This window comes from Amphiura filiformis, chromosome 2 (genome assembly GCF_039555335.1).
Source record: "Amphiura filiformis chromosome 2, Afil_fr2py, whole genome shotgun sequence".
Taxonomy (NCBI): domain Eukaryota; kingdom Metazoa; phylum Echinodermata; class Ophiuroidea; order Amphilepidida; family Amphiuridae; genus Amphiura; species Amphiura filiformis.
Window position 1 is genome coordinate 93289977 of NC_092629.1, and position 72089 is coordinate 93362065.

Here is a 72089-nt window from a genome sequence, read left to right on the forward strand (position 1 = left end):
ACTGATAAACAAGTATGCGTGACAGTGTGTTTTTAGAGAGCAAAGTCCAGGGGGTAAAGTTCTGCTTACAATTCAAAGTTCATAGTCGAAATTTCGGGGTTCGCTATCAATAAACTGGTAGATTCCAAAATCAGAATTGTTCAGTATTAAAGTGAGCCGTTATAATTATGCAAGATAATGTTGCATTCAATTACTTTTATTGTCACTAATCGTCTGATATTTTTAACTCTTTATGACCATTTTACTATTGAATACTTTAATTTTAATAAACATCAGTATAATTTTGAGTTCAACGAAATGGGTTCATCATGACTAATAATAACATATTTTTAATAAAATTCGACTATGGCATAGTCTACGCAGTTTGACGCTCTTGAAGGGAACACACATCTCCGAGTAGGCCGCTGATTAATAGGGCGCTCGCGTTAATCTGAGCAAGGAGCTGCCGTTCTTCTCTGAAACCCAGTGTAGTCTTACACTTTTAAAATGATCTACTCACTTATGACTAGAAATTTTTCAAATTTGTAAAAGGGAATTTATTTCGATTACAGATTTCTCTTCCAAATGAATCGGATATCTCTTGAAATAAAAATGAATCCGATATTCTCATCAAAATGACAAGATACTCGTCAAATGTGCCTAAAAATGACTCAACTTATCAAATTGGAGTATATGATTTGTCTTGTCTTGTGAAACATTTATGATGTATGGTATTCCCTCATTATTTCTTGATTTACTTGGAGAGAAACTTAATTGTGCTTTTTGTGGGTTTATACATGTACATGATTTCTAACTGCTTTCCAATATTCGCCGTCGAAGTGATGATGTAAACAGGCTTTATTACCATAGCAATACAATTTTTGAATATATCGACAACGGTCGCGCGGTACCATTGATGCATTGAATCATAGATGTCAAAGAAAATGCTAATCGCTCGCACCTGTAAGATTAGTATCTTTGAAAAAAGCGGCATTGTATGTGATGCAATCTAGCAAAATCAGTCGGAACTCGAAAATATTGATTATGAGATATAGCCAAACAAAGGAAATATTTCCTTTTGTTTCATGTTGTTTGGGAAACTCTTTAATTCCTCATATCGTTGGAACTGGTTGCTCAATTTCAATGGGGTTTTCTGCAAATTGCAGCTTTGTAAATGCTTTTCACTCTCCTATAAGAAACTGAAAATTTAATATTTCCGAGTTCCGACTGATTTTGCTTGATCGCATCACATAATTATGATTGCAGACATACACAGGTGATGAGTGCAACCTGCTTGTAGTGCAGGACAATATATTAAAAAATTGTTTTCATCTATTGCTATGGTAGTTAATCCGATTATTACATAACTTCGACGGCGATTAATGAAAGTAAAGTTGAAGGAATTACAACATCTTAGATGGGTACAATAATTAAGTTTGATCAGATAATTAATGATGAAAACTGTCCTCGTTTTTATTTTGCTTGATGATCCCTTTCCGTTAGCCTTATTATATGCATATATTTTGGCCTCATTTGCCTTCATTCAAAATAATTGCTTTTCCGACATCAGTGCCATTGCTACACGTTGATGTATTCATGAGCCAAATTCGACCTCGCCGTAGACTCATCTTTATATATCTATCTTTATCGTAATTGCATTTGCATTTCAAGCGAGTAATTAAGCTTAACAACAGGTTGTTCGTTCTAGGTCATCATATTTATATAAGCAACACATTTTTGTCTCAGCTATATTGGTTGTGTGGAAGTAGCTCGAAACGGTATTTGTTGACAGAAATTGTTTCAGATTTTTGAGCCGTGTATAGACGAATCCAACAAGCCAAGTCATGGTCAGGATTTGGTCGGCCATTACTGGGTCCCTGGCGCACCATGCGGGTGTTGTGACTGCCCAATTAAGTGGATTAAAGCCGCTTAAAAAACCGATGTTATATTGTATTGTGTTTTGAACTTTCATCAATCTTTTATCTACGTGTAACACGGGTGATGGAATGCAGTTTAAAATTCCCGCCAAGGACGCATCATTTCACATTTCAGGTGAGATATACTCAGCGGGGACACAGCCATGGCTGACACTGAGGTAAATTAATTCACCATAGAAGTGATGATGTAACAGGATTAACTACCATAACTACCAGAGCAAAAAGTTTAAACAATTTTTGAATATATTGCACTGCACTAATACGTTCACACGGTACCTCTGAATTGAACCATACAGCGGTATTGTATGGAGTCAAGTAATTCCATTTGAAATTCACACTCCCAGTGTGGAAGGTAAAGGTAATTTCTTCCAAATGTGGTGTATGGATTTCAACTGGGATAGCTCATTTCCTCCAAAGACAAACTTTTTTCTTTGGACTAATCAATCAATTTGCCAGAGTAATAATAAATATACATAATTGTTAATAAATTCTAAAATTCATAAAGGTCACAAGATTATCATTATCTATATTGTTTCTTATAATTTTGCCAGAAACGAGACTAAAATATTCCGTTGTGGTCAATTTTAACACCAAGCTAATGTACATGATTAATCTTAAATTAGAAAAATAAAGCTATTTTTGGATGAAAATAAATAGCCTTATAAATGATGCATATGCAGATCAACAAATATCTCCAATATAGTCAAATTGCCAACAAACTGAAACCATAGGGCTGTTCCAGTTGAAATCCATACCCCCGTTGTGCATGGACGACATGGCCTTAATCTCACACACTGAAGGTGTAGATATCAAAATACTCAACGATTAAGGTCATGTCTTCAATTGGGTATAGCTATGTATTTTAACTGCAGTTAGCCCAAAGGTAATACAAATGAGGAATTTAGTGCATTCGATTCATACATGTTTCTCATTTCTTCACAAAATGCTAAAAAAAAAAACCGCAAAAAAAAATGCAATGGGTGTAGTACCCCCTTCAGATTTTCTAAGTGGTTTTGATAAATAGGCGTTGCAAGTTCACGAAAACATTTCAAGTGAAGTCAGGCATTTAAACAAAATAACACTTTACAAACCCAGCCAAGTGATGAATATTTTTAAAGAAAACAAAAATCAAAAGTGTCATTATCTCCAAAAACAAGAACATTATTATTTAATTAAGACGTGGCAATTCTCAGCCCACGATATGTTCATGAAAATATCGCATTTCTAAAACCAACATGGATTTTCAAAACCAAACGAATAATAATAATAACAGGTCTTCATTATTCATGCATTCAATAACCCGATTAACTGATACCCTACTTAACATGAAAAATAATGTAAAATGTATAACACATTTATTCCGTTCCATTTTTCTGTACTTCAATGGATCCGTTACTCATGTATGTTGAGAGCTTTTAAGTAGCCTAAATTGAATTTTTGAATAATTATTATACTGTAAATATAATCATTAAGCTGTCTTTAGACAGGATGCAGTTCTTACGTGGGCACACGTGCTCCACCTCTATCTGGTACAGTGTTTACATTACTATCACAATATTGGATTAAAATCAATAAAACTTATAATGTTTTCTTGATTGGTGTGCTCTGTTGACAGACGTCTTTTTACTATTCACTTTTGAATTCAGATGCATGCATATGTGACATTTGTGAGATCGTCACTATGCTACGCACAATACTCATGTGGGTCACGTGACTCACTTACGTACGTATTCATTTTGTCCATCCTGTGACCCCCTTTACGATTCATGTGAGTCAAGTCCAGGTCACACGTCCGTTTGTCCAAATCACAAGTAAGTCAAGTCGTTTTGGAAAGGTTGCAAGTCAAGTCACAAGTCATCAAATCACAAGGCAAGTCACAAGGCACTTGTCTATTCAGCAGTTGGTGTGATTTGTTGATGGGTATTCAAGATGACGGAAATTATTATCATTAATCAACACTTATATCAGAGGATGATTTAAGCACTTCCCAGCAAGTCTTGCGGTTAGCACAGCTGTGTGAGTGAACATGACACCACTGCCCGCCCACTGCATACACACGTGCATGGTTAAATTTGAATTTGGACAGATATATTTACAATAAAAACACGTTCAAAAAGTTGGTCGATTTCACATTTTATGTTATCTACAGAAGGTGTGAATTATCCTGCATGCATACATCACTTTAGATCTGAAATCGACCAAGTAATAATGACACACGGGCAATTCTAAAACAATATCTTTTGCACAGAGTTCAATGGGATTTAAAAAGTAAAGTGGCAGTTGAAACTCTAGTGATAACACTTTTACAGTGCATGATGGGGCTTCCTTAAATCATCCTCTGACTTATATATGGGCTCTAAACAATGAGCACAGCGCCTTACAAAAGATACAGGCAAAAATGAAGCAAGAAAACATACAACCAACATTAATACAAATGTGTTTTTAAGCAAACGCTTGAAAGTAGGCACAGACACCGCCCGTCTCCCTCAACTGGATAGGCAGCTAATTCCAGAGCCGTGAAGCGGCAACAGCAAATGAATGATCGCCAGCTCTCTTATTTGATCGTTGAACCAAGAGCCTATTGAATCCGAAGAGGAGCGGAGTTTGGGCTACTCCTGGCTCTATGGTGGAGTTCGTGGCCATATCCGTTTTACTCAATCAACCATTATTTTACTGCTGTATATGTCAAGGGCTTTCAGAAAAACTTGGGTGATCAATCTGAATATGCCTAACTGTTTCTGTAGAGGGCGTTTTTCAAAATGGCTGCCTACTACTACTACTTTTGAGTATATCTTAGCTCCAGAGGTACATAGAGATATGATTTTGGTGTCTACCCAGCAAACACAGAACGTTTTCGACATCATTCGCAAAAGGTTATAAAAGGTTGTCAGAAAACGTTTAAATGTCGGGTTATATAAAGGGTATATTAAGAGTATAAAACATTTTCATAACCTTAAAAAACATTATTTGATAACCTACTGCTCAACAAACAAAAATGTTTTACAGAAAAAGTTTAATGTCGGGTTAAATAAAGGGTATGAAAACGTTTTAATAACATTCTAAAAACATTCTTGAAAACTTGATACAAAACATTCTAAACAGAATGTTATTTTGGGGTTGAAAAAATATTTTGCGACAAAGGTTTGCCCAAAATATTTTCAATAACGTTTAAAAACGTTTTCATGACCTTTATATAACCCGACATTTAAATGTTATTAAAAGGTTTTGAAAAAACATTTTAAGAACATTTCTGTGTTTGCTGGGTTCGAATATTTTAACATAATGTTATTTAAGTATTGACACAATATTTCGCAAAAATGTTTGCAAAAATAGTTTGCAATAACATTTTTGAAAACATTTAAAATATTGTTGTAGTGTGTTTTCATACAAAACGTTTTAAAACGTTATCATGACCTTTATATAACCCGACATTTTAATGTTATTAAAACGTTTTTACCTAAACCAAAAGCCAAAATAAGTTTTTTTAAACGTTTTTGTGTTTGCTGGGTATACATATGGCCCTGCGATACAAGGTGGGGGTACTAATAAGTGGGTGGTGTGACATTTTTCTTAAAAATATGAAATGATTTTAGTTGTTTGATATGAAGATGAATACCTACAGCTTTCATTGTGATATCATTTTAAAGCCTATTCTTTCTGCTTTCATTTGACACCAAAACCAGCCTTCTCCACCAATTTTAATTAATTTTATGATTAATTATGCTAACGAGCATGCAGGTGGGCGGATATTGGGACACGGATATTGGGACACGGTACCATAGAAACGGTATGGGAAAAGCGGCATCCCAAGTTTGGTTGAACTTGATTTTATTCTACAAACTAAAAACATGTCTAAAGGAAATGTTATTTGATTAAGGAATTAATAATATGTCATAAGTAGTCTTATAAAACAAGAAACTTCAATTTAATTAGAAGGATTAAGTAACTAATGAGCTCAGATTCCTGATTTACGGCTTCCGAACAAAGAATTATTTCACAGAACTTATGTACCGGTACACATAAAATGTTAACCTCCCTATTTCATATCTAAGTGTTTTGCATAATTTATATTACAATGTATATTGTTAATTTTAAACATGTTCAAAATGACATTTTTATTAATTAGAAGGGTAATTAGGTGTCAATAAAGGATTAATTATTATGGTGCATTGTGGGGGGGGGGGGGTAATTTTGGTGAAGAAATGGCTGCAGAAAGTCGCAGTACCAATGTTGCTGAAAATTCAATTGAACCTGCTGAACCAACTGAAGAACAGCTTAATGCAAGGGATCATTTGTTGCTATTAAACCTGGTTCTGATTCCCTATGACTACCATTTGTTTGAATTGGAATCAGATGGAGTTATTACTGTTGATGAGCAAACACAAGCACAATCAGATTTGAACTACACTAAGATGATTCAGCCTTCCTGATTGATGTCATGGGAGCAATCCGCAGAGTGCCTCTATCAGGACTTACAAATTTCTTTGATCTGCTCTCAAAGTTTGCAGAAACAACCTCTCTGTATCATCACCATGGCAGATGTGATTATATCTTTGACATTTACCATGACAACCCATCGGTGAAATATACAGAGAGGTTTAGGAGATGCAGTGCAACTACAGTGGTACTGAGCTCAATTGAGCTATTTACACCAATTCCAAAGGACATGTCAACGTTCTGGCCGTCAAGCCAAATTAAACTGCTGCTGGAAACACTATAGTGTACATGCATTCTAGCGTGATAGGTCCATGGAAATGCATAAAGAGCCAACTGTTCTTAGCCAGCCATGCATTGACAGTAACAAATGGAAGTGCATAAAGATCCATAATGGAACAGAATATAACATGCAGCGCCTGCAGTACCAAGTTGAAGAGCAGATCTCCGTATACCCATGCATGTCCTAGATTGTGTCCGAGCTGGTCACAAAACTTGCGTTGCTGATACTGATGTAACAGTTGCCCTGCTGTTTTACATGGCTACCTTTCTTCACGAGTGTCTTCAAGAACTGTGGGTAAGAGCAGGGAGAGGCAACACTACACGTTTTGTCCCTCTCCACATTCTGTATGCAAGATTGGGCCCTCAGATGTACACAGTGCTTCCTGCGGTACATAGCATCACAGGATGTGACATCACCAGTAAAATAGGCACAAAGAAAGCAGCCCTCACGGCCAACCCTGTGGTTTACTTGCAAGGATTTGGCGCAACAACTCCAGGTCCGTCTTCTATCCAGCAGGCAGAACAGTACTTGGTGCAAGTCATAGATGCTGGAAACAAGTCCAGTAATTTTCTGCAACTCAGAGTACATCAGTTTCACTTCTCAAAGTCAGCTTCACACCATAGTCTGCCACCAACATCTAAAGGTTTGGAACCTTACATCTACCGTGCATTCTTCAATGCATATGCCACCATGCATGTTCTGGATACGCAACTCAACGTCCAAACAGCGGATATAGATCCACTAAACTATATGGTGTTCTACATGTGAATGGAAACCTTCTTCCTTCGACATCATGGAGATCATTGGAGCCATGTTGGAGGGTGGCGTGTCATTGCAGCAAATGTGTGTAACCTGTCCTTGCCGTGCAGCAATGGTAAAATGCAGTGTATTCTGCAAGTGTCAGAAATAGATAAAGAAATCTCCACAACTGACCTGATAGACAATATATGAACTATTATTCCGGGCTATTAATGAAGGTAATCAAGTTCCTTACAAATCAAATGGTAAATTGGTACGGTTTCCTTTCAATCACAACCTAAGTTTAACTGCCTAATGCCTAAATAATGACAGTTTTGGAGGCGTCTGAGAAACTCTGTCGACAGACGAAACTGTCAGGTTAATAGTCATGTGAGCTTAGGTCCGATTTGAATAGTGTTATACCATATAAAATGCATTTTAAGCATGAACAAAATCACGTAGATGTTAAACTTAATGAATAAGATATTCTTAATGCTCCCATTGGACATTATTAGACCTTATAAACAAAAATATAGCCACCAAACCTATGGCTCTTTGCTTATAAATAATGTTATAAATAACAATGTTAATTTTGGCGGCCATTTTGAAATTCAAGATGGCTGCCTCAAAGGAGGTGCCAGTGACTAAACAACTGGTCTTATTGAATTCCTTGGTATAGACGCCAAAATCGTGTCTCTACGCACTCCAGAAATTGTCAAATTAAAGTATTAATTTTGGCGGCCATTTTGATAAACGCCCTCTATAGAAAAAGTAAGGCAAATTCAGATCAATCACCCAAGTTTTTCTGAAACCCCTTGACCTGTACAACAATAAAATCATGGTTGACTGAGTAAAACAGAGATGGCCACGAACTCCACCAACTCTGTGTTTGCTGGTGGCAAATATTTTGACATAATGTTATTTAAGTGTTGACAAAATATTTGGCAAAAAATGTTTGCAAAAATAGTTTACAATAACATTTTTGAAAACATTTTAGAAATATTGTTGTAGTGTGTTTTCACACAAAACGTTTTAAAACGTTTTCATGACCTTTATATAACCCGACATTTTAATGTTATTAAAACGTTTTTACCTAAACCAAAAGCCAAAATATAACTTATTTCAAACGTTTTAAAAACGTTTTTGTGTTTGCTGGGATAGCAATAGAGGAATACAAATTATTTTGAATATATCGCCCTCGCACCTGTAATATTAGTATCTTTGAAAAGAGCGGTATTGTTATGAATCTAAATTGGGGAATTAGTCCAAGGGGAAAGCAGAGCGAGGTACCAGATTTGGAGTCCCAAGGGATTGGGGATAATGAACGGGAAAGGAAATGACTAACACGAAATGGACCAAATGAAACAGAAATTAAGTTTAAGAATTTATTATGACTTTACAGCATCAATCAAACTGATCAAAATACATAATGTGTGTTTAAATAATAAGTCTTACCAGAGTTACATCGCATCATAATAAGTATAATTGAATATGATTCACGTGCAAGACATGATGACAATATAATCGCCATCATGTTAACCAATCTAACTAAACATCATGAGCCAACCCTGAGCACGTCTGCATCGGTCGCAGGGATAACAAGGAGTGAAGTCTTTATTAACGCACAAACAAAACATCGCTTCAGTCAGTGCAATTGATGCACGGATATCAAAAACGTTCACTTGATGAATGGTTATCATGGCTTATTGCACTATGATCAATATTCAATTATCGAATGAATTTTCGTCACAACAGTATTGTATTCAATCTATGTTTGCTGACATACACACAGGTGATTTTTTGCAATCTGCTTGTAGTGCAGGGTGATCTACTCAAAAATTCTTTCTTCTATTGCTATGGTAGTTAATCCAATTTTTACGTCACTTCTACAATTTGTACAATATTAACGAACATGCGAAAATGTGAGTGGTGTTTTTGTTTTCAGAACTAATTCCATACCAAATTGGACAAATACTAGAAAGGGCCTCTTCATGGCAGAAAGTGCAACCCAAACTATTTGACTTCATTTTATCAAACCGTTCTATTAACTAATCAAATCGGCTGGAGAAATTGGCTTTAAATCCTTTTGTTAACACTGACCCATTTAGCATTCACAAATAGGATTGGTTTGGAATATAAATGGAAAAGCAATGGCGTTAAATAGACATTAGAAATCACTAGATTGGAATCAATTTATTCGTTCTGTTTTTGAATAATTAGGTCGCAGTGGCAAACATGAGCTTGGAGCAAATTTGAATAATAGTGAAAAATCTCGACTGACTGCGCTCACTGTCGCGGCTTTTATCCTGTATTATAATCGCGAACCTTCGGTACTCCATCTTTCTAATGTAGCATGTATAAGTACACCACACTACGCCATGAAGGATTTCGGCTTTAAATTTCTGAAATTAACTTTAGGGTGGAAAAACCCATCGTCTCTTCACAAGACTTCCCAATCCGAGTTACAAAATGAGAGTTCTGACATTTTCCTCACATGCAGTAAAATCGATACTTCACATTGTTCGGGCACATTGTATTGTACATGTACACTAGTATTTGTGTTGTTACGAGTCGTACTTGACTCAAGGCCAAAATCACCTTTTACCCGAACTCACACGAATGCACAACACAAATACACTGTTTGATTAAGCTAACAAAATCTAAGTCTTTAATTGAAAGTAATGTAGGATTGGTACAATATATGACAACAAAATGAACATATAAAATAATCACACAATCACAGTAATGTTTTCAGTTATTGGTACTTAGCCAGCATTCTTCTTCTTCTTGAAGATAACAGAGTTCTTGCAATGTTCTGGATGGACGGCTGATGTATATATCCCTAATCACTTGTCCTGCGAAATCAGCATTTATAAATCCTTGCATATAAAATCCACACACGAAAATGGTGCTGCTTTCTCCCAAATACTAAACTCCTTGCGTCGTTCTCCAAACACGTTTATAACTCCTTGTGCAGTTCTCCAAATACTAAACTCCTTGCGCAGTTCTCCAAATCTCTTTAATCCTTGCGCCGTTCTCCAATACTAAACTTGGTGCTATTTCCACCGTTCACACAATATCTTCAGGAAGCAGGACTGCCATGCAGTTGTCCCCTCTTATTTTGACAGTTGTGTTGCTCCTTTAACCAGACTTCAGCAAATTGGCAGAAGAATATATATTCCTTCGTGGAAGAAGTACGTTCTTTGACGTATTCTAGATCTTCTCCGACAACACCGGCAGGTAGTAGTGCATTGACTACTTAAATTAATTCTGGTTAGCAATTTCCTTTCTTTGAAGGAATTGGACTGTAAGCATATTAGCTATCTAGCCCAGATCAACACTATTGTGATGTGACAATAATTGTGTTTACATTTTCTTATATATCAAGCAATGGGAAATCCCAAGTATTAATAGCCAAATGTGATCTTGGGAATTCCCAAGCATTTATTATAACATTAACCTTTCTCATTACATCACTTCCTTAGGGGAATTCCATTACATCATTTTATTAGATATGATTCAACTTGTTTTGCTCAATTTGAGAGGGGTATTCCCCCAAAATGTCATCACTCATGTAACTTTGTAAACAAAGATAAATCATCAAATTAAATAACTGAGGGCACATCACAGTGTTCATAGATGCTCGCCAAGGTGGGATGCGGAAAACATATTAATTATCAATATAAAGACAGCTAGACCTACAAAACTTTACTAAAAAATCCTTATTCGACCCCAGAGTTAACAAGAAATTTAAAGATCAGATTACCATAACAGTGAACCTGTGCAAACCTTGAGTGGAGTCTGATGGAATTGTATAGATATATAACCATCTTTTTAGGCTTTGGAAAAAAAGTACGAACAATTTAAATAAATACTATGCCTTCAAAAACCAATCAATTGCGACTCGATTGAGTAACACGGATCGTTCTACTGATTATGATGTATAGTAGAGTTAATATTCATTATATTCCTTTACCTAGGCTGCAGTTTTTACACAAAACTATCTGATTAAAAACACTACCACTCGGCTATATCTAAAAGGTAATCAGGCTTCCCTAACCCGTGTGTAACAGTGTCAGAATCTAGTCCAAGTAAATCACCTCAATCTCTTAGGTCGAATTTGCAACATTTTTCACAAGATAAAAGAGTAGCTTTACAGCAGGGGCGTAGCCAGCTTTCTTGGTCGGGGGGCGGGGCCAAAATAAAATGTTGGGGGCACAGACGAAAAAAATTGCAGTGGCATCATACAATACATAGAGACTGTATGTCTTCGAGCTTCCCGAAAAGGGCCTTATTGGGATGATGTGCGCGCGTAGCGCAAAAAAAATGGTATTTTACTCTATTTTCGCCCATTATCCGGCTAAAAAGGGCTTTATTGTTACAATGTGCGTGCGTAGAGCGGAAAATTTTTGTATTTTACACTATTTTGGCCCTGAATTTTGCTAGAAAAGGGGCTCCTTGCCCTTTTTCTTTTCCTTTGCCCTCCTGATTTTCTCTTTCATTTTTTGTCAGAGGGCACTTTTTCTTTCATTTTTTGGTCCCCTGCCCCCTCCCCCCCACCCACCCCCGCTGGCTACGCTACTGCTTTACAGACTGCACGTAATTTTGCTCAAACTAATAGACAGTCTAATTCTGGGAATCCTCAAAGTGCTGTGCACACTCGGGTAGATTGGTGAAACCTCCAAAGAAATTAACATTATGATTTTGAAGTAATATCAAAATGAGGGGAATATTACTTTAAAATTTAGAATATTTTATGCTCATAGTAAGATGTACCCATGAGAAACACATAAGCAATTTAATTAAGATTAATTGAGCATAAATGAAGGCAAATTATTAATTAGTCTGTCATGGGAAAGAGATAGAATGTGAATTTATTTAATTATGTTTCAATGTTTGATGTTATAAATGTTATGTGAAGGTCAATGTAAAAATTAACACATGTAAAATAATGTGGAAGAATATGAATTAATCATCTGGGAGAGAGTAGAGCAACCGTCACTTAACAAGAAAGGGGGACTGAGACACAACTTATCTCACTCATGGGACCGGGCTATCAAGACGATCCCTAGCCGTCTCAAAGTATCACATGACCAGCCCAGCGGGTCAGTTGCCTGATGAAGTCTGATGGTTTCAGACGCAACGTAGCAAGTTGCAAAAAATGTAAGTTCCAGTATTTGATTTAATTCAAAACCTTGTGATTTTAACGACTGGATGACTGAGAATATTCACTAATATGAATTAATCATATTAGAGGAATGAAATTAGAATGAAATTGAAATGTAAAATGAACTTATAATGATGAGATGCCAGTTGAAAATGAGAAGGATGTAAGTTGATGGTATTAAGAATGAAAATTATTCGTTAAAGGGGCATTTCGTGATCGACAGCCTCATCCCCCACTTTTCTCAAAAAAGTTGAGATTTTTATATCACTGGAAACCTCTGGCTACATAATGTTTATGTACAAAATATTTCTTGCAGATTAATTCGTTTTGCAAAGATATCGTGAAATTTGAATTTCGTTCTGGTCACCAGAACGAAATTACAACGCATTGTCTATGGAGCAGTGTAATACACATAATCATGCATAACTCGCAAACGCAAAATCGGAATCAACTGAAATTTTGGGAATAGGCTTTTTTTTTGGTTATGTAATGAAAAATGTCATAAAAAAAGAATGTTAGGATCACGAAACACTCCTTTAAAGGATTTGACTTTGTAAACTGTTAAAAGGAAAATGAGAGGGTAATTTATAGACAAGATGGTAATGGAGTGAAAAAGAAATAAGAGATACATGCATTGTATTCATCAGCTAATTAATAGCATTATTTTACAATATTTAAACCAACCTGAGGAAAAAAACAACAACAAAAATTAAACTTAAATTTTTACATTTTTTACAGCATACTACTTGTTACATACAACCCAATGATATGCGATTGATGAGGACATCATCTTGGAGGAAGGGGAGTTATGTAACAGTGCAGAATGTTGATGGGGGATCCGTACTTTTTTGTAAAATATTCTTGTTTGGGAAATTCAGATAAATTCGGAATTACGATTAATTCCGAATTCACGATTTCGGATTCCGATTCCTTTCACAAACGGCTATTGCCGAATCATTCCGAGTCATTTATCGGGAACAATAGAATTGCGAAAAGATGCAATCTCGACCAATCACAGTTCGGGATGCTTGTGAACTTCCAATAAAATCTGTAGCGCGAGCTCTCACCACATACGCATCAACATGGGTTGCTTATCATTTTTGTTCTCCAGAGTTTTACATTATTTTATGTATCTGCACCAGTATGAAGAGTAATAAATATTACTTCGCCAATTAGACATTGTTTCCAGACCAATTTATTACCAGTGGCCTACCGTTTCGTCCACGTTTTACACGTGAATTAAAGTAGCAAATTTTATTCTAACAACACTTTTAGAAACATATCAGCACTTTTAGAAAGATGTCAGCATGGCTCACTGCGGTGTGGTGTAATGTAAAAGATAAGCAGGTCATTCACTGAAGAAAATGTTAAAATAACGCCAAAACATAAGTGCTCCCTTGAGACTGTCCCAACAGCCCAACAGAAAAACCTTTCTCCACATTTTTGTCTTTGGGAGAGGGAAGGTCAGTTTTGCACTCACTCGCTGATGAGCGGAGTGCACTCTGAAAATTCCGCACGCTTGTTTGATGTGGTCATTAAATTTATTTTCTAGACCTCGACAATACCAACAGATATCACCCTAATATATACATACATTTTAAACTATTTTTAACATAGATTTTCGTTTCTTTATCGACTTATTCATCTTTTCTGCTTTTTTTTGTAATTTTTATTCTATAAACTGTATATTTGTGTCCAAATTGAGGGCGCTATTTATTTTAAATTTAATTTAGCCAAATATTATGTAAAGTTATTCCTTACATGTCATGCTAAAAAGTTTTTTCAAACTTTCCTTGCTATTTGTTACTCTTTTTCTGATGTTTCAATGCCATTATACCAGTGTCTAATTCGTGTAAAGATGAAAACACGATTTAAGATAAAATAGTGCCATCAGTGTTCACTTTTACTTTAAAAAGACGCAGTTTTAGATGTTTTAGATGTTATGAAACAACCTTAAAATAATCGGGAGATCATCTTTTGTGCGATGACTTTCCCACCTCCTGGGATACATTTAGGGCATCTTATACCCACTAGTGTGACGTATAGACCCAAAACACACATCACATACACAAACCCATATCAATAATGTGCTTTGACCTTGACCATGGTGACGTTTGAAAAATGGCTTCAAAATCGAAATTTTGGCCTCCATTTTCCCCTCCCCTCAAGATGTGGGTGATAGCGGATATTTGTATTGAGTGAATTTTGTTTACAACTTAAGGAACAAATTTTGTAATGAAAGATCAAGCACAATTATCAACAATATTATCATCATATCCAATGTTTTCAACAATGCTGATTATATTCAACTGATCCTTTAATTCTTTTGAAGAGTGTATTTCTATTTGGTGGTGTGAAATCGTTAAACGATGGTACTGCAGATCGTGGTAACCCTACGCTATAGTTAAACGTATATTGTATTCATGGCACGGGGGACTACTCTCGCTTAGACTACCCGTCCCTGAACATTAGTTCTTTGAGGAAGTCTTACAATAATTAAATTGTAACATTTATACACAGATGACTTTATGAGCAATTACGCACTCTTCTTTTCACCTGTCTGTCGGCCGCGTCTCGTAAAAATCCGGGAATCTTTCATTTGATTCTTTTTCTAATGTTTGAGGTTGATGGCAGCGCATCAGTTGTAATACAATACACCGAGTTTTCCGCTGCATCCCAAGAAATTTCTCAAGAGGCACAGATTCATTCAAATCATTACTGTTACTTTTCAAAGTCATCATTGATTATAAAAATATTTTCACATGAACTGTCATACCATAAAAGATTTAATATTTCAGTCAATTCGTATGACAAGTTTGATTTTACTATTTGTTTTCTTAGCTAGCATTGCTTTGCCTATCTCACTTCCAACAACACTCACTATAACATGGGAATAATGCCTTCTGCAATTCCGTGCCAACTGTTCGGTTTTTAAATTTTTTTGTAAGTTTTAAAGTTGTACATTGATTGTAAGATGTAGTCTAAGTTGTACTTTTAAAATCATTGCAAAACGCTTTGTTCATATTTATGCTATAAAAGCGCTATATACGTAAATTCCGTTTAATGGCGTTTATCGTTTATTGCGCAACAAATGAAGGGTTTCACACTGTGTAAAGAAATGGAAACTCATTGACAAAAATGCTTGCCCTGCAGTTCTGGGTTTAACCTACGCTGATGTTTGTCTTTACGTGCTTATTGTGTAATAGGTAAGTCACTGGTGGGTGTGTTTGTGAAGAAAATGATATAACACGTTGACTCCCTTTCTGAGGATATCCAGAAACAGGAAAGTCGGTTTATCCTTAGTGTTAGAGAGCACGAAATTAGAGTTAGGGTTAGGTAGGGTTAGGGATACACCGGTACGTCTACCTCGATGTTACAATCCATATACGTAAAATCCATAGTACAATCCATATACGTAAAAATTCGTCCTTGCCCGCATCTTCGTATATACATAGGGATATGTAGGTGTGCACTGTTAGGACGGTTGAGTAAAATTCTTACCCACCCCTGAGTTTCACATGGGCATCCATTTTTATGTGTAAAATATCAGTTTTGTTTTCATGTTATTCTTTCCCCAAGAATACGTATTCAATATTATCCAACAAAAAGAATGAAATTTTACCCAACAGAAGGGTCGCTCATGTTTACCTAACCATTTTAACAGTGCATGTGTGTAGATGTGTAGGTGAATAAATGACTACTTTGATATTCTGTGAGGACATTCAGAGTAAAGACTCTAAATACAGGGATATTCAACTCCGTCATTATTCAATACAAATACTGAGTGTGTCCGAAGCGATGTTTCGCCTGCACTTGTGGATTGGTAGTTTTAAATAGCGCAGTCATTCGTATCAATTAGTCTCTTTTCCAGTATTAATGGTTACCTGCAATTATTTATATGAAATTGAAAATTTATGGTGGAATTAAAAAATATTTCCTACACCTAAAAATGTTTTCGCCGTAGCATTAGTTTCACAAATCTTATCTTATTTAAATGAAGTTTGTCAACTCCGCGATTTATAATTCTTAACCTCGATTCCATATTCGTGTGGCACGCGTGTTTATAAAATAATATAGTCGAAGATAACTGTCCACGTTAGGAATACAATTTTTCATTAGGCGGAGGTGCCTTATTTAACGTTAGCTTTGGACATTTAATCAAAGAAATTTAGTTCATGGCAGCAATGAAGACTATTCCTTCAATTGTATATCAGTGAAACAGCGATTGCTTCAACGGAAGTGTCGCTGTTGCCTATCCCTGTATTTAGGGTCATAGACTTGCTTACACTATAAACACATCGTGTAAACTCTGGTCAAAAAGTAGAAAATAAAATCATACTAAGGCGACGAAAAAAAAAGAAACCCTGTTCTACGGGCGGACGGACCTTTCAATTAGGGTCGGTCGGTCGACTTTTTTTTTGGAAATGATCCAAACAATCTGTAAATAATTCGCAATGGCCCGTAGAACAGGGCTTTCTTTTTTCGTCACCTAATCGATAGTAAACTTGTTTAATAGGGAGTGTACGTTAATACTTTGGTGGTTGTTGGAAAATTGCGCGCCTTCCGGAAAGTGGCAAAACAGAACTTGAGGGCGTCCGGTTAGGCTCTTGATTTCCACAACTGAATACCCAATTTCGCCTATCTGTAATTTTTATTTTAAAATTTAGTGGCTCCAACTACCGTACTGTGCATAACTTAATAAAAGAAAGTTGTTCTGTTGCCTTGGTTTAAAAAGTTTTTTTAAAGAAAATAGTGTAGTTCAAGTTGGCAATAAAATTATATCACCACCATATTAGTGCAATCATCAATCTATGGCAAAGTAAACAGGAACACCTTCTTATTTGATAACTTTCTGCACTAATTCCATCCCATATTTGGACAGAGACTACATCCGTCTTCAAGGCAGGAAGGTAAACATAAGCTATTTGACTTCATTTTGTCAAACCGTTCTATTACCTCATCAAATCTGCAGGAGTAATGGGGTTTAAATCCTTTGTTAACACTGACCTACTTATTATTCAAATGATTGGTATGGTATTCAGTATATAATGGAAATATAATGACTTTTATAATGGACAAAAAATGACGAGATTGCGGCAAATGTATTTGCTCTTGTTGTGTTAGGTCGGTTTGACAACATTTACATTAGGGCACTGGGTCATTTTATAGGAATTTTATGAATAGATAATAAATGACCAAAATACTTGATGAAAAAGAAGCAATTAAATGGGCTATTCAAGCTCAAATCCATATACAAAAGATATGACCTTCATCCCCTACACATTAATCTCCTAGAATACCTCAATGCTAAGAATGTAAAGATTCCACAACTATTACTTTGATTTTATAAGTATCAAAATTATTCAGCGAATATTAATTTTATTCAGAGAGCGACAGAAGCAAATGTTAACCAATCAGAACAGGCACTGCTTTTACAGGGAATAAAGAATCATGACCAAACCACGGTAATGGAATGTATATTTTGCAATTTAATAATGTAAATTACCATTTTGTACTTTACTTAGGGTGAGTGCCATGGCAGGAGCTATATTTATCCAGTTTAGCCATTCCCCTGTTTCATGTTATGAGTTTTCGTTTCTCTTTCGTTCAGTAACAAAAATCAGGAATAAGAAACCGCGTGACCAACACCAAAACTAATCCTGAAACTCATAACTTGAAATGACCGAATAATATAAACATCGGGATCTCTTTTGTAAATTCCATAATTTATAAGAGATCCCTGTTATCCTGCCTAAGCTCTTGACTGACGTCAATACTGATACTTTTCTCTGTACCCTTTGTTAGGAACTTTACTCATTGAGCAAAATCAATCGCTGTCTCTCAGCGATGTAGTATAAATTACGCTTTAGATGTAAATCATGTTATGATTGCAGACAAGTTCTGTCCCTCTTTTTAATCCCCTGATTTTTGGTAACTGAACGAAAGAGAAACATTTGTGTGTATTGTGGGCGAGGTTTGGTAAGGTTTCCGAGGATGTTTGTTGTGAGATATGTGTGTGACGGGTGTTATGGGATGTGTTAGTTGGGCGGGTTTGTTCTGAGAGTACGTGTGGATCTGTGCTCTTGACCACAGAGAGAACATACAATCATGTTTTGAGTGTATAAACGTGTGTGTATGTTTTTTAATATGTGGAGGGGGAGTGAAGAATTCGAGGTTTTTCTGTGTGTTCATCTAGTGTAAAACCTATACTTTTAAATATGGCAACACAAAATTAAAGGATGACACTGGATGACGTGGAAAACTACACTATAGAGTTACATAGATATTGCATGAATGGTACGGGGACTGAGGCTTATATTGCCTCAGGACGTCCTTGAACATAACTTATTTATTGAAGTCTTACAATCTTGAAATTCAAATTTTATACGAGACACATTTATACACTCTTCTTTTCACCTGTATGTCTGTCAAGTCTCTTACATGGCAAGCAAACATTCATATCACTTTTTTATTTCTGTTTCTCATGTTTCTGATGGTTAGGGGTTGATGACAGTGCATCACTTGCAAATCAATAAACTGATTTACGCTGCATCCCGAGAAATTTCCCGAGAGGTGTGATTTGCAAAGTCATCTTCAACTGTAAAAACATTTGCATGAACCATCATTATTATAACATATTTCACTGAAGACGTATTGCAGCTTATGGCTCTATTGCCTGGCGGCGATATATCGCTTGTGGACTTCAGTTATAATACAATAAAACGATTTCCTTTGTATTACCAGATATTTAGCAGATTCAATCATAATCATAGCAGTTACTTTTCGAGTCAATTTCGATTGTAAAAACATTTTTACATGAATTGTCATATACATTTAATACTGCGTCAAGTCGTATGACTATTATGTCTTGCCAGGATTCCATGTGGACGTCTACAAATATGTATCTGTATAGAATCTCTCTTCCACCTACTATACTTTCTCTTTAGCTCTTTCTCTGTCTCTGAATTGATTGCTTGTGACTTCTTTTAGAGGTTGATGACAGTACACGAGTTGTGTTGCAATAAAGCATTCCCCTTATACAACCCGAGGAATTTCCCAGGAGGTACAGCCTCAAGATAAATTCACAACCGTAATATTTAAATCATCTTTAAATTTTTATCATAAAAAACTTTTTACATATTGTATAACTGGAAAAAGGGCAAGGTACACCAACTTGATGTTAGAAAACAAGTAAAATACAGACTAGATGGAGCGCAGAAGACAAAAAACAACAGATATAGGTATAGAAGTAGGTCAGGCAACAAAATATAAAATCAAACAGCGAAAACTACATGTTTAAAAGCAAATTCAAGTCAAAACTAGTTCAAATAGAACTGGGCAATAAATTCAAACAGAACTCAGTAGCAAACAAGACAAACCCAGAGTTGTAAGCGGTGTCTATATTCAATGAAAGCAAGTTCACTACATATCGCATACTTCATTTATTACTTTATTTTGCTTCATATTGTACGAGAAGCTTATTAACTATGTTTAGTTGCCACCATTACTTTGTAATCGTCTACAAATAATATGTCTGTGCAGAGACTTACTTCCAACTATGTTCTTTTTCTTTAGCTCTCCCGATGCCTCTGAGATTATTGATTGCAACACAGAATTGAAGGGTGGCATAGACTCTCGAACAACTTCAACGGTAAGGACACACTTATATGAACCCAATATGCTTGTACACTTTTAAAACAACCGTACAAGCTGCAAATGATGGTACTCACCAGTTTCCAGTGAATACGGACATGACTGCCACATCAAATTGCAAAGATATAGTATCCGCATAATGTGTTGATTAATGTCAAAACATCAAATAAATTATGGTCATTTCAAGAGAATTCAATGTTGCATTTTGAAGAAGCAGGCTTTTCAATAACCTTCAAATCTCATGGGTACCAATCATTTTGATACAGCTTGTGTTGGGTACAAAACTCAGACTCCACAAATTGAGATCAGCCTTTAGTAGTGAACTTGCTTTCATAGAGTTAATACACAGCTTATTTTGCTCTGTTTGCTACTGAGTTCAATTTGAACTTGCCTTCAGTTTTTGACTTGAATTTGTTTTAAACTACAGCATGTAGTTTTCGTTGTTTGCTTTTATATTTTGTTGTCTGTCCCTGAAGAAAAGCAGTTTATCTGCTCGAAACGTCGGCTGTTTTTGCGTCTTTTTGGTTTCTTTGTCAGCTATGTGCACAGTGATTTTCATCACTTCCAGTGTACCTTTGTACTCCTTTCCTGACACTTATGTGGGCTCCGGAATTGGCAATTTCTGGCTTTCGAACTTTGCCTGTTTTTGTGCCTACATTTGTTGTTTGATTTATATCGTATAATGTGTATTCACAGCGATTTTCATCACTCGTTCTAGTACACCTTTGTATTCCCATTGATTCATGTTGTTTTTACATGTTTAGCACTTCTGTGAGCCTTGGAACTGGTAGGTTTTTGGCTATCGAACTTTACCTACTTCTAATGCCTACATTTGCAGTTTGTGTCCCCCTCCAGTCTGTATTTTACTTGTTATCCCCCACGTCAAGTTGGTGTACCTTGCTTGTTTCCAGTTGTTCATATTCAAGGTACTCTTGTATCATTTATTGATCATTGACGTGTTTTGTGTCGTCGTCCGTTGGACTCACCATTATCCATTTTATCAGCCTATGAGTTACGATTGCTGAGTGGAGGTTGTTGAACCGTTGTATTGGAGACTAGGCAGTGTATCTTTGGCTATGACTAAAATCTGCAACACGTAGGAGGAGATATCGGGCACGCACTCGGAGCCAAAAGTTGTGTTCAGTTTCCCCTTTACACAAAACATAACACATTATCGTCACCCTCATAACCAAACTGCCTAAGTCATTATTACATGTTTCTCATTTGCAATTTTGATTATCTGAGTAATAAACTCATAATTAATCAAATTTTCAGCCGCATTCTTCATTAACTTGTGGAATACATCTCTTTTGATGTAATGATCGCTATGTCCAGACTTCGGTATAGTGGGCTTCAGATAGAGCGGGTCTAGCTTTGAGCTTTGAATGCAACTTACATTCTGCGCATATTTAAATAAACGAATTGAGTGTTTTTATTCTTTACTGTAAATACAAAACCCGATAGTAAAAAACTTACACCGATTTATTTTGTGTGCACAGAGACGGGAGAATCTACCATCATGGTTTCCTTATTTTTAATATACAACATTGGGATGGACATAATCAAGATTATAATAGCTATATATTGTCTTTATCCCTATGGGAATGATCGCTGTCCGGATGTGCGAATATGCATGATAATGTCATGGTTGATTTAATTTTACTTCATGCCAAGACAGAAAAGTCTGCCAGATGGCTTCTTTGATTACAGTAAAATGAATGAGCACAATCATGGTACCTTTGTCCTCTTGTCCGCTTTGTGTAGGAGGTAAGGCGCTTGATGTAGGTGTGTGTGAAGATAATGATTACATTTGTCATGATGGTATATGGATTTTCCCTCTTGGATAACTTTAGGCCAATAGGATTTATGTTTTTCTCACCTTAAAGTGAGCTGGTTGTTTATGACAAGTAGTCATGCATCATGATTCTTCTTATTGATAGGCAGATTTTCTTAGCTTCTAAACATAGGGTTCAGATTGTTATGCAAATGAGTTGGTCCCTTGTTCAGGAGTGGGAGATATCTGGTCTGGGCATTCAAATACAAGACAGAGGAGAGTTGACACCTAAATTGTTGTACTCCATGTTAATGCGCTAAATCCATGTGCAGGAATAGTATAGACAGGGCTGCATGTTTGCATTTCTTTATGAAAGTTAAAACAGAACTTTCTCAACTGCTGCGCTGCCTCGCCAGTGTAACTTGTTGTAGCCAAATACTTTGCCAGGATAGTGGTGCTGGAGTTGTTATCATCTTTATAAGCTGACGTTTGTGTCATGAAAGCAGAGCTTTCCTCCTAACTACTGGGTAGTTGTTTTGGATGTCAAATTGAAATATTTCGTCCGTAAAAGTGTGGCACTTTGAATGGTTCTTCTCAGTGAGAGTATGATGTCTGTGACGATCTAACTGGTCTACATCAAGACACGCATATGAACTTGTGGCATCTGAATTAAGCCAACATCTGAATTCTACATCCGACGACAACGTGTGACAAGGAAAACATTGTATCCACAAACTGTGAGATTGTGAAAATCTAAACTAGTACATGTACATGTTTTGTCATAAAATACTTTCTAGTATTCCAAATTCTCTCTGTGCACAGATGATTAGATTGAAACATTCATAATCATCAAGAAACCGGTTTAATCTTTATAGTAACAAAAACAAAAGAATGTTACATAACAGTGATCTTTATTTTTGTGTGTATTGTTTATTTTGATATTGATGAATAAGACTGATTTAAGTATAAATTTGCGTAACGTGTATATTTCATCTGTGTCCTTAGACGTGTATGATTCCAGATTCGTGGTTCAAGACATTGCCAAAAGCAATAATCAAGATCAATCTCTTGTTCTTGACATTTTATGGGGGCTCGTCCGGGAGCGTTCCGAAAAAGGAATGAATATTTCTTAGAGAAGGAATATAACGAATATGTCTTTGAGTCACTGTCATGAGGGTCATACATTTCTTTGTGAAATAGATGATGTATATTGTTACAAATACTAGTAGGTAGGTTCAGTGAATGATCTGCATCTTTGGATATTTTTAATTAATTTGTCAGCAAATTGCTATTGTTCTCGCTTCGTATTCCGCTCCGTTACATGTTACACTGTGCTATTATTTGTCACATATGCTAGGCGTTGCCATTTCAAATTTTAGGTGTGATATTATTCCTCAGCATGGAGTTAGAAAAGATAACAGAGGTGGGCAAACAATTAGGTCTCGATGGGGCTGACTTACACAAATTTATTCAAGAGGAAAGAGCAAGTGAAAGAGATTTGAGGGCTATGCAAAGAGATTTTCAAAAGAAAAAGAACATCATGAGAAAGAGGTTTTGAGCATGCAAATTGAGTTAGAAAAATTGAAGAAAGGGACAGCTGAGCAGGCTCCTAGTCCTTCGCTTTTAGATATACTCCGTCCAAAAGCTAATACTCCTAAGTTACCTCAATTCTGTGAAGATAAAGATGATATGGACGCTTATCTTCAACGCTTTGAACGCTACGCTGATGCGCGACATTGGAAAAAAGAAGAGTGGGCTGTTAACCTGAGTGCGCTTTTGCAAGGGAAAGGTGTTTCCACTTACAATAGGCTAGCTCCTTCTGAAGCTAACAAGTATGATGTTTTAAAACCAGAATTGCTTAAGGCTTATCAACTCACTGAAGAAGGTTTTAAGGACAAGTTTAGGTCAGCTAAACCAGAGCCTAATGAAAGTGCTATTCAGTTCTTAGCTCGTACTCGTGATTATTTAGATAGGTGGATAGAATTATCTGAAACTCCAAAAACATTTGACGGTGTTGTAGATTTGTATCTCAAGGAACAATTTTAAGTGCTTGTTCTAAAGACTTGGCTCTTTTTATTAAAGAACGCCATCCTAAGACTTGTAAAGATATGACTGATATTGCTACACAATTTCTTGATGCTAGAGGTGGATGGGGCTTAGCAGCCAATAGTAAGACTAGTCAGAGAGGACAATCGTCTTCGGGTAAGAAATCCCACACTCAGCCCAATCATAGTAGTAATAGTAATACAAGTAAGCCAAATGACAATCGTAAGCCAAATGACAATCGTACATTTCGACCTCGGTGCTACATATGTAATAAGACTGGTCACATGGCGAAAGACTGTCCTGATAGATCCAGAGTGCTCAAGGCAGCAGGATTAGTGTCGGGTGCTAAATCAAAAACTAACACAGGTAAACAGAAAAACCAAAATTCTGCAGGTAATCAAAGTTGTACAAATTGTGATTGTGACAAGTGTCAAGGTATTACAGATTTAGGTGCTTGTATGGTGGTAACTAGGATCCACATTGTACAGACTCCGAAGCAGATGATGGTTATGTCACTTTGTCCTGTGGACACAGGTTACCTGTGATGAGTGCTGCGTGTAGTGCACACGGTGTAAAGAAGATGCCAATTACGCAAGGTATGGTAGATGATAACTTAGTCACTGTCTTACGTGATAGTGGTTGTAGTACTGTAGTAGTTCGTAGAAGCCTAGTGTCAAATAGCCAATTGACTGGTGAGTATAAAACATGTGTACTCATAGATGGGACTATTAGAAGAGTGCCAGTTGCCATTATTGATGTGAATACGCCATATTATGTTGGTGAAATCACTGCCTTATGTATGAACAATCCTGTCTATGACCTCATATTGGGTAACATTCCAGGTGTTCGTGATCCATCACAACCAGATACTTCTTGGAAGAAACCAGATGTTCATTGTGAACAACATGGTGAGTTAGAATTAGACACACCAGACTTAGTTAATGCGGTTGAGACTAGAGCTCAAAAGGTAGCTAAGGAAAAGCCTCTAAGAGAACTTAAGGTACCAAAAGCCATGAGTGAGATTGTTACTGTTGAGAAGCTAATCCAGGCACAGGAAGGTGATACTACCCTAGATAAACTTCGTGAGATGGCTTATTCAGGAGAAGAAAAGGTAACTCGTAATGGTGGTAAGTCTAAGTTCGTTTTACAGAAAGGAATACTCTACCGAGAATTCCAATCCCCAACTTTTCAATTTGGTGAGAAACTCCAACAGGTTGTTGTGCCAAGACAGTATCGTGACCAAGTAATTAAATTGGCGCACGAATCCATCCTTGGAGGTCATCAAGGTATCCAAAAGACGACAGACAAGGTACTTAGCAATTTCTTTTGGACAGGTTTGACTTCAGATATATCTAGATTTTGTCAATCATGCGATAGCTGCCAAAGAACGTTACCGAAAGGACGCGTTACAAAAGTACCGCTTGGAAGCATGCCATTGATAGACACGCCATTTCAGCGCATTGCAATTGATTTGGTAGGGCCTATTTACCCATGCACTGATCGTAAGAACAGGTACATAATTACAATTGTGGATTATGCGACACGCTATCCGGAAGCTGTTGCATTAGCCCACATAGACACAAAAACTGTAGCTGAAGCATTGTTAGACATTTACTCAAGAGTAGGTATTCCCCGTGAAATTTTGACAGACAATGGATCTCAGTTCATTAGTGATGTGATGAAGGAGGTAAGTCGACTTCTTTCAATCAAGCATTTAACCAGTTCTCCCTATCATCCGATCTGTAATGGACTTGTAGAAAGGTTCAACGGAACTTTGAAACTTATGTTACGTAAGATGTGTGAAGAACGTCCAACTGACTGGGACAGGTATTTAAATGCATTGTTGTTCGCATACAGAGAGACTCCTCAATCCAGTATTGGATTTTCACCTTTCGAATTGCTTTATGGTAGAGTGGTGAGAGGTCCCCTTACTGTGTTGAAGGAACTGTGGACTGGTGAGATTGAGGAACCTGAAACTAAGAGTACGTATCAGTATGTGTTAGATTTACAAGATAGACTAGAGAAGACTTGTGATTTGGCACGACAAGAATTGCAGAAATCACAGAGTAAGTACAAGAGTTACTACAATAGGAAAGCCAAGTGTAGGAAATTCAAAGTAGGTGATGAAGTCCTCTTACTTCTTCCAACTGATCGCAACAAGCTCCTCATGCATTGGAAAGGGCCGTTTCCCATTGTTGACAAGGTAGGATCTATGGATTACAAAATAGATTTTGGTCACCATGTGAAAACTTTCCATGCAAATCTTCTGAAGAAGTATTACAGGAGACAAGAAGATCAGCCACAAATGGTTGTGACTGCAGGACTTCTTGATGTGGCTTGTACGTCCGTCATTGAGATTGAGGACAACTCTGAGCTGAAATCAAATGAGAATCTTTTACAAATTCCCGCACTCAAACAGAAGGAGTTTGCATCTGACGTCAAGGTATGTAGCAACTTGTCAGATGAACAGCAACATGAGGTAAAGAGACTGCTGAATAATTACAAGGATGTGTTGACTGATGTTCCAGGTGGAACCAACTTGGGTCATCATGATATTAAGCTCACAGATAACACACCTATTCGTAGCAGACCTTACCCCATACCACATGCGCTTCGTGAAACTGTGAAGGATGAAGTGAAAGCCATGATAGACATGGGTGTTGTTGAACCATCTGAAAGTCCCTACGCTGCACCATTGGTAATAGTAAAGAAGACAGATGGAAGTAATCGGGTGTGCTGTGACATGCGCAAGATTAATCGTGTCACCGTCTTCGATGCGGAACCAACTCCAGATCAAAGTGAAATATTCGCAAAATTAGCAAATGATCACTTCTTCACTAAGATCGACCTTAGTAAAGGTTATTGGCAGGTGCCATTAACAGAACATGCCAAACCCCTAACAGCATTCATAACTCATGATGGACTCTACCAGTTTACACGTATGGCATTTGGACTCGTAAACAGTGGAGCTACGTTTAACAGGATCATGAGGAAACTATTAAGAGGTTTGCAAAGTGTTGACAACTATATCGACGACATTTTAGTACACACTGCATCTTGGGAGGAACACATAGAGACATTGAGAGAATTGCTGCAGAGATTAAGAAAGGCCAAGTTGACGGCAAGACCAACTAAGTGCTACATAGGTTTCGAGAAGGTAGAATTTCTTGGCCATGTCGTAGGTCAGGGTATGCTGCAGCCAAACTCAAACAAGTTGGAAGCAATTCAGAATGCGCCAAGACCACAAACGAAAACTCAACTTCGTTCATTCCTTGGTTTGGCCAATTACTACAGAGCTTTCATACCAAACTTTGCTGCTGTAGCGGTTCCACTAACAGATGAGACTAAGAAAGGAAGACCAACCAAGATAGAATGGGGTGACAGCCAGGAATTAGCGTTTCGAACTTTGAAGGCAAAGTTGTCGGAATCTCCCATTCTTCATCTTCCAGACATCAACAGACCGTTCATTCTCCGAACAGATGCGTCTGATGATGGTGTCGGAGCCGTTCTACTACAAGAGTTTGATGGAGAAAAGTTCCCCATTTCGTATGCCAGCAAGAAACTACTGACTGCACAGAAGAACTATTCTGTGATGGAGAAAGAGAGTTATGCCATAGTTTGGGCTATTCAGAAGTTCGAACCATTTCTGTACGGACGGAAATTTCAACTGGAAACTGACCATCGGCCATTGTTATGCATGCAACGATCCAAGGTAGCAAATGGGCGCATAATGCGATGGGCATTAGCGTTGCAACCTTATCACTTCACAATGATAGCGATCAAGGGCAAGGATAACGTTGGTGCTGATTACATGAGCAGGTCGACAGGTTAGTAAGTTTTCACCCATGGATCGGTGTGTAGTTTTGATCTTATTCCAAGTGTGAAAATTTAAGGTGGTAAATGTTAAGGTAACATTTATCTTAAGGGGAGTGAAATGTCATGATGGTATATGGATTTTCCCTCTGGATAACTTTAGGCCAATAGGATTTATGTTTTCTCACCTTAAAGTGAGCTGGTTGTTTATGACAAGTAGTCATGCATCATGATTCTTCTTATTGATAGGCAGATTTTCTTAGCTTCTAAACATAGGGTTCAGATTGTTATGCAAATGAGTTGGTCCCTTGTTCAGGAGTGGGAGATATCTGGTCTGGGCATTCAAATACAAGACAGAGGAGAGTTGACACCTAAATTGTTGTACTCCATGTTAATGCGCTAAATCCATGTGCAGGAATAGTATAGACAGGGCTGCATGTTTGCATTTCTTTATGAAAGTTAAAACAGAACTTTCTCAACTGCTGCGCTGCCTCGCCAGTGTAACTTGTTGTAGCCAAATACTTTGCCAGGATAGTGGTGCTGGAGTTGTTATCATCTTTATAAGCTGACGTTTGTGTCATGAAAGCAGAGCTTTCCTCCCAACTACTGGGTAGTTGTTTTGGATGTCAAATTGAAATATTTCGTCCGTAAAAGTGTGGCACTTTGAATGGTTCTTCTCCGTGAGAGTATGATGTCTGTGACGATCTAACTGGTCTACATCAAGACACGCATATGAACTTGTGGCATCTGAATTAAGCCAACATCTGAATTCTACATCCGACGACAACGTGTGACAAGGAAAACATTGTATCCACAAACTGTGAGATTGTGAAAATCTAAACTAGTACATGTACATGTTTTGTCATAAAATACTTTCTAGTATTCCAAATTCTCTCTGTGCACAGATGATTAGATTGAAACATTCATAATCATCAAGAAACCGGTTTAATCTTTATAGTAACAAAAACAAAAGAATGTTACATAACAGTGATCTTTATTTTTGTGTGTATTGTTTATTTTGATATTGATGAATAAGACTGATTTAAGTATAAATTTGCGTAACGTGTATATTTCATCTGTGTCCTTAGACGTGTATGATTCCAGATTCGTGGTTCAAGACATTGCCAAAAGCAATAATCAAGATCAATCTCTTGTTCTTGACAACATTGATTAATGTTGAGAGGTCGTCCAGAGACTTGATAGCTTCCGTGCTTAAAATACAATGGAATGAACGTAGTCAAGATACTTTTTTATATCAGTTTTTGGGAGTCTGTTTAGAAACGAATTGGAAAGAATTAAGTAAGTTGGTCTGTAATTTGACTTCATTGTTATGTTTGTTATGATTTCAATAGGGGTGGGTGGTAAAAATGACACTCATAGTAACAGACCAATGCTAATGTTTGGTAACCAAATCTTTTGAGCAAAGGTTTAAAAGATTTTTGGCATGACTGAAGGATATTGAAAAAATTTGACTTGGCTGCCCTCTTCAAAGTGTCGGTTACTTTTAGTATCCGTCAAATAAGGTCAAACAGGGGTCAAATTATAAAATATCCCAATTCTTTTATCAAATATACCATATTACTCAGCTGGTCATTAGGATTCCAAAAATGTATAGTTTGCACTGGCTACTTGCGACCTTTAGTTACAACGCTAAGGGCAGAAGTTTTGTAAGATTACTTAATTTGTGAAAACATCTAGACAAAGGATATCCTCATTGATCACAATATTATAACAATATAATGAGCACGCCCTCATACTCGTACTTTGTCCTTATTATCACTGATTATCATTATACATATTGGCAGTATGTGGGTGAAGCTCCCTAAACTCTTGTCTAACATACATTACGTATGTGGTAACCATGGTAACACGACTGAGCACCAACAAAATGGTAGGTTTTTTCGTTTCTACATGTGTCTCTTTTTCCACATTGCTGGTAATAAATATCAAACAGTCATAGTTCGCGGTCATTTCAAATCATCCCCCAAGTCAACGAGGTTCAAGAATGTCCTCTCATTGTTAATTGTTGGTTATACATACCTAAGACAAAATAAAATGCTTTGTAACCCACCACTTGAACAGGATTCAGCCAAAGACAACAGAGACCAGAGCTATTAAGAATTGTATAGACATCTAAGGTAGAAGCTTATTATCCTCTTCAACAATAGGGTTATTGATTGGTTTAAAAGGTGTTTCACTATCAAAATAAGATAGATGTCGCGCCAACTTGAGGTACCGATGAATACGAACTTCGTGCACATTGTACACTATAACTCAGAATACAATTTGGGACATTTACGGCTCATTCGTGCTGTACGGTCATTATGTATTATGCTGAACCTCAAGAGTGTAGACAGCTGGAGGAAACTTGCAGTCGCCTGCTCCGCAGCCGAAGGATGATGATGAGGGTAAGATGTACACCATCAATTACTTGAACATATCGCTGGGGATATAAAAAGAAAAGGGCTTACTTCATGAAAGTTGGAATATAAACTGTCAATTAGGTCACTAACTTTTACAAAACGAGCGAGGCTTACACTAAAGGTCATATAATATCCCTATTTAGCGCCCTTTTAGCTTCTTCAGTACCTATTAGATATTCACCTGATCTTAATTTTTGAAATGATCGTTAATGGAGATCCGATGCCATACAATGTTTATTCTATAAAACGGTCCAAATTTGTAATGTTATGGTAGATCACATGAGGGTTCCATAATATTATGTTCGTTAATTCGTTGACTTTTAAGATAACATTGGTATAAAATACCATCGTATAGGGTAACAAAACGTAATCACTTCTATATCCCAATTGAATACCATTTTTGCTGTCTTTGGTGTACTTTTTTTTTCTTATTGTTGCGTGTAAGTTTGTATTATTTCACTCTTTCCATGGTATTGAATGATGGTATCTATTTACTCTCTGTAAGTTCTCTTATACATCCGGAAGTCTTTCATTTGGTCTTTTTCTTTCTGTTTCTAATCGTTAGGGGTTCATGACAGCGCATTAGTTGCATTGCAACCCGAGAAATTTCCCGAGAGGCTCAGATCTACATTTGTTATATTAACCGTCATTTTTCAAAGTCATCTTCGATTGTAAAAACAAAACAAAAAACAAAACAAAAAAAACATACTCGCATGAACTGTCATACCGTAATACTTTTAATATTTTACTCAATTCGATTAACAAGTTTGCCTTTACTATTTGTTCTAGACAGCGTTACTTGTTGTCGTTTACACAGATGTGTCTGTAAACTCACTTCAACTATATTTTCTCTTCAGCTCTTTTGATGCCTCTGACTTGATTTCACCACAATTGTGATTATATTCCGAGCCTTTCACGTGACTTTTTAAAGGTTGATGACAGCACATCGGTTGTATTACAATGAATTAACATTTCCCTTTACATCCCGAGAAATTTCCCGAGAGGCGCAGCCTCAAGGAAAATTCATAAACCGTAATGTTCAAGTCATTTGTGAATATAAAGCTTGCACATACTTATTGTATACTTCGTATGTTTAGTTGCCACCGAAAACTTGCGTGTGATCGTCTCCAAATGTAGTTACAGACAAAAACGTTTGGAACGTTGTTAAAGACCCATTCAGAGATCCCAGCGAAAGTGTAAAAAAATAAAATTGCTTAAAAGTGAAGGATAAGTCATTCCAATTTTCATTTGTTATTTTTAAAATGAAAAATTTGGCAAAACACAAAGAAAACCGCAGTATTAACGAAGGTGAAGCCCCATTCAAATACATGTAGCTAATTTAGATACTGTCAGTATCTAAATTACAGATTCATGTAAATTCCTTATTTTTGTCTTAAAAACACGGCTTTCGGCTGAACCACTAGCAGGCTTTGTTTACATATTTATGACAATGACAAAGGTATACCAAAATCTGAATTTTTTTTGTCTGTATTGACTGTCACCTTACCCAAGATACTCAGTCGGGATGCTAAGAGTAAATGTAAACTGGACCAGATTAAGTTTTATAACAAATCAAGAATGTATTTATTTATTCAAAAAAAAAAAAGTCTTTATGACTTTCAAAAAGATTTAATTTTAAAAGATACATATATACTTTGAATTTAGCAGAGATCTCTTTCATTTTTTTATAACGTCCAAAATACTGTCTTATTTGATGAAAAAATAATTGTGCACAGTTTCCTGTTACCGGTTTTCTATGAATACGCAAAAGTTCATATGACGAAATCCGTGATATAAAAGTTCACACCATACGATCTTCCTTGAAGCTGAAGCTTGTTAAGATTGAGGTAGATTCCAGGTTCCAATGATGTTGAAAAGACTTCGATGCCAATGATTTTCCCAAACCCAACGAAAATGGGGGCTACAGATTTAAAATAGACCAAAAAGATTCTAAGTTTCCGAATTTCTGTAGGCCTTACTTTTAATCAAAATTCTAATTCAAAAGTCATCATGCTCGGTTTGCTTAACTCCAAAGTCTTATCTGAAATCATTTTACGAAAGTAATAATTGAGCATGAATTTAATATCTTTTTCCATGCAACAAAATATCATTTATATTTACAATTGACTTGATCCGATGCTCGTATTTTGTTTTGCTGACGACCATTTGTATCCTTATTTCTACACATAATTTACTCAATTTATTTATCACATAAATAATAACATAATCTATATATTCTTTAAATCCAGACACATTAATTTGCCAATTTCATTATGTCCAAATAGTTTTCCAAACATTCAAACAATGATTGACATTTGGTTATTTAAATTATAAATTAATGATTTCCAAAACATGTCACTCTGTGAATATCTTTTCAATGACTGCATGATAAATCTTATAAAATGCAACATTTTATTTTGGATAGCTTTATCATTAAAGTCTTTGCCTCAAATATCATAATAAATCTTTGTCCGAAAGTTCAAATTGTTATAAAACATGAAAAATAATGGGCCTAAATTTCTTTCATGGTTTAATTTGGTAAAGTTTCGGTCTGATAAATATCAGGATAAATTTGCATTGCAGAATGTTACGCACATTCTGCAAAGCTAGTTTGTAAATCCAAAACATGATATTTATATAAAAATACACCAGCATAATATGAAAAGTGAACTTACATAAAACTTGAAATTATATGACTTGCATCCCGAGATGACTCTGTAACATCACACCAACAATATGTCTGTCATGGCTGCCGTTCCTCACATCTTCGCCGAAGTTCAAGTATACTTGGTTATTTACTCTCGTCAGTAACATAATTGAAGATGAACGCGCAAGCACAAATGAAATTTTCCCTGCAGAGCCTGGATCTCAGCATCCAAGTTGCAATTAAGTGGAAAATTAAAATATTGGTGTCACAACCCTATGGGTAAATTGTGAATTCTCTACATATTGATGTTATCACCCTGGTGTCCAGATAGCAAGTGAAGTTGGCTTTCTAAAAAAGCATGCTTCCAATATTCATTCAAATAACAGGTGCATTTTTCATTCAAGGTTCATGAATAGAACAAAACTCAGACCTGGAATTTTCCATGGAGAGATTTAGCTATATCCATATCATTTCTTTGCTTGAATGCTCACACACAAATGAATCCAAGATTTATTTCCAGTCTATCTCAACTTCTCATATTAACGCACTGTAGACTTGTATTGAGATCTTATTCACCATGACAATTAACTCCCCCCTTAAAAGAAAATGCATTCATGCATTTTACTCAAAACAATGGAGGATAAGTTGCAATAAAGTCGTATTATAGGCCTATCAATATCATTACTATTACTATTTACAAAATTGTTGACTTACTTCACATGAATCGATTCATTCAGATTCGATTCATTTCAGTTTATTCCACCGCTTCCATGGTTCTACTAAATGAAACAATTATTTTCACAAGGCCTAATTCACAAAATTCTGATCATGATACCTAAGGTTATCTTTGAAGTTTCTTACACCCGACTCATGTAATCTGCTCCGATATTCTTGCTGCCTTTTATGACTTCCAAACGATATCGGTACGGTTGTAGAGCTAGTGCCCATCTCATTATTCTGCCGTTAGCTACTTTGGACTTCCTGATGCATGCTAGAGGTTGATGATCTGTCTCGATAATGAACTCTCTTCCGAATAAGAATGCTTGGAACTTCCGAACTGCCCATATGATGGCAAGGCATTCTTTCTCCATTACTGAATATCGCTGTTGACATTTCGTCATCTTCTTACTAGCGTAGGCAATAGGAAATTGCTCTCCTTGCAATTCCTGTAGAAGTACTGCTCCCAGTCCATTCTCTGAAGCATCGCTTCTCAAGATAAATGTCTTGTTAAGGTCTGGTAAATGCAGAATTGGTGCACTTGTTACTCTATTCTTCAAAGTACGAAAAGCCTGTTCCTGACTTTCCTCCCAAGTTATCTTATTAGGCTCTCCTTTCCTGGTCCTATCTGTAAGTGGACATGCTACAGATGCAAAGTTAGGGATGAATTTTCTGTAGTATCCAACTAATCCAAGGAAAGATCTTAATTGGGTTTTTGTTTCTGGTCTTTTTGCATCTCTGACTGCTTCCACTTTGTTTGGTCTAGGTTTGACGACTCCCTTTCACACAACATGACCAAGAAATTCTACTTCACTACATCCTTTGTGACATTTCGATGGTCTTGCAGTCAGTCCTGCCTTTCTCAATCTTCTCATCACTTCCTTCACGGGTTCCATATGTTCTTCCCATGTTGTAGTATGGATTATTATATCATCTATATAGTTGTGAACGTTCTTCAGCCCATGAAGAAGTTTTCTCATGATCTGGCTAAACGTTTGTGCCGAATTCACTAATCCAAATGGCATAAAGTTGAACTCAAAATGTCCTCCTTGGACACCTGGAACTATGAAAGCTGTATACTTCTTTGACTTCTCTTCCATTGGCACCTGCCAATATCCTTTGCTTAAGTCTATTTTGGAGAGAAGTTGTCTTCTGAAATCTGGGCAAAAATCTCCTCCTGGTCCGATATAGGTTCGGCGTTAAACACGGTTTTTGCATTCAACAATCTCGTGTCACAACAAATCCGAGTTGATCCGTCTGGTTTGGCTACAACAGTCAATGGGCATGCATATGGACTGCTGCTTTGTCGAATTATCCCCATTTCCAACATGGTATCCAATTCATTACGAACTTCATCTCGTACTGCATGTGGTATTGGGTATGGCTTGCATCTAACCGGCTCCTCGTCAGTGAGTTCAATGACGTGTTCTCCTAAGTTAGTTTTTCCTGGAATGTCAGTAAGAACATCTTTGTAATTCCCTAAGATGCGTTTGACCACTGTCACTTGTTCAGAATCCAAGTCTGTGCTGATTTTCACATCTTTGATTGTCTCTTTTGCTGCTAAAGGAGGAATAAATAATAGTTCTTCACTGCTGACATTCTCATTGAGCTCGTCATCTATTTCTTCTTGAATCACTGCCACTGCCGCAATCTCGAATACAATACCATCTTCTTCTTCGATTTCTTCCATTACTGCTGCTATTTCTTCTCGTCTATGATACTTCTTAAGTAGGTTGATGTGGAAAGTTTGCTTTCGGCTACCCAAGTCGATCTGGTAATTCATTCTGTTGAATTTCTTCACGATCTTAAATGGTCCCTTCCAGTGCATCAAGAGTTTGTTTGCATCTGTTGGTAGAAGTAATAAAACTTCGTCACCTTCATTGTATGCACGTGGTCTAGCCTTCTTGTTGTACTGAGTCCTGTACTTATCTTTGGACTTCTTAATCTCTTCTCTGGCGAGTTGACATGTCATTTCTAGACGTTTCTGGAGGTCTATGATGTATTGGTAAGTATTCTTGGTCTCACCCTCTTCACTTTCTCCTGTCCAAAGTTCACTCAGAATTGTCATTGGCCCTCTTACGCTTCTACCATACAATAACTCAAATGGTGCAAATCCTGTACTCGATTGTGGTGTATCTCTGTAAGCAAACAAGAGTGGGCAAATGTATCGATCCCAATCTCTTGGTCGTTCTTCGCACATCTTCTTAAGTCCAGCTTTTAGGTTTCCATTCTGTCTCTCTACGGCTCCGTTACACATGGCATGATAAGGTGTGGTTACCAAAGGTTTGATTGACAATAATCTGTTCAACTCCTTCATGACATTTGACGTAAACTGTGTCCCTTGGTCTGTCAGTATTTGCTTGGGTACACCAAGACGAGTAAACATTACTAGAAGTTCTTCTGCTACCATCTCTGCTTCTATAGACTTGAGTGGAACTGCTTCTGGATAACGAGTTGCATAGTCAATCAGTACAAGTATGTAACGATGACCTCGATCCGTTATAGGTTTGATCGGTCCTACTATGTCTACGGCAACGCGTTCGAATGGTGTGTCAATAATTGGCATTTCACCCAATGGTACCTTAGTAACTCTTCCTTTAGGAATTGTCCTCTGACAAATGTCGCACGACTGACAATACCGTCTAATATCTGCTCCCATGCCTGGCCAGTAGAAATTGGTACTAATTCTGTCACTAGTTTTCTTTGCTCCTTGATGACCTCCCAATATTGCTTCATGTGCTATCTTCATCACCTGTTTTCGATATTCCTGGGGTACTACCACTTGTCTGAACTGGTTCCCATAATCGATGTTTGGAGCTTTAAATTCTCTGTATAAGATTCCTTTCTCCTTCACAAACACACAAGTACCGCCGCCTCGACACTGTTTCACTGTGTTGGACTCTGCAGCTTCATGCATTTTCCTCAAAGTTGGATCTTCCATTTGCTTTTGTTGTAGTAATGCTGGAGTTACAACTTCATCCGGTGCTAGAGGAACTATAAGTGGTTTGAATGGTCTGTTTCGCAATTTAGCTTGACCTCGAGTCTCCACAGCACTACCAATGTCTTTCTTCTCTGGAAGGACGACTATTGGACGTGTTTTCTCCACTTTTGTCACTGATGATTCTCCTCATCTTGTCCGACTCTGACCTGTTTGTCGACTGTGACTTCTTTACTCAACTTTGTGATGGTTGTGCTATCGATCCAATTTGGATCTGGGTCATGCACTCTCCGCATTCCTGGCATTTGACCGAGAATAAGGTCATACACTGGCGTAGCACATATTTTTGCAGTTACTTTTCCAACGAAAAATGGAGTGTTTATGTGAACTACAGCCGTCTGGAACCTGCGAACTGTACCATCAATTAGAATACAAGTGATGTATTCACCGGTCTTTTGTTCTGGTTTCACAAGACTTTCTTTGATGACGACACCATCACACCCTGAATCCCTTAGTACCCGGATTCTCCACCAAAAATTGTCACCTTACCCAAGATACTCAGTCGGGATGCTAAGAGTAAATGTAAACTGGACCAGATTAAGTTTTATAACAAATCAAGAATGTATTTATTTATTCAAAAAAAAAAAAAGTCTTTATGACTTTCAAAAAGATAATCTTAAAATTAATTTTATAAGATACATATATACTTTGAATTTAGAAGAGATCTCTTTCATTTTTTTATAACGTTTAAAATACTGTCTTATTTGATGAAAAAATAATTGTGCACAGTTTCCTGTTACCGGTTTTCTATGAATACGCAAAAGTTCATATGACGAAATCCGTGATATAAAAGTTCACACCATACGATCTTCCTTGAAGCTGAAGCTTGTTAAGATTGAGGTAGATTCCAGGTTCCAATGATGTTGAAAAGACTTCGATGCCAATGATTTTCCCAAACCCAACGAAAACGGGGACTACAGATTTAAAATAGACCAAAAAGATTCTAAGTTTCCGAATTTCTGTAGGCCTTACTTTTAATCAAAATTCTAATTCAAAAGTCATCATGCTCGGTTTGCTTAACTCCAAAGTCTTATCTGAAATAATTTTACGAAAGTAATAATTGAGCATGAATTTAATATCTTTTTCCATGCAACAAAATATCATTTATATTTACAATTGACTTGATCCGATGCTCGTATTTTGTTTTGCTGACGACCATTTGTATCCTTATTTCTACACATAATTTACTCAATTTATTTATCACATAAATAATAACATAATCTATATATTCTTTAAATCCAGACACATTAATTTGCCAATTTCATTATGTCCAAATAGTTTTCCAAACATTCAAACAATGATTGACATTTGGTTATTTAAATTATAAATTAATGATTTCCAAAACATGTCACTCTGTGAATATCTTTTCAATGACTGCATGATAAATCTTATAAAATGCAACATTTTATTTTGGATAGCTTTATCATTAAAGTCTTTGCCTCAAATATCATAATAAATCTTTGTCCGAAAACAACTAAGTTCAAATTGTTATAAAACATGAAAAATAATGGGCCTAAATTTCTTTCATGGTTTAATTTGGTAAAGTTTCGGTCTGATAAATATCAGGATAAATTTGCATTGCAGAATGTTACGCACATTCTGCAAAGCTAGTTTGTAAATCCAACACATGATATTTGTATAAAAATACACCAGCATAATATGAAAAGTGAACTTACATAAAACTTGAAATTATATGACTTGCATCCGGAGATGACTCTGTAACATCACACCAACAAATATGTCTGTCATGGCTGCCGTTCCTCATATCTTCGCCGAAGTTCAAGTATACTTGGTTATTTACTCTCGTCAGTAACATAATTGAAGATGAACGCGCAAGCACAAATGAAATTTTCCTGCAGAGCCTGGATCTCAGCATCCAAGTTGCAATTAAGTGGAAAATTAAAATATTGGTGTCACAACCCTATGGGTAAATTGTGAATTCTCTACATATTGATGTTATCACCCTGGTGTCCAGATAGCAAGTGAAGTTGGCTTTCTGCAAAAAGCATGCTTCCAATATTCATTCAAATAACAGGTGCATTTTTCATTCAAGGTTCATGAATAGAACAAAACTCAGACCGGGAATTTTCCATGGAGGGATTTAGCTATATCCATATCATTTCTTTGCTTGAATGCTCACACACAAATTATAACAAAGGAATCCAAGATTTATTTCCAGTCTATCTCAACTTCTCATATTAACGCACTGTAGACTTGTATTGAGATCTTATTCACCATGACATTGACAATGACCAATATAAATTTGGTATTAATTTTGATTAACATGATTAATTAGTTGTTAGTTCATTATTCACACGAATCGAAGCAGCATCGAAGGTCTATCCAAAGATCGACCACATATGTTTCTGGTGCCTTATATAAATGCATTTGCAGGACTGTAGAATTAAAATAGAATTTTGATCGCCAAATCCAAAAATACCCACTAGTTTTAGACTCTCGCCATCTTGGATGATGGCTTCTTTAGAATGACGATTGAACAAATACAAAATACATTTTTGTTTAATTTTAAGAGTTAAGATTTAAATTTTGACAGCGTAAATGTTGACGGAATGAGGCTTTATCAATTGGGTCGCCACCTTACGAGTGAGGGTCCGAATAGGTTACCTCTTGTTTCCCTTTAGAGCTGCTTCCGCACCTGTGGGTAGCTTGTAAACCTACCAGCGGTATAATACGATTTTGTACATTATATTGTGATGTGCCCTGAGTAATTTGATTTAATTTAATTATTTAACTTTGTTTACAAGCTGAAAGTATTTCATGAGATGGGAACCCCCCTTGTATTTTGGAATTCCCCCAAATTATTGTAAACAAAGTCAGAGCTATGTTTAGAACTTGGAAAGCCCCAGTTCATTATTGCACCATCAGGAAAACCCCCCAGGAAGTGATGTAATGTGAATGTGTATAAGTAATCTTGGGAAATCCCAAGATTGCAGCAATGTTGTGAAAATGTGATTGAAGTAATGGTTTATTAATAGATGATGGTTTTTTTGCATGAGTATTGATATAAAAAGCTGGAGGTTTTTGTTGGGACTTTACAGAATGCCGTGGGAGATTGAGAAACTCCACATGTGTGTGATGGTCTTCGTGCTTCAAAAAAAAGAAGTGCATTTTAACCAGTTTATATAGCCAATAATTGAGCTAATTTTAATACAGCAACGAAGAAGACAGCGAGCACACAAAAGTGCTCTTCCTCATCAAAGGATTAAAAGTTCTTCTGTCAAATTGCTGGAGTTTGCTGGGTTTGTGAAGGCCACGCATCTGTCAAAAACAGCGGAGCTGTGTTAAAGAAACCTGTTCCCTGGAGAAAGAGAGAATGGTGAAAGAAACACCATTTTTGGAGAAAGCAGCGCAAGGAGATATATTTGTGGAGATAGCAGCGCAAAGGAGATTGGAGGAAGCCTCATCATTTTCGTATGAGGATTTTATACGCAAGGATTTATAAATGCAAGTGTACTATGGACTTCGCTGATTTTCGCAGGACAAGTGAATAAGGATATATTACATCAGTCGTCCAGAACATTGCAAGAACTCTAGGATCACCAACAAGAAGACAGCTGGTTAAGTACTGATATAGTAAAACTGTCATTGTGTGATTTTATTGTATATGCGATATTATTATTATATGTACCAATCATACTCGGTTTTCAATTAAAGACTTAGATTTTGTTAGCTTAAACAAACAGTGTATTTGTGTTGTGCATTCGTGTGAGTTCGGGAAAAAGGTGATTTTGGCCTTGAGTCAAGTACGACTCGTAACAATATTCAGTATAGAAGTGATCATCAGATTAGCAAAGTTATTATAGATCGTTTAGAATTCCATAATATTCTGTTTGTTAACTACAGACTAGAGGCATTATGTTAGAAAAATAATATCACTGTATCCATTGATATCATCAACTCACGTTTATATCGCAATTGTATTCCATTGTTGCGGTCTTGGGTATTACTTTTTCTCTCCTGCGGCTGTAATTTTTCTATAACTCATACTTTTCTAGCTTCAATTTGTTTAGAATTCGCCTAGAACCATGATAGAGACGAATCTTGATTCAATGTAACAATAAATCATATCGCTTCTTCTATATCCCAGGGGTATTAAAGGATATGGTGGTTGTTGCTTACAGTATAATTTGATACGGTCGAGAGATAAATTTTTATACACAATATTATATATAAGATTTAGAATAAGATGACCCTTATACAATAACAACTGATAACAATCATTTGATGAAACTTTGTTCCATTATCATTGATTCAAATGAAAGGTTTTTTTTCGCATGGTGAGCTTTGTGTGTGGGGGGTGCGTTTGTAAATACCTCCAAGCTAGGACCTACATATGGATACACACATGACAAACGAGGACCTACTGGATATAGGACCTAACCAGGATATCGCAATAACGTAAAAATGCATTTAAAGCGTGTCCACCTATAGAGGATATAGGACGGGCCACAGTTGAATAGTAAGTGGTCTGGTATGTGTGTGGGGGTAAGGGGAGGTTATGTGGCGGGTATGTGTAGTGTTGGAGAGTGGACGTGGGTGGTTGATTGTAGTGGGTGCGTAATGATGTTGGTTGGTTTTGAAGACATCCAGAAACAGAAAAGTCTAGCTTGATGGCTTCCTAGATTACAATATATAACATGGAATGAATTATGTTTCTCAATTCTTATGACTATTCTTATGACTATTGTGTAAAGGCAAGGTTTTTAGCATGTAGAGGGCCGAATATTTGTTGGCATGCAATTCCAGAATTCACCACAAACTACACATGCGTACTACACAACCCTACTCAAAACACAATTATATTTATTATACAATTATACATCATGAAATAAATCTTCAATAAAACTGTCAGATATAAGAATAATTCAACTGGTAACCAAATAAACTTACTTTTCTTATTATAAATCGCAGAACATGATATAAACTCTTGTCTTCACTGCGTATTTGCGGTAACCACGGTAACGCATACGACTGATCGCTGTAACAACCACATGCCTGGATTTTCTTTTTAAAAGTATACAGCTATGATGGGCATTGATTGATATCAAACTAAGTACTAACATGCCCCACACATTCATGCTGCATGTGGTAGTGTTATTGAAGACCGAATTAAAAAAGACTAATTTGTGTATGACGTCCTGTCAACCATTCCGAAAATGCTGTACTGCGCAGGTCAGCAACCAATCACGTCGCGCCTTTGCACTGACTTCAGACGCAAACTAGTATTTTTAATTCGGTCTTCAATTATAACTTACAGGTTCTGTAAACAATTAGCGTACCATATATATATATATATTAATTAAGAAGGCTAACCTACTCGGTAATCATCCCCAATTCAGTTTCCCCTTTACACAAAACATAACACATTATCGTCACCCTCATAACCAAACTGCCTAAGTCATTATTACATGAACTTCTCATTTGCAATTTTGATTTTCTGAGTAATAAACTCATAATTAATTAAATTTCCAGCCGTATTCTTCATTAACATGTGGAATACATCTCTTTTGATGTAATGATCGCTATGTCCAGACTTCGTTATAGTGGGCTTCAGATAGAGCGGGTGTAGCTTTGAGCTTTGAATGCAACTTACATTCTGTGCATATTTAAATAAACGAATTGAGTGTTTTTAGTTTTTACTGTAAATACAAAAACCGATAGTAAAACGGACGAACTGGTTTGTTTGTTAAGACAACTTACACCAATTTTTTTTGTGTGCACAGAGACCGGAGAATCTACCGTCATGGTTTCCTTATTTTTAATATAGGCCTACAACATCGGGATGGACACAATCAAGAATATAATAGCTATATATTGTCTTTATCCCTATGGGGATGATCGCTGCACATCGTCATCATCCCTATATCTTCGTGTCAAAAATTGACGTGATAGTACAGCGAATCCTCTCGTTTTTCAACAGCTACGCATGGCGATTTTGTTCGAGATAGGCCGAGCGACTCAGGCTATTAAGCATACCATGACTATCATATGATATACCACAGAGTTTCTATATTCTACACATTATTACGATTTGTGCATGCTCTAGTACCCCATATGATGTTGCTATTACAAGAAAAATCGATTTGTTTTCAGGTAAAACCAGGGTTTTGTTTCCAGTACACTAACTTGAAATGCAATACACTAATTAGCGGCAACTGCTGTTTGTTGTGTATATGTTTTACCGCATTTTGTCCGTAAATATTTTCAAATCGCCCGTAAAAATTGTGATATATTTAATTTTGAGAATTACAATTATACTTTATAGGTATAAAGGAACACGTTTAGCCACACTGTGCGCTGTCCGGAAGTGCGAATATGCGTGATAATTTCAAGGTTGATTTAATTTTGCCTCATGCAAAGACAGAAAAGTCTGCCAGATGGCTTCTTTGATTACAGTAAAATTGAATGAGCACAATCATGGTACCTTTGTCCTCATGTCCGATTTGTGTAGGAGTAAGGCGCTTGATGTAGGTGTGTGTGAAGATAATGATTACATTGATTAATGTTGAGAGGTCATCCAGAGACTTGATAGCTTCCGTGCTTAAAATACAATGGAATGAACATAGTCAAGATACTTGGGTCTTTTTATATCAGTTTTTGGGAGTCTGTTTAGAAACGAATTGGAAAGAATTAAGTAAGTTGGTCTGTAATTTGACTTCATTGTTATGTTTGTTATGATTTCAATAGGGGTGGGTGGTAATAATGACACTCACTCATAGTAAGAGACCAGTTCTAATGTTTGGTAACCAAATCTTTAGAGCAAAGGTTTGAAAGTGTTTGACTTGGCTGCCCTTTTCAAAGTGTCGGTTATTTTTAGTAGGGGTCAATTAAGGTCAAACATGGGTCAAACTCTTTTAACAAAAATATACCAAATTACTCATCTGGTCATAAGGAATCCAAAAATGTATAGTTTGCACTACCTGCGACCTGCGACGCTATGGGCATAAGTTTGGTAAGATTACTTAATTTGTGAGAACATCTAGACAAAGGATATCCTCATCATTGCTCACAATATATAACAATATAATGAGCACGCCCTCATACTCGTACTTTGTCCTTATTATCACTGATTATCATTATGCATATGCACATTGGCAGTATGTGGGTGTAGCCCTATAAACTCTTGTCTAACATACATTACGTATGTGGTAACCATGGTAACACGACTGAGCACCGTTACACCCACTTGCCTGGATTTTCTTTATCAAAACGATATGCTGTTATAATATGAATAATGGTTATTAATTGATACCAAACTAAGTACTATCATGCCCCACATATTCGTGCTGCTTTTATTAGTAAAGCGAGAAGTAGCTAGCTGTAAAAATATAAAGGTTAACTTCTTTGTATTCATCAACAAATGCATGCCAGTTCCACAAAATATATTACACCCCGCTCTGCTTAGACCTGGGCATATAACATGGGCTTCTGAGGGAAACAAGTCTAGCTCTGAATGCAATGTCGTTATAAAATGAGTTGATGTCCAAAGGGGGATTTCAAAAAGGGACATCGAAAGGCAACTGCGAAGCAGGTGTTTAAAGCCATAATGTACGGTTCCTATCAAATGTTTATTTTCTTATTCTTTACCCAAAATGCTGAAATTATATTAGTAAGAACTTTTGGGAAGGGTTTCTGTCCATTTTAAGCTTAGATAACAAAATAAAGTGAAAGAAACCCAACTGGATATTTTGGCCATTTAACACGGAATTCTAGATGGCGGGGTTTTATGAATTCTATAGACATCTAAGGTAGAAGCTTATTATCCTCTTCAACAATAGGATTATTGATTGGTTTAAAAGGTATTTGACTATCAAAATGAGATATATGTCGCGTCAACTTGAGGTACCGATGAATACGAACTTCATGCACATTTTACACTATAACTATATATTTAGGACATTTACGGCTCATTCGTGCTGTACGGTCACATAATGTATTATGCTGAACCTCAAGAGTGTAGACAGCTGGAGGAAACTTGTAGTCGCCTGCTCCGCAGCCGAAGGATGATGATGAGGATAAGATGTACACCATGCCATCAATTGCTTGAAAATATCGCTGGGGATATAAAAAGAAAAGGGCTTACTTCATGAAAGTTGGACGATAAACTGTCAATTAGGTCACTAACGTTTATATACAAAACGAGCGAGGCTTACATCGGGCTCCTGCAGTTCGTCTAAACTGTCCACCCTGTTTGCTACGTCCATAGCTGATTATCGCTTCCCGCAGTTCCAGATATAATATGTTTTATATGGCCATGAAATAGCATACAAATATTTAATGTTTATGAGTACAATTGAAGTGCAATAGTAAGAATATTTTCTCGAGGACTGTTTCATTCAACGCGGCTTTTTCGAGTTGAATGGAACAGTACGTATTTCACTGAATGAAAATATTCTATCACTTGAACGAATAAAACATTCAATATATGTTTTATTTAACTCATATATAAATTCCATTTCCTTTCACTTAATTTTTCAAATCACCAGGAAAATTAAATAAAACAATAAAAAATATAAACTATATTTATTTTAGAAGGGACACCCACACCTATAATTGGCGAATCGAGGTGGCGTTTGTCAGTGTTGCCACGGCAGCTGCGTCTAAGTGCAATAAGTGCAATGTGCAAAAATAATCAATAGTAATTGACCAATCAAATAACAAGAATCTTTGTATGAGTTAGGCAATAGAAACAAATTAGTTAGATCTCTTGATCGACCATCGATGCTTGGTCCACCCTTGTTTTTAATTACGAGATCATTTACATGACTATTGCTAATCACAATTATTGTGATAACATATCATTCTTTGTCTGTATTGCAAATGACCAATATAAATTTAGTATTAAATTTGATTAATTAGTTAGTTCATTATTAACACGAATCGAAGCAAGGTCTAGACAAAGATCGACCACATTTGTTTCTGGTGCCTTATATAAATGCATTTGCAGGACTGTAGTATTAAAATTGATTAGAATTTTTGATTGCCAAATCCAAAAATACCCATTAGTTTTAAACTCTCACTATCTTGGATGATGGCTTCTTTAGAATGACGATTGAACAAATACGAAATACATTTTTGTTTAATTTGAAGAGTTATAAGATCTAAATTTTGACAGCGTAAATGTTGGCGGAATGAGGCTTCATCAATCGGGTCGCCACCTTACGAGTGAGGCTCCGAATAAGTTACCTGCTGTTTCCCTTTAGAGCTGCTTCCGCACCTGTGGGTAGCTTGTAAACCTACCAGTGGTATAATACGATTTTGTTCATATAGAAGTGATCATCAGATTAGCAAAGTTATTATAGATCGCTTAGAATTCCATAATATTCTGTTTGTTAACTACAGACTAAAGGCATTATGTTAGAAAAATAATATCACTGTATCCTTTGATATCATCAACTCACGTTTATATCGCAATTGTATTCCATTGTTGCGGTCTTGGGTATTACTTTTTCTCTCCTGCGGCTGTCATTTTTCTATTACTTATACTTTTCATGCTTTTCTAGCTTCAATTTGCTTAGAATTCGCCTAGAACCAAATATAGAGACGGATCTTGATTCAATGTAACAATAAATCATATCGCTTCTTCTATATCCCAGTGGTATTAAAGGATGGTGGTTGTTGCTTACAGTATAATTTGATACGGTCGAGAGATAAATGTATATACACAATATTATATAAGATTTAGGATAAGATGACCCTTATACAATAGCAACTGATAACAATAATTTGATGAAACTTTGTTCCATTATCATTGATTCAAATGCAAGTTGTTTTTTTCTCGCATGGTGAGATTTGTGTGTGTGTGCGTTTGTAAATACCTCCAAACGAGGACCTACATATGGATACACACATGACAAACGAGGACTCTGGATGTCCTCGATCTGCTGAATATAACCAGGACATCGCAAATAACGTAAACAAAAATGTTAAAAAGGGTTCACCTATAGGGGGTATAGGACGGGCCACAGTTGGAGAGTAAGTGGTCTGGTGAGTGTGTGATGTCCACGGCGTCGATTAGGAACGGGTGTGTAAGTCCTCGGTTAGATATATATATAGTATTAAGTCATAAGCAGAATGAGGCCCTCGTTTGGAGGTAGGCCTATTTACAAGTAGGGGTGTGTGTGTATGGGGGGGTAGTATTTGAGAGTGGGCGTGGGTGGTAGTGATTATAGTGGGTGAGTAATGATATTGCTTGGTTTTGAGGACATCCAGAAACAGTACAATATATAACAATGGAATGAACACAATCAAGATTATTTTGTCATGTGAAAAATGTGTCAAGGCAAGGTTTTTAGTATGTTGGGTGGAGCAAAATTTGTTTGGCATACATTTTCAGAATTCACCACAACGTACACATACTTACTATACAAAACACAATTATTATTATACATCATGAAATTAATCTTACTATATACTACCCCCTATAAATGTATACAATATCTAGCATGTTCAATAAAACTTTCAGATTTAAGAATAATTCAACTGGTTAAACAAATAAACTTACTTTTCTTATTATAAACCACAGAACATGCTATAAACTCTTGTCGTCCCTACGTATTTGTGGTAACCATTGTAACGCATACGACTAAGCGCTGAAACAACCACTTGCATGGATTTTCTTTATCAAAATTACACAGCTATGATGGGCATTGATTGGTATCAAAGTACTAACATGCCCCACACATTCATGCTGCATGTCAACCAGTCCAAAAATGCTGTACTGCGCAGGTCAGTAACCAATCACGTCGCGCCTTTGCACTGACGTCAGACGCCAGACGCAAACTAGTCTTTTTAATTCGGTCTCCAATTATAACTTGCAGGTTCTGTAAACAATTAGCGTACCATATATTTTTTTAGAAGGCTAACCTACTCGGTAATCATCCCCAATTCAGTTTCCCCTCTACACAAAACATAACACATATGTAATGATCGCTATGTCCAGACTTCGGTATAGTGGGCTTCAGATAGAGCGGGTCTAGCTTTAAATGTAACTTACATTCTGCGCATATTTAAATAAGCAAATTGAGTGTTTTTAGTCTTTACTGTAAATTTAAAAAAAACGATAGGAAAACGGACGAACTGGTTTGTTTGTTAAGAAAACTTATACCGATTTATTTTGTGTGCACAGAGATGGGAGAATCTACCTTCATGGTTTCCTTATTTTTAATATACAACATTGGGATGGACACACTAAAGATTATAATAGCTATATTGTCTTTATCCCTATGAGGATGATCGCTGTCCGGGTGTGCGAATATGCTTGATAATGTCAAGGTTGATTTAATTTTGCTTGGACATGCAAAGACAGAAAAGTCTGCCAGATGGCTTCTTTGATTACAATAAAATTGAATGAGCCCAATCAAGGTACCTTTGTCCTCATGTCCGTGTAGGAGGGTGATGTGGGTGTATGAGAAGATGGTGATTAATGTTGAGAGGTCATCCAGATGATGGAGAGCGTGGCGTGGCCGAGCGGTTAAGGCGTTGGACTGTGAATCCAAGGGTAGAAGGTTCGAAATCTGAGTAGGTCCGCTTGAGCTCGGCAAGGCACTTCACTCTACTTGCTTAGCGCTTCGGCGGACACTTTAAGCAGTCGGTCCCGTGTACGTACATGTATTTCTGACACGTTAAAGAACGTCACAGACTATTCGAACAGAGCAGGGGATCATACACCGGTACTGTTGACTACCCATCTATACTCTAGGTCCCAGAGTTAAAAAAAAATAAGTACAGCTTGTCTGTACGCAGTGCGATAATACTCGTACATATGAGGTAGGCACTAGTAACGAAGAAGAAGAAACCTGATGGCTTCCGTGCTTCAAATACAATGGAGTGAGCATAATCAAGATACTATGGGTCTTTTTATATCAGTTTTCAATTTTGGGGAGTCTATTGTTTAGAAACGAATTAGAAAGAATTGAGTGAGTTGGTCTGTAATTTGACTTCATTGTTATGTTTGTTATGATTTAATAGGGGTGGGTGGTAATAATCACACTCATAGTAAGAGATCAGTGCTAACGTTTGGCGACCAAATCTTTGGAGCAAAGGTTTTTGGCATGCCTGAAGGATATTGAACAAATTTGACTAGGCTGCCCTCTTCAAAGTGTCGGTTATTTTTAGTAGGGGTCAATTAAGGTCAAACAGAGGCCAAACTCTTTTAACAAAAATATACCAAATTACTCAGCTGGTCCTTAGGAATCCAAAAATGTACAGTTTGCACTACTTGCGACCTTTAGTTAAGACGCTATGGGCAGAAGTTTGGTAAGATTACTTAATTTGTGAGAACATCTAGACAAAGGATATCCTCATTGCTCACAATATTATAACAATATAATGAGCACGCCCTCATACTCGTACTTTGTCCTTATTATCACTGATTATCATTATGCACATTGGCAGTATGTGGGTGTAGCTCTCTAAACTCTTGTATAACATACATTACGTATGTGGTAACCATGGTAACACGACTGAGCACCGTTACACCCACTTGTCTGGATTTTCTTTATCAAAACGATATGCTGTTATAATATGAATAATGGGTATTAATTGATACCAAACTATAAGTACTATCATGCCCCACATATTCGTGCTGCTTTTATTAGTAAAGCGAGAAGAAGCTGTAAAAATATTAACATACATGATGCAGTCATGTCTACAGTAGAATTCACCACGACCTTTGCAGGACTTAAACCCCATTAAAAGCTTTTAAACCAAGATAACACTCATTGAAAACAGCTCAACTATGTTACATCAGATCTTCTCTGGTTAAATCCACACACATATGTGTCTGTTTTGAGCAATGAGCTGGTATTATAGTTTCAGTTGGGTGAACGATTATAAAGCAAACGCAAGGTAACAATTACTGTGTGGACTTTGTTCACGAAATGAGACAATACTGTGCATATTGTTAACCACATTCTTGAAAATGAGAAACATAATGGCAGTGGGCCGTAACACGGTTTGGAAATAATTTCTTCATATTTTTTGGTGTTATCTGTCGTTTACATATCCTTCCTAAAACACCTATATTAGCTAAAAATTTAGGACATGTTACAAAACTATATTTTCTCGAATTTCAGAAGAGTACTTTTAATATTGGCCGGTTATTTTTCACACAGCGACGTTAACTAGGCAATGTACTATTACCTATAACATACACTAAAACACCAAAGTACGCATATTTCCAAACATCTAAATTAATAGCTAAAAATTTAGGACATGTTACAAAACTATATTTTCTAGAATTTCAGAAGAGTACTTTTAATATTCGCCGGTTATTTTTCACACAGCGACGTTAACTAGGCAATGTACTATTACCTATAACATACACTAAACACCGAAGTACGAATATTTCCAAACATCTAAATTAGCTAAAAATTTAGGACATGTTACAAAACTATATTTTCTAGAATTTTAGAAGAGTACTTTTAATATTGGCCGGTTATTTTTCACACAGCGACGTTAACTAGGCAATTACCCATACTTCTAATATGTGACCCGGCAGCACAAACGAGCCGTAAATTTCCTAAATTGTATTCTGAGTTATGGTGTAAAATGTATACGAATCTCGTATTCATCGGTCACTTAAGCTGACGCGACATCTGTCTTATTTCGATAGTCACAGCACCAATCAATAATCCTATTATTGAAGTGGATAATAAGCTTCTAACTTAGATGGCTATAGAACTTTTAATAGCTCTTTGTTTGCTTTTGCTAAATCTTTTTCAAGTGGTGGGTTATTTGTATAGGTACGCATAACCAACAATTAACAATGAGAGAACCTTCTTAAACCTCGTTGACTTGGGGATGATTTGAAATGACCGCCAATTATGACTGTTTGATATTTATTGCCAGCAATGTGGAAAAAGAGACACACATAGAAACGAAAAAAGCTGTAATTTTGTTGAAGGAGCAAAGTTTAACTAACCATAACTCCGCTTCTGGATATCGTTTAAAGTCAAATGATATACCATTTTTAAGTTTATGATGTTTATTTTTTAAACACGAAATAAAACAAAATTGACCGGGGGAGGAATTTACGGCTCATTCGCCGTGAACGGTCACATATACGCTATTTGTAGAGGTTACGCGTCAATGGCAAGAGCACTGTGTATTGTGAATAGGAAAACGGACAGTAACTGCAGTATGACTGGATCCTTTTCTTTAAAGGTTAATCTACTTTGTATCAACAAAATGCATGCCAGTTCCACAAAATATAATACATCCCGCTACAGTACCTACTAGTAAAATATTATAACAATTCTTTTTTTTTTTTTTTTTTATGGGGAGGGTGTGATTTATTCAGCAGATAGGTCTACGGCGCTTAATACTTGTTTGTTTAAACGGTCGTCCGCGTGGAGACACGATCGGGTTCTTATGAGACCAGCATCAAACAGTTCCACAAATAAGTTCATCAGGATTGTCAATGAACTATTAAGTTCAAAATTCTTAGAACAAATCCAATTTTGATGTTACATCCCTCGATCAATGACAGTTTCGTGCTAACACTTAGCCCTTTCTCAAATTGAATGACCAATCTCTGCACGTCGACGGCTGCTGCCTGCTGGAGCTGACGTTGGTGGCGCTGTTGGTTTTCAGGACTTGGTCATATATGTGCGGAAACAGTAGTTCCCTTCGTCTATGTAGAGTGTTCCCCCCCCCCCTCTTCCTTATCTAGATGGCTTCTTTGATTTATCTTTGTTCTGTTCTCTGTGTTTGATTTATGATTTGTCCCATCCAATAACATTTGTTATCCTCCCCTGTAATAGAGGCCTGTCTCTGAGAACGGATACAGACTTTCTTGGAAGCTTTTTCAGCTTCTGTTTTGTGTTCTTTGAGTCTGGTGCCAAAAAGTCTGGATGTTTTGCGTATGTAAGACTTGTCACAATTGAGGCAAGGAATTTCGTACACGCAGCCTGATGTTTGAGTAACTTCCCGTTTGTCTTTTGGATGGAACAAAAAAATTCTAAGGGTATAATGTAGTTAAAAGGCGGTTATGATGGCATGTTTGTTGAACACCCGCCGTACGCGTTGGGAGAGCCCTTCTTATAGAATGCTTAAGTCAAGCTAAAAAGAAAAAAGCTAGAGAAGCGAAAAACAGATTTGAAGGTAATGAACATGGAAAAGAAGACTACTCCTAACAATCAAGTGAACTATATTATTTTGGGGTCAAGAGAAAAGAAATACGTAATCCAATCTCAACTGGCACTGAGGCTTCACTAATGCACAAGTGTACTATATATAATTGATGATGATGATGCGAATTATTATTTGCTCTCTACTTAAAGCCATACTAATTCAGGGTTAAAATTTTCGATTATGAAACGTCTTCAGTGCACGTGAATTATATCCACATGTTGCGGATGAAACACCAAGTAACAAAATATTTTTAACGTGTGCGGGTTTTTTTTTCAATGCTTAATTATATCGTCGTCAGTTGTGTAACTGGAAGAGGAGAAGTCTCTATTCTGACATGCTGAAAGGAAGAATCGAGTTGTTGTACACATGCCTAAGGCACCTTTTTGGTCAAAAAGTCATATCATTTTCTTTTATTGGGTAAATAAGGTCCAATTGCGACATCTGTGTTATTGCCTGAGTTGTATTGATACAAAATTAAATTCTTTATTTACACTATAAATAAATATGCATATTATCTCCATACATATATTTTGTCTTACGGGTATGCTTTGACATCAGGATGAATATGATGAAAATGATTTTTTAACCTTACTTGTGAAGCACCATGTTTGCTGCTTTAAAGTAATAATCTAATCATTGATATTATGTGAAATTCATACATGTACAAGAGAAGAGGGCGTATTGATGATTAATGATGAAAATAAATTTACCTATAACCTTCTCAGGTTATGAAAATTACCATGATGTTTGCCGCTTTTAATATTCATTACAACAGTATAAAATTCACATGTGAGAAGAGGGCGTGTTGAAGATTAATGATGAAAATAAATTATCCATAACCTTACCATGTAGTTTGATGCTTTTTAATGACTTATTCATGTTGTTTGTTAACACAAAAAGAAAAAGGCGTGCTACGATTTCCCAGGTTTTTAGATGATTGTTTACAGGATGTTTATCAACATTCAATGCCAAAATGGACGTCATTATGACACAATTGTTCGGTACTTGATACTTAATTTTTTTTTAAATGTCTGAATGTAACAGTAACAAATGACTGTAAATGAGAACACGTGCAAACACCTGTTGTTGATCTCATGCAATATTTAATAGGAGAAAGCAACAGCGACGTCAACGACAATAAATCAAAATGGCAATGGTAAGGTTTTTTATGTATACTACCTCTTTGTTTTCTAAGCTGAAAGATGAAATCATCCTATACTGAGCATGATATTAATAATATATTTTTAAAGGAGGTATCCGGCAAATACAACATCATGCCTTATATGACTGTAAGAAACATGATTATCAAACACACATCACGTGGTTTTATACAAACTCATATTGTCCATAAATATTTATAAAAACATTCCTCTTTCAACACGCGATATTTAAAATTCCCGGGCGCTGAAATCGTGTAGTGCAATGACGTCCCAGTATACAATGAAGGCTGACGACAATTGAGCACAAATAACCATGACGTCATTGCACCATACAGTCGGCGCCCGGGAATTTTGAATATCGTGTGTTGAGAGACGGCTGTTTTTATTATTTTTATGGTCAATATGAGTTAGTTTTAAATAAAGCCAGTGATTCGTGCTTGATACTTATTTTTCTAACATAAGGCATAATGTTGTGTTTGCCGGAGACTTCCTTTAATAGATATAGCGTAAACTCTCTTGGCTAAGTTTGTCAAACTGGATTTGATTTGGTAAAGTCGGTAACTTTCATATGAAGACCTGAGCGCCAGAAGACCATAAGTCCTCTTGGCGCCTCAACATGTATACACTAAAGTTGAGTATAGTTTCGTATAGTTTGGTAATGTTTTATACATGTTCAGGGGTCAAAACAAATCTTTCACAACCTTTCATGATGTGTTCACCCTGGAACATGTATTAGACATTATAAAACCCTAAGAAATGATACGTACCTTTAGTGTATACATGTTGAGGGGCCAAGTGGACTTACGATCTTCTTGCGCTCAGGTCTTCATAATTATACTCTTACTATGTGTTTTTTAAACTCTGTCCATTACAGTTACTTTTTAATCTGTGTATATTCAAAATGATTTAATTACATCAGTCTTTACGTAAGGCTGCGTCATTTCAATTTGTTTCAGTAATGGACTAGATGGCACTGAATAGTGGCGACTAATCGTCTGGTGATGGCTGTTTGGAGGTCAAAGTTTAAGTAAAAATTGTAAGTAATTTTTGATGCCCAAACTGTAGAATCCTCAAGGTATGCTTAACCATGGAACTCAGTACAAAGAGGGAAGGGCTCCTAAGGTTTGCGCGTCTTTACACCCAAACAACTTAAGCTAATCGTAGATACATTTCCCCTACACCTTAAACGGGGGTATGACCGACCATCAAAAATTGCCATAAGGGGGGGGGGGGGCACCATGGGTTCCTACAGTAAAATCGATGATTTCGATGATTTTCATTTCTCTCTTGTAAAATTATTTCCAGAGATATTGACTTCTTACTTGTTTGATAGTTTGAAAAAGTCATTTTCCTTTATATTTAGGAGAAAATTTGGTGTAAAACGCACGTTCGAAGAATATTTGGCCAAAATTAAATTTTCCCTATACTGTTGTACGTAGCCAGAATTTCCCAATTTTGCAAGAGGGCGCTCACATTATGACGTCATAGCGATTTTATGTGGGGAATGTTTGTACTTATATTTTTGTATTATTGGATAGAGGAGACCCATAGCTAATACATAGCTAGTATCAAATATAACGGTGTATGACTTTTATAAATTGTTACAAAATATGGCTCAGTAGGTGATATCAAGAGATTAGTCGCAAAAACCCTTACTTCCTTCCTCCTCTGGCTTAAACTGAAATTGAGTTATTGACATTACATTATAGTGTGGGTAAAAATACACATTGTGGTGGTTGTTTGTGGTCGTATATTTCCCTCCGGAAATCTGAACTTTAAATGAATATAAAATACTACGTATATTTTTAATTTTATGATGATGCATATTAGTAGCCTTGAAATGTTCTTTACTATTAAACCCATTCACTATGGCATCATTATGTTTGAAAAAATCATTTTAATTAGCAAAAGTAATTAAAAATTCATAATTAAAAAAGTAAATGGGATATTTTTCTTTTTGATTTTCAAAGTATTAGTTAAGTTACATGCAAGTAGTGCAAAAAAGACCGTACATCCACAAAATAGGAAGGCTTGGAAATTGTACCAAACCTATTCTGGTAGTTTCTATTCATCACCACTATGAGCAAAATTGAATCTTTAGCCAGAGCAGCCAGCGCACATAAACGTTGAAAACAACCAGTGCATCTGGCCGGATTCGAACCAGCGACCTTTGCATCACTAGCACGACGCTCTAGCCAATTAATCCACGAAGGCACATTGGAGAAGAGCGGGAAATTTTAATCTATAGGTATTAGGTTCGAATGGTGTTCGTCGCATTCCTAGTGGAAGTCATCAGCACTGCATATTTAAAACCATTGAGAATCAATCAAAAAAGTATATAATAGTAATTGCACAATTAAAAAAACTTTATCTGTTATTCTCAAGATGTGGATGTAAGGGTTTTTGCAAAAAAGCTCTTCATATGTTTATGAATGTATGACGCAGGCAACATATTACACAAAGCCACGAGAAACAGACATTAGAAAACTTGCTTCCACTTTGTGGACGTAAAAAGTATTTACGCAATGCGAACAGTGTATTTTAAAGGAAGTCTCCGGAAATCACAACATTATGCATGTTAGGAAAGTTATTATCAAACACGAATCATATGGTTTTATCTTAAACAAATTCATATTGACCATAAAAACGAATAAAATCAGCCGTGTCTCAACACGCGATATTGAACATTTCCGGGCGCCGAAATTGTCTGGTGCGATGACGTCCCAGTAATGCAATGGAGCTTCCATTTCAGCAAAATTCATATACATGTATATGTATAGATATCAATCGATCAGTTATTGTAGCCGAACTTAAATTTGTATTATCTTGAGGACACAAAATAATACGCCGTAGAAGTGATGATGTAACACGATTAACTACCATAGCATTACTACAAACAGGTTGCAGACATCACCTGTGTGTGTCTGCAATCATAGTTTGAATACAATACTACTCTTACCGGTGCGAGTGATCAGAATGATATGAAGATTCTATTAGTCTTCATCGCGTGAACGTACTAGTGAGGTGCAATATATTTTTTTAACATATTGCTATGGTAGTTAATCCTGTTACATCATCACTTCCAATGCTGTCGTCATCTCTACTTGATATACAGCGTGTCCCAGAAAAAAATACCGGGCGAATGAATTTGGACGTAAGTCGAGAAATAGACATCAGAATCCAAAAATCTAAAAATTAGCGTGTAGCCCATCTTATTCTGCATCTTACACGGTAATTTCACTGGAATCGATTGACTAAATGCGAAGAAATGAGCGATTACATAACGCATGCGTCAATTCACTTCATTCGAAGTTAGAAAGAAAGATCATTCAACACAATGTGCACTAGTTAACTCACAATGGACTTCATATTTTGTGAAATCCTTTTCGTTCTTTTTAAACAATTTGTTTCTTGCAAAACATTTACTTAGATTTAGTTCAAATTTGAAAACCTGCACGATATTGAAAATGAAAGCTTGCATGTAAGATGGTGCTCGGTACTTGTAAATATACACACATTATTTGCATTAATGTTTTTGGAATGTTTCCAAGAAATTGTGTTGCAAAGTTTAAAATATAACATATTTGCACAACCTAAAGAATTAAAGTTGGAAAGCTTCCAATTGCAGAAATCAAAGTTTTCTCTGACAAACTGTTATTCATCTTCTGTGAAAGTATGAATACATAACACCGTCGGATTATAAAATAGATAATGTGGACTAAATTCAATGAGATAAACTTTAGGAAGCGATGAGCAATTAATATGAAAAGTTGCAACTTGGAATGAACTTCATTCGCGCATTATGTACTCATACATTTCTTCGCAACCAGTCAACCGAATCAAATCAAATTTTCGTATGTGATGCAAAATACAATAGGCTATGCACTATATTTCAGATTCTGATGTCTATTTTTCGACTTACGTTCAATTGTATTCACTCGGTAATTTTTTCTGGGACACAATGTATATTGAAAACGACCCTGGGGTTGTTTGACCATCTTGTATGTATGCGTCCGTTTGTATGGTTCTTTCCCAGGAGGTTGTTTGAAAAAATACAATAATACCCGGTAGAAAACGCGCTTGTTTTGATAATGCCAAATTAACACTTATAGCGCTTATTTGATGAACAGACCGTACCCGTTTTGAGATGAAATGCAATTAAACACAATCTCAAATACTCTAATAATCGACCGAGGATGCACATACAAATATATTACATTTGCAACTCGACTGCTTAAGGCAAACGGACAATGTTATATAATTATAGTTGTGCACCTTTCATTATAAGTTTACAATGTGACCTTTTACGGTGTAATTCGATAATTGCTTTGGAGAGTGGCAGCTCATATATTGTTTCAATTATTATTTCAACATCAACGATAGGTACTTATTTAGACGCAGACATGAATATTTATATATCGAATGCTCAGTGCCAGAAGTGGGTAAGTGCAATAGCTGCCATGTGTAGCTGTCATGACATGTGTTGATGAGCACAATATACTGTGTGTAAATTGCTAAATGTTCACAGGGCAGCTACTGTACTTATCCACTTCTGGCACTGAGCAGTCGATTTCAATACCTTTTAATCTTCATTATCATTATCATCTACTTTCTCTTCTCGTGATTCACCTAGCTCGATCTCTTGTGCTTGATTTAAAAAAATTTAATTGTGTTATCATCATCCTCCTCCTCCCCCTCCTCCTCCTCCTCATCATCATCATCAATATCCTCCTCTCCTCCTCCTCCTTCTCCTCCTCATCATCATTATCATTATCATCATCATCATCAATTGGTTAATCGGGGTCAAGTTCTCTTAATGAGAACATTGACTCAGTTTTATCCAGATTAAGGTATCTTAATGAGAACACTCCTCTATGCTGCTGGGTGCTGGACACTCACAGAGAGGGATGAGGCTAGACTGGATGCTTTTGACATGCGCTGTTGTTACGAGTCGTACTTGTCTCAAGGCCAAAATCACCTTTTACCCAAATTCACACGAATGCAAAACACAAATACACTGTTTGATTAAGCTAACAAAACCTAAGTCTTTAATGGAAAGCACGTTATGATTGGTACAATATATGACAACAAATGCACATATACAATAATCAAATATAATCACTCTTTAACTATTTAGTACTCACCGGCGTGTCCAGGATCTTTTCCTGCGGGGGGCTCAGCCCCTTTTTCAGATTTATGTGGGGGCTTGATGGCTATAATCGCCAAAAAACGGCTGATTTTACATGATTTTTAACAAAGTGCGGGGGGCTTCAGCACCCAAAGCCCCCCTGGACACGCCACTGGTACTTAGCAAGCATTCTTCTTCTTGGTGATCATAAAGTTCTTGCAATGTTCTGGACGACTGATGTAATATATCCTTATTCACTTGTCCTGCGAAAATCAGCGAAGTCCAGTGTACACTTGAGTTTATAAATATCCTTGCGTATGAAATCCTCACACAAAAATGGCGTTGCTTTCTCCTTGCGCTATCTCCTTGCGCTGCCCTCTAAACTTAAATCCTTGCGCTGCTGTTTCCAAACTTGGTGCTATTTCCACCTTTCACACAATATCTTCAGGAAGCAGGACTGCGATGCAGTTGTCCGCACTTATATTGACAGTTGCGTTGAATCAAAACACCAGACTTCAGCAAGTCGAAAGAAGAATATATTTTCCTTACCTATAACATTAACCTTTCTCATTACATCACTTCCTTAGGGGCATTCCATGACATCATTTTCAATTTACAATCTCAGGGGGGTTTCCAAATAGTCCAAATTAGATATGATTCAACTTGTTTTGCTCAATTTGAGAGGGGAATTCCCCCAAAATGTCATCACTCATGTAACTTTGTAAACAAAGATAAATCATCAAATTAAATTACTCAGGGCACATCACACTGTCAACGCAAAATCCTTCGAGTGATATGGTCATATATTAGAGTCACGCGGTAGCCGTGACCAGCAAGGTTTTTTTTTAAAAAAGACTGATAAAGAAGACTAATAACAGATGCTCCCGCGAGACTATATTTACAGCTAACATTAAAACACTTGACTTCTATTGTTCGATGTTATTTTTCGCTGGGTACAAAATGTATCTAAAACCATGCTAAATGTTATTTACAGTCCCAGGTGTAATATCTTGACAACTCTTTAATTCAAAAAGGGCCACCAATCCTACAGGCAATCATTGTTCGTAATAAACAAATATTTTTGCTTCCATTTCACGCGGTTTCATAGCGAAAATTAGTGGCAAATCATACTGATCCAGAATTTTTAGACACTGCTACAGGTCTACCAGTCAAGTTAGCTCAATCGATAAGGCGTTCGACTATGGTGCGAGAGGTTGCGGGTTCGAACCCTGGCGGTGCCTAGTACGCTCTCGTGGAAAAATTGAGTTAGCTTGAAATTCCCTGGACAAGGAGCTCACTGCTAATTTGTCTCGTTGTAACCCGTACGAAACTCGGGGAGCTGATCCTGGTTGCGATTGTTATTTGTGGAATGTCTAGGGTGTGCGCTCTTGAAGCAGCAAAGTCCCTGAATTGTTGTTTAATGGTTTATGGAATGATGTGGGGCCATAGTGGTCAGCGACAACCTGTAAAGTGTGCTGAGGCTTGTGGATCAACGTCTAGGCGTTGTGCCTGTGCGTAGCGCACTATAAATCACTGCGCTTTTTTTTTTTTTTTTTTTACCTGGTTATCACCTTCACACTACTTTTTCAGATTCACTTCCAATTATACCCTAGCAATTTCTGAAATACCGTACATACAAATTCCGAACCCCATTCGCCAAAAAATCAAGTTTTTCACAATTCTTTTGTTCTTTTCGGACGACACATTAATTCATATAATAAATATTGTACATCGACACGCTATTTCACAGCCGAGTCTCGTGGTGTAATGGTTAAGGCATTGAACTCCTAATCCGGGGACTCGAGTTCGAAATCCGATGACCAACTTATTTTTTCAATATTTTATGAAACAATAATTTTAGTGTCATTACAGTTAGCAGCCTGGACAACCGATTCTTTTGTTTAGCAAGGCTCACTCAGTCATTTAATGTGGCAATACAAACGATCGAATTTGGTGTTGAAACGAGCTAAATTTTGAGTTACACCTTTTCAATGTAAAATTAATTTTCTCGGCCAAATGAAATGCAATCATTTTCATTTTTTCAGTAAATATCAAGTCAAATTGTAGTGCTTGATACTTATTTTTTTTTCAAAACCTAGTGTTAAACTTAGGCGTGAAATTCAGTCATTTCGTGTAAGATTTTCGATTTTGATAGGCTTAAACTCTGCCCGCGAGCCTTTTCTTGGATCAACCTTTTAGCTTTTCAAAGTAATATAGTACGCTAATGAAGGATTTTTCCCAACTTTCTAACGCACATCACCGTGAGCGATATATCATAGTTTTGTCAGAATTTACGTTTTGATTTCACCATTTTTTCACCGGCTGAAATTTTTTCAAAATCAACGCGTGAAATATAAGGCTAATAATACTAGCATTGTGGATCGATATCCCTGGGTTTAATAGGAATACCGGCATGATACAGTGTTGCCAGAACTTCAATATAGCAACGAAATTCCCAGGCCTAATAGCGCTCCTATACTGATCATGTTTATAGCACGATGAGGATCTTTCATCATCACGTGAGTGATTCGGACCAATGTGTTGAAATTTGCTTCTCCTCAAAACAACTTTGCCCGAAGGCTTACATGCAATTGGGCAATATTTTAAACAAAACTTTCTTTTACAAAACATTATATTACGCTGTATGTTTTATGATCAAGCAAACTGTTTGGAACACACTTCCAAAGATATAACCTTCGTAACGCCCCGGCGTAACGCCCCAGACTTTCGTTATTTAAACGCCAGAAATAGATTGTCCTTATAAGAACCATCAGAGATTGTGGCTTATAAGAACCGTTCATTATCATTGTTAACTTAAACAGGTTTTTGTTTTTAAACATCTTTATAAATTGATTGTTTTTATGTTTGTATGTAAATTTCGTGCTTTACGCGCTTTGAGTTCCTCATCAGAGATTGTGCCTTATAAGAACCATTCATTTTCATTGTTAACTTAAACAGGTTTTTGTTTTTAAACAAAAACCTGTTCAAGCAATTATTTAAAATTGCTTGCCTAAAAACAGAATAACTTGGATGTTAATACTTGACGTAGTGTTTCAATTGTCATGAAGGTGACTGGGTATGGTGCCTTTTGTTTGTGTTTGTTTGAAACTGCTTTTGGAAACCCACCGAAAGTCATAGGCCCTAATGAAGCAGCCAAAACAATACCAGGTTAAACATGGACGTTTATAAAAACTTATTAAATAACCGTAAGGAAAAAAAAAACATTTGTGGCAACAATAAGCCTTGCATTGAAAGTCATGGTTAAAGTGTGTTGATTACCACACCAAAGTTTCCCTACATACACCCCCACTACCCACTTTACACACCTCTGCACCCACCCCACCTTATAGGCCTACATGTACATGATATTACATAATAATATATAGCATAGCTATACATTTAGGTATAGCGCTTAATTATGACAAATATGGTTAGGCCTATATATAGGCCTACATGTCAAATTAAAAACAAACCCGAACACTGATGAATCTCTACAGAAACCCGAACACAAGTCTGAAGGGTGTAATGAAAATGGCAACCCGCGATGGGGGGGGGCGTAGGTCATACAAAATTCACATGGAGATAGGAGGGACAGATGATTAAAATCCCCTATAATAACACGCTAATTTTTCTAGGTTTGGACCGTGGATTTTCATGAACCTCAAGCGTGCGTCTCTTAATACGGACTAACCTAGGTAAACAAACACACAGACAGACAAAATGGTTTTCATAATCATGGAATGCATATAAATTGAAATTGCAGGCTATCACGGGAGCAAATTTTAAAATTCACCTCATTTACCAATTGGGGATTTGGGCTACCAAATCGCTAGTCGGGCAATCTTCATGATCTTTGCTTTTCAATGGAAAATTGCCCTGGATGACAACAATGAAAATATCGACTATTTCTGCTGGTTGCGCACGAGATAAAAGCACCGAGTTTGACATTTTCAGAGCATGAAGGGAAAAAGGGTAAAATAAAAACGGAAATTCTGACAAAACTATAATATATAGACCCACACGATGTGCTTTACAGAGGTGGGAAATATCTTTCTTTAGCAAACCATATTAGTTTGAGACGTTAAAAAATCAATTCCGTAAAAAGTTCGCAGGCGAACTCAAGGCCTATAAAAATCAAAAATATCACACTAAAAGATACAATTTGATGCTTAATTTTAACACCAGGATGTTTAAAAAAAATGTATATCCAAGCACCAAGTTTTTAACTGATATTACTGAAGAAAAAAAAAATATTGCTTTATATTTGACCGAGAAAATTAATTTCATAGCAAAAGGTGTATCTCTGAATTGTGCTGATTTTAACATGTATCGATCGACTTTTAGCGCGACTAAGCATTTCTAAAGAATCGGTTGTCCAGGTAGGTGACTGATTAATCAAGGATAACACAATTTTAATCATCCAGTGCTATTATGATATTATTTTTTTTATCAAAGCAAGATGTTTGATTCTCAGGGATATTATTTATTGCATTAAGGGCCTATTTAAAAACAACCTATGTATAGTGCAGCCGCTAGCTGAACAAATAATAAAAGAAATCTTTTTATTAATTTCTTTCTTTATTTAAATCTGAATAACACAAGAAACTAGATCAGGTTACCAATATTTTTCTCATTTTTAGTTATGTCCTACCACGGGGCGAATCGCATGATAATAGGACAATAAAACATGTGATATGTATGAATGGTTGTTGAATCGATCTAGAGACCTGTCCTTTTGTCATCTTCAGCTATCGTAGAACTGTATTCCAACATGACTGCCATTTCAATTGTTATACCGTTCCGGTTGGTTTATTGCATACACTCTATAGGTGTAAAAAATTATTATAGTATGGAAGGCCAGCAGGGACAAAAACGAATCCAAAAAGATACAACCAAATATGGAAGGCCATTAAAGTCACTTATAGTTACATAAAGACAAATTAGCAAAGCGGCAAAAATACCCAAATGCCTATTAAAAGGAGGGACTGTCCCCATCACAGACACACGGAACCCCCGATAGAGAGCAGGGATTGAAGAATGAGGGAAATTAAAACGACAAACCGCGAAAGACCGCCAACAACCGCCGCTTAATAGGAATGTCAAACTAGATTGCCCTACATGGTTACAAAGAACCACAAACCGCGAATTTTGGATATCCACCTAAATTGCCCCGCGGGGCTACAAAGAAGTATGGTTACCCAACAAGCATAAGCTATAAATTACCCACTCCCCTAGAGATCAGGGCTTGAAGAATGAGGAAAAATTAAAAACCACAAATCGCGAAAGACCGCCAACAACCGCCGCTCAATAGGCATGTCAAACTAGATTGCCCCGCAGGGCTACAAAGGACCACAAACCGCGAAATATGGATATCCAACCAGTTTAAAAGACAAATTAGCCACCGATAGAGGCCAGGGCCTGAAAAATTAGAGAAATTAATACCACAAACCGCGAAAGAACGCCAAAAACCACCGCTCACTAGGGATATCCAACTAGATTGGCCCGCAGGGCTACAAAGTACCACAAACCGCGAAATTTGGATATCCAACTAATTAAAACCACAAACTGCGAAAGACCACCAACAACCGCCGCTCAATAGAGACATCCAGCTAGATTGCCCCGTAGGGCTTCAAAAACCACACACCACGAAGTATAGTTATCCAACAAGCTTAAACTATAAACTAACCCCTGATATAGGGTAGAGCATGAAGAATGAGGGAAATCAAAACCACAAACCGCGAAAGACCGCCAACAACCGCCGCTTAATAGGGAAATTCAACTAGCTCTATAAACCCCTAAATAACTATCAACCGCGAAATTTGGATATCCAACTAGATTGCCCGCAGGGCTACAAAGAACCACACACCGCGAAGTATAGTTATCCAACAAGCTTAAACTATAAATTACCCCCCGATTAGGGCATGAAGAACCACAAACCGCGAAAGATATCCACCTAAATTGCCACGCGGGGCTACAAAGAAGTATGGTTATCCAACAAGCATAAGCTATAAATTACCCAGGGCTTGAAGAATGATGGAAATTAAAAACCACAAATCGCGAACGACCGCCAACAACCGAACGACCGCCAACAACCGAAAGACCGCCAACAACCGCCGCTTAATAGGGAAATCCAACTAGATTGCCCCGCAGGGCTACAAAGAACTATCAACCGCGAAATTTGGATATCCAACTAGATTGCCCCGCAGGGCTACAAAAACTACAATCATTAAAACATAATTATCTTGCTAAGTCGTGGCACTTAGACGCTTCCGTAGTATAAGCCTTGCTACATATACACGCATTTCTCAGCTTCAATTTGAAGTAAATCGCACTGACTCTGTGTTTCGCTGGCATCGTTACGTATTGGGCTATATACATTCTTTATGCGTTACACGGTCGGTAAAGCTCTTTTATCCGGATTTTTCGCATATATGGACATGACCTGACCTCCAGTTAATATTTATCGAACAAAGAAAAAAAAATTCGAGTGGGTCTAATTTTTTGTTACGTATTGGGCTCTTTACATTTTTTATGTGTTTTGGAGGTTACACTGTCGGAAAAGCTCTTTTATCCGGATTTTTTCGCATATATGGAAATGACTTGACCTCCGGTTAATATTTATCGAAGAAAGAAAACAATTCGAGTGGGTCTAATTTTTTGTTACGTATTGGGCTCTATACATTTTTTATGTGTTTTGGAGGTTACACTGTCGGTAAAGCTCTTTTATCCGGATTTTTTCGCATACATGGACATGAGCTGACCTCCAGTTAATATAAATAGAAAAAAGAAAAAAAATCGAGTGGGTCTAATTTTTTGTTACGTATTGGGCTCTTTACATTTTTTATGCGTTTTGGAGGTTACACTGTCGGAAAAGCTCTTTTATCCGGATTTTTTTCGCATATATGGACATGACCTGACCTCCAGTTAATATTTATCGAACAAAGAAAAAAATCGAGTGGGTCTAATTTTTTGTTACGTATTGGGCTCTATACATTCTTTATGCGTTACACGGTCGGTAAAGCTCTTTTATCCGGATTTTTCGCATATATGGACATGACCTGACCTCCAGTTAATATTTATCGAAGAAAGAAAAAATTCGAGTGGGTCTAATTTTTTGTTACGTATTGAGCTCTTTACATTTTTTATGCGTTTTGGAGGTTACACTGTCGGAAAAGCTCTTTAATCCGGATTTTTACGCCTATATGGCCATGACTTGACTTCCGGTTAATATTTCTCGAAGAAAGAAAAAAATTCGAGTGGGTCTAAATTGTTGTTACGTATTGGGCTCTATACATTTTTTATGTGTTTTGGAGGTTACACTGTCAGTAAAGCTCTTTTATCCGGATTTTTTCGCATATATGGACATGAGCTGACCTCCAGTTAATATTTATCGAAGAAAGAAAAAAATCGAATGGGTCTAATTTTTTGTTACGTATTGGGCTCTATACATTCTTTATGGGTTACACTGTCGGTAAAGCTCCTTTATCCAGATTTGTTCGCATATATGGACATGACCTGACCTCCAGTTAATATTTATCGAACAAAGAAAAAATACGAGTGGGTCTAATTTTTTGTTACGTATTGGGCTCTATGCATTTTTTATGTGTTTTGGAGGTTACACTGTCGGTAAAGTTCTTTTATCCGGATTATTTCGCAAATATGGACATGAGCTGACCTCCAGTTAATATTTATCGAAGAAAGAAAAAAATTCGAGTGGGTCTAATTTTTTGTTACGTATTGGGCTCTTTACATTTTTATGCGTTTTGGAGGTTACACTGTCGGAAAAGCTCTTTTATCCGGATTTTTCGCATATATGGACATGACCTGACCTCCATTTAATATTTATAGAAGAAAGAAAAAAATTCGAGTGGGTCTAATTTTTTGTTACGTATTGGGCTCTATACATTCTTTATGCGTTACACGGTCGGTAAAGCTCTTTTATCCGGATTTTTCGCATATATGGACATGACCTGACCTCCAGTTAATATTTATCGAACAAAGAAAAAAATTCGAGTGGGTCTAATTTTTTGTTACGTATTGGGCTCTTTAAATTTTTTTTGCGTTTTGGAGGTTACACTGTCGGAAAAGCTCTTTTATCCGGATTTTTTCGCATATATGGACATGACCTGACCTCCATTTAATATTTATCGAAGAAAGAAAAAAATTCGAGTGGGTCTAATTTTTTGTTACGTATTGGGCTCTATACATTCTTTATGCGTTACACGGTCGGTAAAGCTCTTTTATCCGGATTTTTCGCATATATGGACATGACCTGACCTCCAGTTAATATTTATCGAAGAAATAAAAAAAATCGAGTGGGTCTAATTTTTTGTTACGTATTGGGCTCTTTACATTTTTTTATGCGTTTTGGAGGTTACACTGTCGGAAAAGCTCTTTAATCCGGATTTTTACGCCTATATGGAAATGACTTGACCTCCGGTTAATATTTCTCGAAGAAAGAAAAAATTCGAGTGGGTCTAATTTTTGTTACGTATTGGGCTCTATACATTTTTTATGTGTTTTGGAGGTTACACTGTCAGTAAAGCTCTTTTATCCGGATTTTTTCGCATATATGGACATGAGCTGACCTCCAGTTAATATTTATCGAAGAAAGAAAAAAAAAATCGAATGGGTCTAATTTTTTGTTACGTATTGGGCTCTATACATTCTTATGGGTTACACTGTCGGTAAAGCTCCTTTATCCGGATTTGTTCGCATATATGGACATGACCTGACCTCCAGTTAATATTTATCGAACAAAGAAAAAAATACGAGTGGGTCTAATTTTTTGTTACGTATTGGACTCTTTGCATTTTTTATGCGTTTTGGAGGTTACACTGTCGGTAAAGTTCTTTTATCCGGATTTTTTCGCAAATATGGACATGAGCTGACCTCCAGTTAATATTTATCGAAGAAAGAAAAAAATTCGAGTGGGTCTAATTTTTTGTTACGTATTGGGCTCTTTACATTTTTTATGCGTTTTGGAGGTTACACTGTCGGAAAAGCTCTTTTATCCGGATTTTTTCGCATATATGGACATGACCTGACCTCCATTTAATATTTATCGAAGAAAGAAAAAAAAATCGAGTGGGTCTAATTTTTTGTTACGTATTGGGCTCTTTACATTTTTTATGCGTTTTGGAGGTTACACTGTCGGAAAAGCTCTTTTATCCGGATTTTTTTGCATATATGGACATGACCTGACCTCCAGTTAATATTTATCGAACAAAGAAAACAATTCGAGTGGGTCTAATTTTTTGTTACGTATTGGGCTCTTTACATTTTTTATGTGTTTTGGAGGTTACACTGTCGGAAAAGGTCTTTTATCCGGATTTTTTCGCATATATGGACATGACTTGACCTCCAGTTAATATTTATCGAAAAAAGAAAACAATTCGAGTGGGTCTAATTTTTTGTTACGTATTGGGCTCTATACATTTTTGTATGCGTTTTGGAGGTTACACTGTCGGAAAAGCTCTTTTATCCGGATTTTTTCTCATATATGGACATGACTTGACCTCCGGTTAATATTTATCGAAGAAAGAAAAAAAATTCGAGTGGGTCTAATTTTTTGTTACGTATTGGGCTCTGTATATTTTTTATGCGTTTTGAGGTAACACTGTCGGAAAAGCTCTTTTATCCGGATTTTTTCGCATATATGGACAGGACCTGACCTCCAGTTAATATTTATCGAAGAAAGAAAAAAAAATCGAGTGGGTCTAATTTTTTGTTACGTTATGCGTTTTGGAGGTTACACTGTCGGAAAAGCTCTTTTATCCGGATTTTTTCTCATATATGGATATGACTTGACATCCGGTTAATATTTATCGAAGAAAGAAAAAAATTCGAGTGGGTCTAATTTTTTGTTACGTATTGGGCTCTATACATTTAGTATGCGTTTTGGAGGTTACACTGTCGGAAAAGCTCTTTTATCCGGATTTTTTCGCATATATGGACATGACCTGACCTCCATTTAATATTTATCGAAGAAAGAAAAAAATTCGAGTGGGTCTAATTTTTTGTTACGTATTGGGCTCTATACATTCTTTATGCGTTACACGGTCGGTAAAGCTCTTTTATCCGGATTTTTCGCATATATGGACATGACCTGACCTCCAGTTAATATTTTTCGAAGAAAGAAAAAATTCGAATGGTTCTAATTTTTTGTTACGTATTGGGCTCTATACATTTTTGTGCGTTTTGGAGGTTACATTGTCGGAAAAGCCCTTTTATCGGGATTTTGTTCGCATATATGGACATGACTTGACCTCCGGTTAATATTTATCGAAGAAAGAACAAAAGATCGAGTGGATCTAATTTTTTGTTACGTTATGCGTTTTGAAGTTACACAGTCGGAAAAGTTCTTTTATGCGGAATTTTTCGCATGTATGAACTTGACCTCACCTCCGATTAATTATTTTATCGAAGAAAGAAAAAAAATCAAGGGGGTCTAATTGTTTTGTTACGTTATACGTTTTGACTCCGACACTCAGAAAAGTTCTTCAATCCGGATTTTTTTGCATAACTGGAGTTGACCTGACTTACGGTTAATACCTATCGAAGAAAGAAAAAAGTGGAGAGGGTCTAATTGTTACGTTATGCGTTTTGGCTCCGACACTGTCGAAAAGTTCTTTTTCCGGATTTTTTCGCATAAATGCACTTGACTTGACCTCCGGTTAATATTTATCGAAGAAAGAAACAAAACAGAGAGGGTCTAATTTTTTGTTACGTTATGCGTTTTGGCTCCGACACTGTCCGAAAAGTTCTTTTATCCGGATTTTTTCGCATTTTGTCTTGACCTCCAACATTTATCGAAGAAAGATAAAAAAAAATCGAGTGAGGATTTAAAAAAAAAATTTGTACAGATATAGAAACTAAATGTTTTGTTTTTTTTTAATTTAATTTTTTTTGAAAGACTAGTCTTAATTGATTATCTAACAAGTAGGCCTATTCAGTAGTAAAATTGACAATGTCCCTAATGGATGAACCAGTATTTAATACTTGTTAGGATTTTTAAAAGCTGAAGGTTTAAAAAAATCGACTGGACCGACCGGCCCATTTTGAACATAGAATAGCTTGTTATTTAGAGGGCGAATGCGTACGGGATGAGAATGTGCGGGCCGCGTGGAAATATACGTGGTGAAAGTGTGCGGGGTGAAGTGTCCAGTATTATCCCATACTTACAATTTATTATGAATCGGATATTCATATTGGTATCGGTACCTTACGAAAAAGTTATATTCGATCATCGATTTTTATTACACAAGATAATAATTATCTAGCTCTGTTCAGTATGGGCGAATATCGTGAGTAATTATACAAAAAATATGTCCAATATACGATATTTGTTAATGTCACTGATATAATTTGATAACAAGCTATTTAAACGTGTGTGCAAATCCTATTGGGTGACGCACGTTATAAAAATGGAGAAATTATGAAAAAATTATAAATTATTATCCTGGTGGGCCAGAAAATGTGTTATTTTAATGCTTACATTCTTAAGAGGGTTGACCATGTGTTGTATTCTTTCTTTTTTATTTTAAATTGTTTTATTATTATTATTTTTCTCTCAAAACTTGCCTCTTCTCTAGATCGTGGCCCCATTTACTCCCATTTTTTATTTTACTGAGAAATTTGCTCAATTTTGCTGGGAGAATTTGCTTTAAAATGAGTATATATGGCCGTTGCCATGGAAACTGCCTTCACTTTGAATGCTCCTAATAGCTTAAAATTAAAGCTTGTATATCAATAATATAAAGTGTAATACAAACTTTTGTGATAAACATTTTCACTCCCCACAAACACTTTTGTGGGTCAACCAGGAATCAAATTTAAAAGAAGAGAATCCATTTTTCTGAATCCGTCACCTCCCCCCCCTAGCCTCCTGTTATGCACACGGTGCGCCTAACTTTATAGGCCATATGCCTTTAACCATTATTAGTTTTCTAAATCACACCAGAAAGCATCAAATTAGTTCAAAGTAGTCGAATGTCATTTTTTCGGGGCGGCTTTCCCACTGAAGCTCTGGACCCCGACAGAGGCCTACCTAGCATTGAGCCCCTGGACCCCCTGTCGATGTCTTTGGGCACGCCCATGATATTCTTGCAGCAATTTCATGTTCAAAGGGAAGCAAGAAACGTCATTCCCTCCATAGTAATTTCTAACTTGTTTTTATACTTTTGTAGGCCTACATCGCGGCATCACATAATCAGTTGTACAGTGACTTGTTAACTCTAAAAGTAAATCTATGATTTTAGTGCTGTAACATTTTGACTGGATAATGTGAGAACCAGTACAAGTGTCAACCGAAAGCATTCGATAAAAACAAATCAAAAACAAAAAAGACCAAGGACTTGTTTTTAGTTTAAAACATCAATTTTTTTTTACCTGATTGGTGGGGGGAACCTGAAAGGGGGAACGTAAAAATCGAGAAAAAATATGGAAATCCTCCATCCCCCCTTGCTGGCGTAGATATTAAATGACCGCTCCCTAAATACTGCAAAAATCTGAAATGTGTGAAAATCATAGATTTTCTATTATGTTGTCCTGCAATCACACCAAATTTGTCTGAAACCAATTAACATGAGTTTAGTGTAAGTTTGGCACATGTGTAAACATACAACAAATTTGCAAAAAAGGTTTTAAAAAAATCTGTAAAAAAATCGTGCATTAATTTTGGCTTTTAAGGGTATGCAAAATGAAGGGCAAATCTTCTCGTTCTATTGGTGGCATCGGTATCAATGTAACTTACATGCTTTTAAAGGTAGAAGCCAAAAGGTGGTACATCACTGGTGTTTTAAATTCACTTCATTTTGGAAAGCTTACTATCAACGGATTTCGTTAAAAATTTGGATATGTGTTGCTAACACATTAGGGAAATAATGTTGATATGTAAAATGGAAATAAGCGCTTCCTGATTTCTTTTATGACTTCATGAACTTGGTGCTCCACACCTATCAAAAAACAAAGTGGTTAAAATGCTTCTATTTTCAAATTTGAGCTATATTTTTAACTTGCGACATTATTTCACTGAATATGTAACAGGTTACCACAACCACACTACAGCAATTCTTGTCACCTATACCACCATATTAGGTAGTTTTTCGTAAGCTTCATTTTTGTGATTTTGGTAACTATTTTATATTTACGTGTCCAATCCATCTAAACTAGGCAATCTAAATTGTACTCACCATTTACATCCCAAGGTATTTTAGTATATCCACCTCACACCTTTTCAATATTATATCCAGTAAAAAACAAAATATTAAAATTGATGCCTCGATCATTATAATATCACAGACTATCACAAGTTTTCAAAATGGATGCCTAAATTTGACCTGAACCAAGTGACCTATAACCTGACCTATGATGACATATAGCCTTTTTTCGCTCAGGTACACCTGAGTGAATATATACATCCAGTTTAGACCTTGGAATTAAAGTCGACCTTTGAACCTAAGTAGCTCCAAGTCAGGCTTCTTCTGCAAATGCTTTTGCTTTGTCTTCACTAAAAATATTTTAACAAAATATTTTTTCATTATAGATTTTTGAAAGTCTATTTTATTTTTCATTTGAGCATAATCTAGCAGTTGATGTTATTAGTGCAAACTGTGCGCACAGTAATAAAACAATAATTTGTTTAAAATATTTTGTTTTTCTGATGACTTGCAGTTAATGTAAGATTTCTATTTGTGTGGCTATAGTGTAAATGATGATGACGACGACGATGATGATGATGATGGTGATGATGATGCTGATAATGATGATGGTTTAGATGATGATGATGATGATGATGATGATTTTTTTGTTGTTGTTGTTGTTGATGATGATGATGATGATGATGATGATGATGATGATGATGATGATGATGATGATGATGATGATGATGATGATGATGATGATGATGATGGATAATACAACTGATGTCAGATGATTATTAGAGTCGTGATGGTGACGATGATGGCAGTGATGAGGGATTTAATTTAGTATGAAATTCTCAACCCTCCTCCCGCACCCACCAGTCAATGTTGTTT

At 36.5% G+C, this 72089-nt stretch overlaps 1 protein-coding gene across 1 annotated transcript; it reads left to right on the forward strand.

Moving 5' to 3' along the window:
• The first annotated feature begins 24591 nt into the window (after positions 1-24591).
• LOC140144920 (uncharacterized) lies at positions 24592-27843 on the forward strand. The gene has a single exon (XM_072166720.1). It carries the CDS (start codon positions 24592-24594, stop codon positions 27841-27843), a length of 3252 nt encoding a protein of 1083 aa, XP_072022821.1.
• Positions 27844-72089: the final 44246 nt, after the last annotated feature.

Coding starts and splice junctions, on each gene's coding strand:
- LOC140144920 (XM_072166720.1), top strand. CDS start 24,592: ATGCCAATTACGCAAGGTATGGTAGATGATAACTTAGTCACTGTCTTA.